The sequence below is a fragment of the Alexandromys fortis genome, unplaced genomic scaffold (assembly GCF_014885135.2).
Source record: "Alexandromys fortis isolate MF-2015 unplaced genomic scaffold, M_Fortis_MF-2015_v1.1 scaffold_150, whole genome shotgun sequence".
Taxonomy (NCBI): Eukaryota; Metazoa; Chordata; class Mammalia; order Rodentia; family Cricetidae; genus Alexandromys; species Alexandromys fortis.
The window spans coordinates 827,599-889,882 of NW_026068027.1; the positions used below are offsets into that span (position 1 = coordinate 827,599).

At 49.1% G+C, this 62,284-nt stretch overlaps 4 protein-coding genes and 1 long non-coding RNA gene across 8 annotated transcripts in view; 3 read left to right on the top strand and 2 right to left on the bottom strand.

Moving 5' to 3' along the window:
• Positions 1-6,239, bottom strand: part of Scnn1a (sodium channel epithelial 1 subunit alpha) — a 22,250-nt gene extending 16,011 nt beyond the window's left edge. The window contains exons 1-2 of one of the 3 annotated variants that reach the window (XM_050164046.1): positions 6,188-6,239; positions 4,549-4,970 (exon numbers count right to left, since the gene is read on the bottom strand). In XM_050164046.1, the coding sequence (XP_050020003.1) occupies positions 4,549-4,964 (416 nt within the window). In that variant the 5' untranslated portion in view covers positions 4,965-4,970; positions 6,188-6,239. Of the gene's footprint in view, positions 1-4,548; positions 5,109-5,149; positions 5,542-6,187 lie in introns of those variants that run through there. The other 2 variants (XM_050164045.1, XM_050164044.1) reach the window with 2 other exon arrangements.
• LOC126514855 (uncharacterized) lies at positions 5,560-10,871 on the top strand. Its single transcript, XR_007595683.1, has 3 exons — positions 5,560-5,695; positions 6,116-6,201; positions 6,827-10,871. It is a non-coding gene; the product is annotated as an uncharacterized lncRNA (long non-coding RNA).
• Positions 10,872-12,586: 1,715 nt separating this feature from the next.
• Ltbr (lymphotoxin beta receptor) lies at positions 12,587-19,556 on the top strand. 2 transcript variants are annotated; one of them, XM_050164047.1, is made up of 10 exons: positions 12,587-13,221; positions 13,314-13,410; positions 13,659-13,784; positions 13,881-14,033; positions 14,397-14,493; positions 14,664-14,743; positions 16,965-17,072; positions 17,312-17,337; positions 18,054-18,270; positions 18,652-19,556. In XM_050164047.1, exons 1-10 carry the CDS (start codon positions 13,099-13,101, stop codon positions 18,891-18,893), a joined length of 1,269 nt encoding a protein of 422 aa, XP_050020004.1. In that variant the 5' UTR covers positions 12,587-13,098; the 3' UTR covers positions 18,894-19,556. The 2 variants fall into 2 exon arrangements, with proteins under 2 accessions (XP_050020004.1, XP_050020005.1); XM_050164048.1 differs by having other exon boundaries at positions 12,828-13,191.
• A 23,885-nt stretch (positions 19,557-43,441) lies between these two features.
• LOC126514896 (tubulin alpha-3 chain) lies at positions 43,442-50,303 on the bottom strand. Its single transcript, XM_050164122.1, has 5 exons — positions 50,201-50,303; positions 47,760-47,982; positions 47,374-47,522; positions 45,842-46,522; positions 43,442-43,832 (listed from the first exon to the last, which is right to left on the bottom strand). The coding sequence occupies exons 1-5, from the start codon at positions 50,201-50,203 to the stop codon at positions 43,536-43,538; spliced, it is 1,353 nt and encodes a 450-aa protein (XP_050020079.1). The 5' UTR covers positions 50,204-50,303; the 3' UTR covers positions 43,442-43,535.
• A 2,235-nt stretch (positions 50,304-52,538) lies between these two features.
• Positions 52,539-59,400, top strand: LOC126514895 (tubulin alpha-3 chain). The gene is made up of 5 exons (XM_050164121.1): positions 52,539-52,641; positions 54,860-55,082; positions 55,320-55,468; positions 56,320-57,000; positions 59,010-59,400. The coding sequence occupies exons 1-5, from the start codon at positions 52,639-52,641 to the stop codon at positions 59,304-59,306; spliced, it is 1,353 nt and encodes a 450-aa protein (XP_050020078.1). The 5' UTR covers positions 52,539-52,638; the 3' UTR covers positions 59,307-59,400.
• Positions 59,401-62,284: the final 2,884 nt, after the last annotated feature.

Here is a 62,284-nt window from a genome sequence, read left to right on the forward strand (position 1 = left end):
GGACTCCACAGTCCCTGATTTTTTTCCCCACTACTCCTGGCTAAGGAGTGTTCAAAATTGACCATCAGCATCTCCTTTCTCTAAAGCTAGCCTCCCCTCTGACTCTCCTTCTCTGAAAAGGACAGGCTGGCAGGATACAGGAATCCTAAGAGGTTGAGACTGGCCCACCTATTTTCCCATCTTTGTCTACTCCTCCATCTCTGATATATTTAAAAGGCTCCCAAAAACCCACCCAGGAACCTCTAAAGCATTCCCAGTAGGCATTCTGGAATACCTGGTAGAGCTGAGAATGAAGACAACCCCATCTCCTTCCTTGGCGATGGGTACCCCTGTGCTTAGAGCCCATCTTCCTGCTTTATCCAGGAAAGTCTTGACTTTCTCTCATCACTTTTCCAGGCCCTGGTCTCCCAAGCAGCTCTGAACAATGCTAAGGGGGCACACACAGAGACCCCACAGCCCCAGCTTGTACCCCAATACATTCACATGTAGATGTCCAACAAGTAGCCCTTCTCCCTCATGAGTGGGTTCTGAGCTCTGAGATCATACATGGAATTCAGTCCCCGCGATAGTGATTTAAGAACTCACGAACTGTGGAGGGTAAGGACTGCCAGGAAGGTGAATGTGGGTGCCATGCTTAGACAGATGGGTACGCTGAGCTCTTCTGGCCTCAGAACAGGACTGTTGTTGCTTCCCGGCAACAGGATCCATTATTTCTTTAGAAAGAGTTGGCCATAACGAACCCTAACTGCAGTCTCCCTTAGGCTGTCAGAGTGATGCTGTGTAGAATTCCACATTTTAATGAGCTGGCCCAGGCTACATAGAGTCTAACCCTTAGTGACCTAAGGCATCTTTTATGGATAACCAGTTCCCAAAATAACAACTCATAAAACTTTTTCCTCAGCAATACAATGAGTGTTCACCTTGTCCTTGAAGTAGAAGCCCCACATAGGTGGCAAAGAGTCCCTCTTCGCAGTGGAAAGGGCTAAGGGCCACTCTTGGTGGGGACTATGCAGCTGCGGTTGGTATTTTATTACCATGGGTATTCATTATTAGAGATAAGTGACGTCACAGGGGAGTATGTCCGCCACTCACCTGCCATGTGACCTCTCGGTTGTAACAAAAGTCCCAAAAGATACTAAAGACCTAGATTCTGATTCTCACTCCTCTCAACAGCTGCTGGCTTTAGCTTCTTTTTACTTTTAGGTTCTTGGAGCCCTTCTTATTTAAGATGCTTGACAGGGGCTAATGAGATGACTTGCTGGCAAACCAAACCACCCAGATAAACCCAGGTAAAAAGGAGAGAATTGGTGCCGTGACACTTGAGCCTCCACCCAGGCACACACACATACACACACACCTTTGCCTATGCAGGAGTTCTTGCCCTGAACCACTCCGGCCCCAGTGCCAGAGTGCCAGACAGAGAAGGCCTGAGCATTGGCCAACCCGGGCCTCAGTCTGGGCTCTCCCTGCCAGACACTTGAGTAAAGCCTGCCGTCTAGACTGAAAAGAGTGTAGGTCAAGGGTGGCTTAGCAGTTGAGAGCCCCACCTCCTTCTGTGGCTCTCTGAGGAAATGGCCCTCTCTTAGGCCACTCTTGATGCCAAGGCCCTTGCTCTGCTCTCTCCAGGAGAGAGAGGCCATGGTCTTCACTGTTCGGGTTTTTCCTTGGTTTCTTTTGTTGTTGTTGGCACAGGACCCCACAGGATACAGCCTCAAACTCAAGTTGTACCCAGGCCTAACCATGGACTCCTGATTCTTCTGTCTTTATTTCCCAATCACAGAATCACTGGGTTGTGCCACCAGGCCTGGATCAGTTCTTCCTTAGATCCAGCCCCAAGTGCCTTATGTTTGTGGGTTCTGTCTCCCATGCATGTGGAGGTGACTGGAACTCTCCTAGTGACTAGAGTTGAGAGCCAGCCCAGCCCAGCAGCCAGGGCCACCTTCTTAGATCCTCTGCCTGCTCAGCTGTGTCCCTCAGCAGGTGGACACCCAACTGTGTCTGCTCCACTCCAGGCTCTCTCTGGTGACTGCCTTCTTTTTCTTATCATCCCCTCATCCCAGCCACCAGCCATTATTCACTCTCAGGTCGGCCAGCACAAGGCTGCTCAGGCCCTGCACTCCTAGCGGGGAGTCCCCTTCTTTCTGCTGCTCTTCCTTCTGGGATCCTACCAGCCGCCCCACCTTGGGAAGTCTTGCTGTCATGTGAGAGAGAGCTTTGACGTCACACTTGAGCTGGGACTTGACTGCTATCCCGAGAGGCACTAGCTCTTAGGTGGGAACGACTTTGCATCCCAGTTTCACCACTTCCTGTCTGAGTATAACTCTGTTTCCTCATCTATAACATGGAGGCAGTAATGGTATATAGTTCCCAAATCTATTGTGAGGATTAAGCCATTGAATAATATTTCTTTTCTTCAAGGTCAGACACCTGGGTAGGAAGACAGGGCAGCTGAGCCGAAATCACCTACATATCTTCAGCCTGGGTCTTTGGGGACAGCTAACAACACTATGTAGCTCTGGTTGGCCTGTAGCTCACAGAGATCTGCCTCCTCTGCCTCCAGAGTGTTGGGGTCAAAGGCATAAGCTACCATACCTGGCCCGTTTACTAAGATTTCATCCCAGTTTGGCTCCATCTGGAAAACCATCTGGACATAAGTCTGTGTGGACAGAATTGTCACTGCCATTTCCCCTCATGATCAGCTAACGCAGCTGTGGAGCTAAGGATTTCATCTTCATCCGAAAACTGGAAACGACACAGGTGTGGTAGCAAGCGCCCTAATATCCCAGGAGTTCAAGGCCAACCTGGGCTGTATTGAGATCTTGTCTTTAGAAAAAATAGAAAAAAAAGCAACAAAGGAAACACATAAAAATGCCCACCTCGCTAGATTTTGTGGAATTAAGGAACAAGTGTTTAAAACATCACCCAACACTGAATTGGGCACATAGTACGTTTTCAGTTTCCTCCTGTATTTGGGAGTCCTCTCCTCGACCCTCCCTGCCTTCTGTGTGTCCTCTCCCTCCTCCCCCTGCAGTCAGTCACCTTCCAGTAAGATGGATATTTTCTGTATGGACAACTGCTCCCCAGACTGGGGTAGCGTGTGTCCATTCCCCGGGGCTTTCTCCTGGCCTGTCCAGGTCCAAGCACCCAGTAGAACCTTAGAAAATATATAGACCTCAAAAGACTCACCCCGGCCTTCTCCATATCTCCTCATCTTTGTGCCCACAAATATTTACTGAGTGTCTACAACCAACTTCCAGGCCCTGGCCCCTCCCCTGCCAGTACTTTCTGCCTGTTCTGTCCCCCACCCTGCCAGGCATAAGGTGAAAAGAGCTCAGAAAGCCCGATGGACAGAGGCTAAGGGAGGGAACAATCAAGACTTGAAATGAAGGTGAACAAGTGATGGGAAGCTTCTCTTATTCCAAGTCCCTCCTTTTGAGTATAAGACAAGGCCTGGTTTGGGGACCAAACTAACAGGATGAATCAGGACTGTGTCAGTATCGATGACTGTTGATTTGTCTCTCCTGGCCTCAGTTTCCTATATGTAAAACGAGGATAATACCGTCCCGTCCCACATCTTTGCGAATGACACAGGAGACTATAGAGGACTTCTAGCAGCCGGTCCTGTTCAGCTTAGTGACTCCTACTGTGTTCATTATATGGGGGCAGTTTTGCCTCTCCAGGACAGGACTTCCCAGCGTTTGTTAATCCATGACCCAACTCTGGGCCTGACAGGCTACCTGAGGGAGCCTCCACCCGCAGCGTGTGACCAATCCCAGCCTTCCATAATTGCCTGCATTCCTAATGTGTGTGCTCACACCCGTTCACCCTCATTCAAACACTTGTAAGAGACCTCACACTCCTTGAAGGCAGTCAGGCTCGGTTTTTATAGTGCTAATCACTGAGCGCTCAGCGTTTGTTTACGCTCCTGCCTCCCCCACCCTGCTTCAGCTTTGTCTCCAGTAGCTAGGGCAGCACCTGGCCCTCCATAAAGGTGGTTGGATTATCACCAAGCCTTTCCCGCCCGGTGCCCAGCACCGCGTCTGGTTTAACAGTGAGTTCAAATGGTATGTACAAGTGCCCAGCCCTGCCCGCCTCTCTTCCCCGTGGTTAACAGTCCAGTTTCCAGACCCAACCCAGCAAAGAGCACCGATGAAACCCAAAACTTCAGAACACACCAAAGCCCTTAAAGGTCAGAGGCCTGGGCAGGAGGCTAAGGCAGCCAGGGACTTGGAGGACATGTGACAACCAGACTTCCCCATCCCACTCCCCTACCCTTCACCCCACACATTACCTACTCATTCCCCAATACAGCAAACCTTCCTTCTACACGAAGATCTTATCCACCTCCACAGCACCTTCAAGACCTGGACCTCTGCTCGCTGGCCTCTCTCCTCCATCACCACTTTTATTTATTGTGGGACTGGCTTGCTTTTGTGCTGCTGAGGGTGGAACTCTGGGCCTTGGGCATGCTAAGCACATGTTGTACCACTGAACACCCACCCCAACACAAACCCACGGCGCCCCGAAGACAGCATGGGGCTGACTGACCTGTAGGGATTAAGGGTGCAGACAGTGACGGCAGGGAAGACCAGCTTGTCTGAATTGAGGTTGATGTTGAGGCTGACGGGGTAGCTGAAGTACTCTTCGAACAGCAAGGCGAACTGCCAGTACATGACGCCGAAGGTGCAGAGCCAGAGCACTGCCCAGAAGGCCGTCTTCATGCGGTTGTGCTTGGAGCATACCAGGCGGATGGCGCCGTGGATGGTGGTGTTGTTGCAGAAGAACTGGAAGAGCTCTCGGTAGGAGCGGTGGAACTCGATCAGCGCCTCCTCCTCCTCGCTGGGCTGTGGGGGCGCTGGGGGTTCGGGGCCCAACCCCTGCTCTTCCCGCTTGTCTCCCTTCTCCAGCTCTTGCATGGACTGAAGAGGACAAGGGTCTTGCCCCTTGCCCTTGTCGCCCTCCATGGAGCCCTTAGGTGAGTTGGGGAGGTAAGGGTCTAGGTCAAGGTTGAGCTCGGGGCTCTGGTGCGTTCCAGCATCATCAGCATGAAGGCAGAACGGGGCGGCCCCTGACAGTGCCCGCATCCCACGCTGAGGCCACTCTCCCCCAGTCCTCCCACCCTCCTCCACCTTTCCAGGAGCCAGCTGACCTTCTGGAGTTGGGGCCAACCAGGCAGCACTGAGCTTGTCTGGCCACAGAGCCTCTCAGCCACCTTCGCTTGCCCGCTAGCGCCTCCTGGGTCTCCACAGCAGGCACAATGCCTGGCTTAGCAGCCTCTCCCTCTTGCCTTTTTCCTCCCTGACTGTGTGACTGGCTCCAGCTCTCACGCCCTCTTGGCCCAGCTGCCTCCTGCTTCTCTTTGGGTCTCCCTCTCTGTGCCAGGTTCTCTGAGCCTGCCTCACTTCCTCCCCTGCCTTCCCTATCTCCTCCTGAGCCCTCTTCTCGAGCCCTGGCCTCCAGCCTCCTGCTACCTCCTCCACTGCCTCGGGAACCGCAGGGCTGCAGGAGGCCTGAGCTGCCCCCGGATCCCAGCTCCCAGGTGTGGCTGGGCAGTGACTGGTTCCTTTCCAGTTGAATCTGGCAGCCGAGCCTCTCCACCCTCTCACCTGACAGGTGCAGTGCCTGGCCCTGGAACCCGCCCGCCCATCAGCCAGGGATGGGAGCCGCAGAAGCCTCATTAGCATCTCAATTAAAGGTGAGCTTGGCAGGGGGAGGGTCGGAGGAGGAGTCTGACCTGGGAGCTCTCCCGGGGGTACAGGTGAATCGGGGACCTGCTGGAGTTCGGGTCAGTGATTGATGGGGGAACTGGCTGGCAAGGAGACCAGAGACAGAGACTGGTGAGGTTTAGAGAACCTGAGAGGGGAGGGAGAATTCTACACACAAAAGCCAGGAAGGCAGAAGCGGAAGGAGGATGACTGTGTATAGGTGGGGACACCAGAACAAGGAAGGTGGAAAGAGAGACAGGCAGGAGGACTGGGCAAAGAGCTGAGGGAGGATGGAGGAGGAGGAAAAGGAGGGAGCCACAGGGACTCTCCTGTCAGGCAAGATAGCCAGGGGAAAGAAACTTAAGTGGACTTCCAGAAACTAAGATCTCTTCTGATTTGGGTCTCTCAAGGTCATCCCAGGTCAGCCTCACAGCCAGGATCCCAGAGGAAAAGGAGAAGGGGTCCCCCAAAACTGGGAGTACCTGCTGGTCCTACGGTATTCTTCCCATCCCTCTGAACTCTTCACCCCACCTACCTGGCCCTGTCCAGGCCTGGGAGGGGCCCAGGTGAAGCAGGGGGCTGGGCCAGGTCCTAGGACATTCTGTTCTTTTTGACACCATTGGCTGCTAGGTCAGGAATGTGTAATGTCCCCTGTTGTGGTCACAGGGTTTGCAGGAATGTGGGCACCAGAGGTAATGTGGGCGTGGGGGCCAGGCAGAGCTCTGTGGGCACAGACTAAGAGCCCGGAGACAGGCAGGGATGGCAGACACTGGGAGAAAGCAAGAGCTGTGCCCATACTGGTATCCAGGGCAAGAAGGGTGGGCACGCTGTCCTAGAAGGGAGAAGAGGCTACTTCACCAGGGATGTGTTTTTCTCCAAAACCTCCCTCTCCACCTAACCCAGCAATCGGAGAGAGATGCAAGCATCAGGTAGTAAGCAGACAAGTTTGAAACCTCAGATGCTCAGACCCCAAAATAGGAGGTGGGAGGAGTCGTAGGAGAGCCTTTCGCATGGTCCAGGCTCTGCACAGTTTGCTGGTGATAACCAGTGAGAGCCAAGCTTGAGCCCTGTGGAAGGCAGCCCCGGTTCCCTGGTGCCCTCATATACCCTCTCTCCGGCAGCACCAGATAGAAGTGTTCTCTGTGCCACAGACCTGAGCACCCACAGAAGCTCATGGGAAGAGCTGGGTCTGCAGAACAAGCAGTGTTCTTACGGTGAGATAAGGACTCTGGGGGCAGAGATAAGAAGCAAGGGCTGGGGGACCCTGGGGGAGGCAGGAGGAGGGACACATTTCAAATGATGCCCTGGCATAGCAGATGGATCTTGAAGAACAAGGGGTTTACCAGACAAAGAAGAGGGTCCACCTCCCCTCATCCTTAAAACAAGAGCCTGTGGACCAGGGTTCCACCTGCTAGCTAAGCTGTTGGACAGGTGGCTTGAGATACGTTCATGAAACCTCGCGTAAGAAGGGGGAGGCTGGCTCTTTCTTCATTTTTCAGTTCGTGAAGAAAGTGACCCTCCAAAACAAGAACCCAGTTCTCTGAAGTCTCAGAGCCAGACAGCAGCAGTGATAAGCAGAATCCAAAAAGCTTCTTGTCTGAGGTGGCCTCCTGCCCTTTACCTTCTGAGACAGACCAGCCATAGACTCCTAGGGAACCAGACCTCCAGGAGGGGCTCAGCCATTCCCACACAAAGCCCATGGATCCATCGGCTCGTGAGGCGCTGTCTCCTTGGCTGTCCTTGGCTGTGTGTCCCTGAACTGGTCCCACCCCTCCACACTCCCAGCTACCCTTAGAAGAAACTCCATTCTTCCTTGCATCGAGCCCCTAAACTAGTGTCCTACAGGCAAGCTGCCCAGGTGCCCTGGCTGTTTGATCTGTGAGGTTCTGAGAAGCTAACTCCTCCCTGCCCCTTCTGTTTGCTAACTGAGCCTGAAACCTGAGTACTGGCTTAAGGCAGCCTGACAAATAGTTTTCCTCTCAAGGACTCTGTGAGAAAGTCTGATCTGAAGAGCGTGGTGACTCTGGCAAGTCCTGACAGAGTCCAAGAGTGGCTTGGCTTGGAGACCACAGTATTAGGGATCTGGAATGGGCCAGGGCAAACCTGTTGTGAAAAAAGGTATTGAGGACTATACTTTGGTCAGAGCCCCATTTCAAATATTACACACACACACACACACACACACACACACACACACACACTTTCCCTCCCAAACCAGGGGATCCTTCTGTAGCCTATGCTATCCTGGAACTCACAGTGGTGCTCCTGCCTCAGCTTTCCAAGTGCTGGGACTGTGGATACATTGTTGTCGTGGTATGGTTTCCCAGCAGGGCAGAAGTACCTAAAACAGCAAAAGCTTCCTGTTGTCCCATTTCTTTCCTTCCCCAGCCCAGAGGGACCCACTGTGGCTTGTTCATCCGTTCCATCTCTTTCTGTGTCTTTTAGACTTACATGTTTGTGGTGTTGTATATTGAGACAGGGTTTCAATGTATAGCCAACCTAAACTTGCTTTATAACTCAAGCTGGCCTTGAGTTCATGATCCTCCTGCCTCAGCCTCTCAAGTGCCATGATTACAGATATGTATACCTTGCCAGTTTGCACGTATTTCCAAAAAAGAAAAAAAACTTTAAAAAGTCCTATGTGTGACTTATCATATCATAGGCATCACTCTTTGACTTCCATTTTTGTTTGTTTGTTTGTTTATTCATTGGTTTTGTTTTATTTCATTTTTTCTAGACAAGGCTTCTTTGTGTAACAGCTCTGGTTGTCTTGGAATGCCTTTTGTAGACCAGGCTGGCCTCGAATTCACAAGGGATCCACCTTCTTCTGCTTCCCAAGTGCTGGGATAAAAGGCGTGCTCCGCCATAGCCCGGCTCCATTTTTGTTTTTAGACTGGTTGTCTTTGAAAGGCATTTTTAAGCCAGGCATAGTGGTGCATCCCTTAGAGGCAGGTGAATCTCTATGAGTGGTGTGTCAGGCTGCCTTGTTACAAAGGCCCTGCCCCTGTCTACATCTACCCCGTGCTGGGTACATGGGGGATCGAAGGCCTCAGGACCACCCACGTTTGAGGTGAGTTGTTTCCCAAGTCTGAGGCTGCTTTCCTGACTTCCAGAAGAGTAGACTCTTGTCTGCCATGTCAGGGACATTTTTTTTTTACCTTGTCTCAGAAAGATCCACTTCCCAGGGCTTCCTGTTGCCTCTCCCAGAGCTCCCAAACCATCCCTTAAGTAAGGGGCTGCCTTCCCTGCCCCATGCCAGCCACCCACCAACGGTTAGTTTGGCCATAAACTATGCAGTGTCTATAGGGGAAGAAGTGAACCTTCAGGGTCTGCAGGGGGTGGGCATTAGGATTGACAGCTTGTCCTGCCTCTTTATCCCAGAGATAGAAGACTAGAAGGAATCTCTGTAGCTTTGGTGCCTGTCCTGGAACTAGCTCTTGTAGACCAGATTGGCCTCGAACTCAAGAGATCTGCCTGCCTCTGCCTCCCGAGTGCTGGGATTAAAGGCATGAGCCACCACCTCCCAGCTTCAATGTTTTTTTCTAGATCCATCCATTTGCCTGCAAATTTCAAAATGTCATTATTTTTTACCTCTGTGTAATACTCCTTTGTGTAAATATACCACATTTTCTTTATCCATTCTTCAGCTGAGAGGCATCTAGGTTGTTTCCAGGTTCAGGCTATGACAAATAATGCTGCTATGAACATGGTTGAGCACATGTCCTTGTGGTGTGATTGAGTGTCTTTTGGGTATATACCCAAGAGCAGTAGTGCTGGGTCTTGAGGTAGATTGCTTCGATTTGTGGTATGTTAACTTATTGAAATTCCCTCCCCTTTTCCCTTTTCAGCTTTTATGCTTTCTAGTATAAAAACAAGTCACCCACTAAAATGAACCCCTTTACTCTTAGATTTAGTGCTAACTACAGGGCTGTCTACTATGGCAAAGAGCATCCTTTTTTGCTCCATTATGTATATAAACCCAATGTGATGGTCCAGAAGATTTCTCTCTGCCATCCTCAGTTTAGTGACCTGGAAAGATGCTTAGGAGTTCCCCACTAGAGACTTTTCCCTTTGGTCAGTACAGGGCTTAACAACTTCAGCGCTGCTGGCATTCCTAGCCGTGCAATTCCTTGTTGTCTGGGCCTGTCTTGCACTGCAGGTCACAGCAATATCACTGGCCTCTCTGCACTAGGTGACAGTGGGAATTCCAAGCAGTTGCAACCTAAAACGTCTTAAGATATTACCAAATGTCTTCTGGGGAGCAAAGTTACCAAGACTGAGAATAACTAGGTAAGGCTTTGTTTCCAGTGACATTCCAAACACTGGGACAGTCCACTTCTATGTACTATGTTCATTTCTCAGTGTCTCCCAGCCCAACTGGGCTGGCTAAGGGCATCAGTTGGCTAATGGAAGTGTGACAAAGACAGGAGTGTTTGGAGGGACCCACACACCAGTTCTCCTTGGGGATTACTCATGGGCTGTGGGGAGAAGGGTAGTTCAGTAAGTCTCCATGAAGGAGGCCTGGGAGAAGAGCCCTTCAAGCCTTCCAGGAGTCTCCCCGTCTGGTGTGTCCAGTGGACATCGATCAAAGTTTCCAGGAGGTGGGAAAACGCAGAAGAGGAAAGAACAAAGATGACGCGGTGATCGCTAAGAATTAGAAGTCTCTGCCCTCCTGAAGAAGGTCAGAGGGACAGTGTAGTAACCATTTGTATTAAGAGGTGTCTGTCTGCAGTCCCAGTAGGCTCCGAGGTCTGGTTGCATCTCCCCACCTTTCTGAGTTCTGATTGGGAAAGTGTCCATAGTCCCACATTTATTTGTAGTGATAATTTGTGTTTTAACAAATCAAGCTTCCCTGGAGATCAGAGTGCAGAACTAAGCCACTAGAGGCCAGCAGTGATGGCACACACATTTAAACCCAGGACTTGGGAGACAGATGCAGGTGAATCTGTTTGTTCTAGGCCACCCTAGGCTCCACGAAATCGATCCAGTCTTTAAGAGAAACAGCTCACAGAAAGCTGGTTCCAGCACTTGAGATCCCGCGGGAAGAGACAGGAGGAGTTCTTTGCAGTCTGAGCAGTATGGAGAGGCAGTCTGAGGCCAGCATTGCCCTTTTGGTCTCAGGATTCGGTAGAGGTAAAAGGTCTCTCTAGTGGCTGGCTGCACTGCGTCCCTTAATATCCCCTTAATATCCAACTCCGGTTTTTATTATTAAGACCAATTAGAACTGTGTTACACTTGCTATATACACATACAAATAAATAAGTGAAAAAATTCAAGTGAGAATCCACTCATCTGTACACGAAGATTGACAAGCTTTAAGATGCGCACACTACGTGAAGGAGGAAGACTGGCCGTGAGTTAAAGCTAGGTAATGACCACAAGGAGAACCCCAAAACTATTTGCTCTCTTTTTGGACATTACATGGGAAGTTTTCCTAATAAAACATAAAAGGAAGAGTGGAAATAACCTAAGACTGCTACATAGCTGTTCCTTTATGTTACAGAGAGATCCAAGCGATCTAGGCGCATCTCCCTGGGCCTAGAAGGAAGAGAAGCCAGAGCTGGTCTGCTATTAGGTATCTCTTCCCTCACGCCTGGTAGCCTTGGTCTTGGACTACTTGCTAATGGTAGTTGCCAGCAGAGTGTAGCTACTGGGCCTACACCCTGTGGGGAGACAGGGTGACATAAATCCCAGGTAGGTTCCCTCAGTCTTTTCTATTTATTTATTTATTTATTTATTTATTTATTTATTTATTATGTATACAATATTCTGTGTGTATGTCTGCAGGCCAGAAGAGGGCACCAGACCTCATTACAGATGGTTGTGAGCCACCATGTGGTTGCTGGGAATTGAACTCAGGACTTTTGAAAGAGCAGGCAATGCTCTTAACCTCTGAGCCATCTCTCCAGCCCCCTTCCACCCACCCCCAGTCTTTTCTACAACTCACTCCTGTACCCGATTCACACGTCTACTGAAAGCCTGTCTGGATACCTGATCCGCCATGAAGATGGCCAGTTCTCAGGTGAAGACCTCCCCTCGTCCCAAAGGAGACTCCCCTGAGTCCCAAGGAAGGCAGGATGGATGCTGACCCGAGCTGGGATCTGAAATTCAGGCCTGGACTGCAGGTAGATTCTGCCAGAGTAGCCTAGTGTAGACAGCCTTCATTTATTCCCTGAGTGTGGACCTGGCATGTGGCCTAAGCCAGATCATGCTAATCTCTGTGAGCCCAGACTTAACATCCTAACCAGGCAATAGGCCAGTCCATAGCCTCACAGGGAGCAGACAGACGGCACAAAGCAGACATTAGTCTTCCTTGAGGGCTCTGTGGCTGCTTCCTGGAAGCGTGGACTGGAATTTGGAGAGTGTGTTGGGTGGGGCTTGGGGGTGTCAGCCAGTGGAAGGGGGAAGGGGGGGCGTCACAAAACTGCAAGCAGCTCCGGGCTAATAAGGGTGGGAAGAAAAGGCCACAACCTCTGCCTGGCACCCTGAGCAGGTCTTCTCCAGAGGGAAGGCTGGCCTCTCAGGTACAGGCTTATGGGCATGCCAGCTGGAATTGGGCTACCCAGCCCCAGCCCAGAGGTCCCCAACTCACCAGGACCTAGGCTTTCACATCTTCCCCCACTCTCCCTTTGAGAGAGCTCCCCAGAGGACAGAAGGACAGGTCCAGGGCCAGCTGCACTCTCTCCAGTGTCTTGTGGTGTGCCCAATAGTGTGTGATGTGGGTGGGCCAGCAGGGTGGAGGCCCAGTGGCCTCTTACTGTGGTAGCTTTTCTCTAAAATTCACAGAGTGGGGCAGGCCCTCAGCTTCTGCCAGGCTCTGCATCTGCTAGCCACCTCTGGGTGTCTCCACCGGGTGCAAATCTGGCACCCAGCTGCCCACTGCTCTGCCTCAACATCCATGTGTCCCCAGGTCAGCTCTGCCCCAGGCTGTCGGAGGTCAGCTTGACAGACGGCGGCTAGCTACCGACTCTGCCGCCCCTTTTCCGCTAGCGGGTGATCCTGACCTGCAGCCCCTCTGAGGGCCAGGCTTGAGGAGAAAGGTGGAGGCCCGGGTTCCGGGCCTGCAGCTCTCACGTGCTTTCCCGGCCACCCCCCTCCCGCCCTGCGTCGAGGCGGCCAAGCCTGTTCCTCTTCCCCGGTCGCGATTGCGACAGGCCGGTCTCTGCTCCCAGAGCTCCCTGCCCCCGCCCCCGGCCGGCTCTCTCCACTCCCACTTCCTGAGCCCGGCGCTGGAGCCCTGGAGGCCAGGCCCGGCCGCTCCCGGCCCCCGGGGGGCACGTCGGCCCAGCCGCCAGGCTTGGGAAGTCGTGGCCAACGCTGCTCAGGACGTCCGGGCTTCCCACCTTCCTCCCAGGCCTCCACCCGGTCTGGTCAGCCGACCCGAAAGGCCGCCATGCGCCTGCCTGGGGCCTCTCCCTGCGGCCTGGTCTGGGGGCCACTTCTGCTGGGACTCTGCGGGATCGTGATGGCAGCCCAGCCCCCGCTGGTGAGGGAGGGGCTAGGTGGGATGGGCCAGGTGAGAAAGAGGGCCTGGGCAAACTTCTCTCCAGCCCTTCTGCCCACAGAGCTGACCCTGCCTTGTTCTCTGTCTCCGCCTCCCCCTGGAAGGTGCCCCCGTATCGCATAGAAAACCAAACTTGCTGGGACCAGGAGAAGGAATACTACGAGCCTAAGCATCAAGTCTGCTGCTCCCGCTGTCCCCCAGGTGAGAAGAGTGGCCCCAGGAAGCCCGGGTGGTAGAGGTGGGTCCGAAGGACACCAACACTGGTAAACTAGATGGGAGAGAGAGACGGGAGAAGCAGTAGCCATTGTCACACGGCCACTGAGACTTGAAGAGGTGGCTGCATAGCCGTGAAGACGGGATGGGGACAAAGAGGCCAAGGAGGGGCTCTGTGGCGTGCAGCAAGCGGCGGAGATAGACTCCTGCCTCCTGATACCCCTTTTCCCTCCCAGGCAAGTTTGTCTCCGCTGTATGCAGCCACAGCCAAGACACAGCTTGCGAGACTTGCCCCGATAATTACTACAATGAATACTGGAACCATCTCTCCATCTGCCAGCTCTGCCGCTCCTGTGACGCTGGTGAGTGGGGATCCACCTGGATGATGGGTGCAGCTGCAACCCCGGCCCCTCTCTGCCCCAGTCCCTCTCTGACTCTCCCTCTCCTCTCCCTTCCAGTGCTGGGCTTCGAGGAGGTTTCCGCTTGCGCCAGTGACCGAAAACCTGAGTGTCGCTGTAAGCCAGGGATGACCTGTGTGTATCTGGACAATGAGTGTGTGCACTGCGAGCAACCTGTAGTGTGCCAGCCTGGCACGGAAGCCGAGGTTACAGGTCAGAGGTCACTGAAGGCAACCAGTGAAAGGAGGCTAGGTGTCAAGGGCTAGGAGCTCTGTAAGGTGTCCTTTGGGGACTCCCCACTGGAGTTCTCTTTGACAGAAAATATCGTTCCTTGCAAAAGGCTCACAGGCGGGGGGTCTGCCAAGTCATGAATTGGGACAGGTGTGAGGTACTTAAAAGGTGGCTCCTGTCAGCACTGGGGAAGCCTGGGGAAACCGAAACCGGCAGGCTAAAGCCAAGCTGGGAAGGTAACAGTTATATTGGCATGAAGGCTTGGCATGAAGGAGCCATCAAGAAGCCCACAGCTGGGCTCACGCTTGTCCACTCACTCTGACTGGCCTGCCTTTCTTTTGACAGATGAAGCTATGGATACTGACATCGCCTGTGTCCCCTGCAAGCCAGGATATTTCCAGAACACTTCTTCCCCTACAGCCCGCTGCCAACCCCACACCAGGTGAGAGTGCCCCTTCCCAGACTTTCCCCCCCAACTCCAGGAAGCCTTACTGTTGTCATTCCGTCATCCTTGGCTTTATATGCTCGCCTGGCCATTCCCACACCATGTGTTCCTAGAGCACCAGGTGCCAAGGAGAACAGCAAGAGCTCACAGTCCCGTTTCCTCCACAGATGTGAGACCCAGGGCCTGGTGGAGGTGGCTCCAGGCAGCGCCAGCTCTGACACCATCTGTAGAAATCCATCAGAGCCAGGTGAGAGGCGGGGCTGAGGTCCAAAAGGCAGGATCTGGGGGAAACGCCTCGTCTTCCTCATCCAGAAAAACGGGGAAGTGTGCATCTCCCTCCCAGGATTAGGCCGAGAAAGAAACATTCCTTCTAAAGCGATTGGAAGGGGCCGGCATAGGGGCAGAGTGCTCGCCTGGGATGCATGAGGCCCTGGGTTTGAACCTCTGTACCACCTAAAGAAGAAACAAAACTTGGAAAGCTAGGTGTGGTGGCATACCCATTTCATCCCCAGCACTTAGAGGATCGAGGCAGGAGGATCAAAAGTTTGGGGGCAGCCTGGGCTCCCGAGTGAGCCTGTCTCGGGGGAGGAAATAGAACATCTGTAGACCATATTCTTTTTTTAATATTTATTATGTATACAGTAGTCTATCTGTGTGTATGTCTGCAGGCCAGAAGAGAGCACCAGACCTCATTACAGATGGTTGTGAGCCACCATGTGGTTGCTGGGAATTGAACTCAGAACCTTTGGAAGAGCAGGCAATGCTCTTAACCACTGAGCCATCTCTCCAGCCCCGTAGACTATATTCTTACACACTATAAAAATTACATCTGCTATGCTAGGAAACACCCGTGTGCTGCGATGTAATTCCGACTGACTCTGTCATTATCCTGAAGTCCCTTCCATCCTAGGCCTCCCCGCAGGATTCCTTTCCTAATCGAATACCTCATCGTTCCGCTACACACGATGAGGAGTCATGCTCCTCGTCCGACTCTTTCTAGGTTTCTCTTGGTTTCCGTCTTCTAGGAAGCTCACGGGTTTCCCAGCCTGCTGGCTGACTGAGGGTTGCTCTGAAGACTGTAGTCATTGCTAGCTGGCAGGATGGAGGAGCGTTTCTGAATGGGCAGAGATTTGTGGTTATAGCTTCCAGGTATTGCGAGCTACCCCGAGCCCCTCAGTGATCCCACTTACTCTGCTCAACAATTCTGTAAAGTGGAGTTGTTCACCCTCACCGGTGGGAAGAGGAAACTGAGGCATTACATGATTTGCCTGAGATCACCCCGGGGGTGGCAGTGGGGTGTAAATCTTGTGATCCGTGTTTGTGTCTGAGTCTTTCTCACATGGGGCCTGTTTATAAGGTACACGTGCTGTAAAACTTTTTAAGAATGTGTCCCAGGTGTGGTGGCATGTGCCTGTCACCCCTGCATTGGGAGGTGGAGGAAGGACTTTGAGGTTGGGCCCGATGAGATTTTGTCTCTGAGAGGAGCAGGGAGAGAGGATGAAAATGAACTAAAATTCACCCATTGAACTTAGAGCCCTTCTCCTCTTACGTCCCCGTCTGGCTCTTCCCATGCGTTCCTATGCATTTCTAGTTGTATAATTTTTTTTCTTTACTAGGAGTGGAGTAATGAAAGTGTTTATCACGTGACATTTTTGAGGGGGGAGAGTTGGCACACGCTGAGTAGATGCGAACCGCTGAACTATCCCCTATATCCTAGCCTTGCAGTTAACAGTGATCATAAATATTTTCCTATGACCTCTCAGAAATTCTCAACTCTGCACTAAATGTCAAGGACACACCAGACATCACTGTCACTAGCATTCCAGAGCTAGGGTTTTAGCTCTTTTACATCTGACAAACCGATGCTCGAATAGGCAAACTGACTTAAAAGACAGGCACCTAGGTGTGCAGACTCCTGCTTCAGTTTCTCTCCGTGCCTTGCATTCTTCCCTCCCTTCGACCACAGCTGTGGGTGAATCAGTGTGGGCAAGCCTGGGAAACCAAAGTCCTATCTCTGCCTCTTTCCTTCCTGAGCCCCGCCATGAGCAAGGGAGTGGGCAGCTTGGAACTCTTACTCTCCCTGAGAGCCATAGACCGGGCTCAGAAATAAGGTTCTCACAGGCACAATCTCAGGTCTGGTTATAGAACCGGGGCTCTCCCCCCTTAGACCCAAACACCACCTCCCCTCCCCGCTGCCTTTCACGTACTTCTGGCCTTGAAAACCAGCTGCCAGAGCATCTTTCATGTGCTGACTGCAAGCGTTCTAGACATCACCACTCAGGGCAGTCCCTCGTGTGGTCAAGAGACCCTTCCTGAAGTCAGCCTCAGCCCCTTGTCACAGCCCAAGGTAAAAGGCTCCAAAGAGGGAAAAGGCTGCCTGATGTCTGGGAGAAGCACCCCCCATCCTCACCCCCTACCTCCCCCACCCCGTCCTCTGGTGGCCTCACTCTTGTCTGCCTTCCTGGCAGGAACAATGCTGCTGCTGGCCGTTCTGCTGCCGCTGGTCTGTCTTCTGCTCTTCAGCACCACCCTGGCCTGCACCTGGATGAGGCACCCCTCTCTCTGCAGAAAGCTGGGTAAGAAGGAGACACGTGGAGGTGGCAGTGGAGGGGAGGGGGATATTCAAGGACAAACTCTGGTGCACAAGGCTCTCGGGTGCTGGATACTCTCTCTAGCCTCTCATGCCGAGGCTAGAGACGAGGGTAGCTGTACTGACTTCTGCTAGGACCCTAGGGTTGGCAGCACACGGTGGTGGGGACAGGGGTTGAAGGTTAGGAACTGCAGGCGTCTCAACCCGTTTTGGTTTTCATTTCAGGTACTCTGCTCAAGCGGCATCCAGAGGTAAAGGAGTGGAAGAAGTCAGTAAGGAGGGGCGGGGCGGCAAGGTCAGGAAGGTGGACTCTGGCCTCCGTTCATTCCACTGATTGCTTGCTGAGCGGCCATGTTCCAGCCGCCATGCCTGGCACCAGCATACAGGCTGAGGAAGAGCCTCCCTCCCTGGAGTCTGCAAAAGAATGAAATTCAAAGGCTGGGATGTTAGAGCCCTTAGCTAGCATGTACAAGGACCTGGGCTCCGTTGCCAGTGTCACCGAGGGGTGGCACAATCACAATTGTACCATCGCAGCACTTGGGAGGTTGATACAGAAGGCTCACCATGAGTTTGTGGCCAGCCTGGGGCTCTATAGTGAAATTCAGGGCAGCTTGGGCTAGAATAAGAGCCTGTCTCAAACACAATATATAAAGAATAATTGTGTATCAGGTGGCAGCCGTAATGAAAGTGAGCTGGCCAGTGAGTGGCAGGTGGGCAGGGAAGGCCTCTCGGATGCACTGGTGACTTGAGCAGGGAGTTGAAGAAATGAGGGTGCTAATGAGGGGACTCTTGAGGAAAGTGCTCTAGAACCTGGAGAAGCATCAAGTGCAAAGGTCCTGAGGCATGGTGAGGCGCAGATGCAGACAACGAATGCATTGCCAGAATGCAAGGGAAAGGGCGTGGGGACCAAGGCACGATGAAGTCTAGCCTCTGATGTCGGCTGCTTCTCTCTCTTTCTCTTCTACAGGGAGAAGAATCTCCCCCCTGCCCCCCTCCAAGAGCCAACCCAGATTTCCCTGACCTGGCCGAGCCACTACTACCCACGTCTGGGGACTTGTCCCCGGCCCCTGCTGGACCCCCAGTGACCCCAGTCTTGGAGGAAGTGGTGCTTCAACAACAGAGTCCCCTGGTCCAGGCTAGGGAGCTGGAGACTGAGCCCGGGGAACACAGCCAGGTGGCCCACGGTGAGCTGGACAAGCCATGGGGAGAAAGGAGTGTGGGGAGGAAGGGAGGGATGGGGGTGGTTGGCGGGGAGAAAGAGTAAGGTCCAGGTGAAATAAAAAGATCCAGAGGCAAAACAGAAGGGAAGAGTCTGAGAGAAGCAGAGCAGTGTGTTCAGCACCTCAGAGAGCTATAGAGAAGCTGGGGTGTGGGCACACCTGCATCCCCAGCACTGGAAACAGGAGGACCAGGACATCAGAGCCATCCTCCACTACACAACCATTTTAGGCCAGCCTGGGCTATGTGAGACTCTGACTCAGAGGAAGGAATAGCAAATGAGAGGTGGAGTTGCGAGGAAGGAGAATTCCGGAAATAGCCTTCTCATTTCGCCTTCTCTCCCACAGGTGCAAATGGCATTCATGTGACCGGAGGTTCCGTGACTGTCACTGGCAATATCTATATATACAATGGGCCAGTGCTGGGGGGGACACGGGGTCCTGGAGATCCCCCCGCTTCCCCTGACCCTCCATACCCCACTCCTGAAGAGGGAGCCCCGGATCCTTCTGTGCTCTCCACACCTTACCAGGAGGATGGCAAAGCTTGGCATCTGGCTGAGACAGAGACACTAGGGTGCCATGCCCTCTGACAGGGCCGAGGAATCTACGTGCCGCCTGATGCCTGATGGTATTTGAGAAAGGCAAGGAGGACAGAGAGTCCAGCACCTTCTCCTTGAGGCTGCTCTACCCACCAGAACTCACAGGGTCTGGGGAGGCTCTGAGAAGCAGAAGCCTAAGAGACTAAGCCTCAGACACCTCTTCAGAGCAGAACCGGACACTGGCAAGGCACAGTGCCTGCCCGGGACTCTGACTACTGTCTGAGCAAGCCCGAGACTTTGTGGCGGACCCACCAGTCCCAGAGGCTGCACACATTCAGCCTCAGACATAGGCAAGGCTTGTGGCCCTAGCCGCTGCCCACCATGCCTCCCTGCACCTTAAACATGGCAAAGGAGGGAGCAGGTCACAGGGTCAGTGGCAAGGACATCCCCGGGACCTTGCAAGGCTTCGTGGTGCTCATCCTCAACTTTCACAGGCCTTGAGGGCTCCTACCATGTGGACCAAGACAGACCCTGGGTGAAGATAAAGCCACGTGGAGGAGCATCCCTCCCTTGCTCCTGGGGGAGAGGATGGTGAGACAGTGAGAATGGGGGTTTGGGTATCGTTATCAGGTATCCAGGAGAACAGGAGAAAAATGGCAAGTGTATTTATAAATTGTAACCACCTGCAAATAAAGTCAAGATTGAGAGCCTTTATTTTCTCGGGTTTTATAGAAAAACACTAGACCATTAGAACAAAATCAACGGCAGAGTTGAAGACACAAAAATATCGTCCTTCAAAGGTGCTCCTGGAAGGGGTCCCTAGGATTGGTTCAGATAGTGTCCGTATTAAGCAACAGTGTCTGAGTATTTGCAGAGAAATATTGTAGGCATTCAACACACCTACAATATGGACCAACTCGGTCCTCTCAGAAACCCATGAGGCACGCACTCCCTTGACACAGGAGAAGACAGACTCAGAGGGAGTCATTTGTTCAAGTCAGCTGCAAATGGCAAGGGGGTTTGTGCCCAAGTAGCCCTGCCTAAATGTCTTTCAGGGGTCCTGTCTTTCATAGGCAGCAAGTCTCAGCACATGCCCAAACATCCCGCTGTGCACAGTGGAAATCAGGGTTGGCGGAAAGGATTAATGGGTGCTTGATATCCACCATAAGGGAGGCCAAGTTCAGCTCCTCTATTGGAGAACAGAAATCTGGGCCAGCTGAATCCTTTTAGCTCAGAGGGAGCAGTCAGTGTGTGTGTGTTATCTTTATTAAAAATTAATAATAAAAAACTGTAATGTCTCTTGCCCCTACATTGGTAAATGCTTGCTGCTCATGCATGTATCCACCATACCGCCCAGCAGAGGTGACCCAGAGCCTGACGGATTGCTCAGAGCTGACTGTTCCTTCCATAAAAGGCAACTCTTGTGGATCCAAGTGTTAGGAGCTCAGGAGCTGGCCTTCATCAAGATGGTATGGCAAGAAAACACACATCCCAGGAGTCTGAGTGGATGGGTTATTTAAGGTTGACTATGAGAACTGGATCCAACTTCCTTCTGCACAGAGCAATGCTTGGCCACATAGTCACCAAGATAAATCTCTGTCATGCTAGAGCCGGATGACAAGGATCCTTAATAATCATTCCAATGTGTTAGATTTTTAAAATTACTACAAGCTGTTCAATAAAATTAAGGGGGGGGACTCAAAGAAATAGTATTCCTGGGCCATCAGGACGGCTCAGCAGGTAAGGGTGCTGGATGCCAAGGATGCCAAGGATGCCAAGCCTGATGACCAACTCTGATCTGCAGAACCCTCTAATTTCCATGTTCTCTCTCTCTCTCTCTCTCTCTCTCTCTCTCTCTCTCTCTCTCTTTGTCTCTGTCTCTCTCTCTCTCTCTCTCTCTCTCTCACACACACACTGTGGACTACGCCTGTCTGCACTGTACTAGTAAGGAACAAACTCCTGTTGGTTGGTATCCGAATTGAGTATACAGATTGATTAGGAAAAGCCGACATCTTCGTGGGGTTGGCTCTTCCTGTCAGAAATGCAACACATCTGTCTGTCTGTCTGTCTGCTGGTTCTTTTCTGTCTGTCTGCTGGTTCTTTTCTGTCTGTCTGCTGGTTCTTTTCTGTCTGTCTGCTGGTTCTTTTCTGTTTGCATCTGACAGTAGCACCTCAATCCTTTCTCACCTTCTCTTGTCTTGTTCATTCCTAGGTGTGTTTATCATTATTAAGTACTATAGAAATGAGACCATTCAATTTAATTTTTGTTTTGACATATTGATTGATTGATTGATTGACTGATTGATTGATTGATTTTTCAAGGTAAGGTTTCTCTGTGTAACCCATGACTGTCCTGGAACTCACAGAGATCCTCCTGCTTCTGCCTCCTGAGCGATAGAATTAAAGATGTGCACCTCCACCGCCCTGTTTGGGAAGAGGGAGTCTTAGCTGAGAAAACGCCCCATAAGATTGGTCTGTAGGTAAGTCTGTGTGGCATTTTCTTAATTAGTAACTGATGCAGGAGGGCCCAGCGTACTGTGGGTGGTGCACCTTTGGGCAGGTGGTCCTGGGGAACATAAGCAAGCAGGCTGTACCAGCCATGGAAACAAACCAGGAAGGCAGCGCTCCTCCGTGGCCTCTGCTCCAGATCCTGCCTCTAGGTCCCTGCCCTGAGTTCCTGCCCTGACTTCCCTCAAGGATGGATTTATGAGCTGTAAGTTGAAAAAACNACCCTGTCTCAAAAAGCAAACAAGCAAACAAAAAAAGAATTTTATGACATCAAATAAAAATAAAGGAAAACAAATCCATGTTTTCCTGGGTCCAAATTTCTTGCTTCTTATTCATTTGTTCTAACGACTATGCTATACCTTAGTCTCATAAATCCAGTTCTCCCCCCTCCCCTTTGTTTTTTCGAGACAGGATTTCTCGTATAGCTCTGGCTGTCTTAGAAGTCATACAGATCCGCCAGCCTCCGCCTCCTGAGTGATAGTATTAAAGGTGTGTACCATCACTGCCCTGCATAAATCCAATTCTTTTTTTTTTTGGTTTTTCGAGACAGGGTTTCTCTGTGGCTTTGGAGCCTGTCCTGGAACTAGCTCTTGTAGACCAGGCTGGTCTCAAACTCACAGAGATCCGCCTGCCTCTGCCTCCCAAGTGCTGGGATTAAAGGCGTGCGCCACCACCGCCCGGCTCTGGATGCCTTCTTTTGACCTCCATGGACACTGCATGCACATGGGACACATACAGACAAGCAAGCACTCAAGCATATACATAAATAAGAACTTTTTTTTAAATGTAAGCACACACTTATGTAAGCACATACTTGTTCATGTTTGTCCCATCATGACCCTCACATTTAGCATGTTCTCATTCCATGGGAATTTAAACGGGTGTATTGATTTTGCTATATTAAGGAAGTATTCATGTCTTAGCATTTTATCCAAATCAGACGGCCAGCGAATGAGGAGAGGCTGGGCAGAAGCTACTGGAGCAGGGGTGTTGGTGAGAGGAGATTTTGGGGTGCCCTGTGCAGAGAGAGTCAGCAGGACGTGCTGATGAGCTGGCGTCCCGGCTCTCTCACTCACGGACTGGGCCTGGCGGCTTGTTAAACGAATCTGAGCCGCACTTTCAAAGTTCACATTTGGGAAGCATTAAGTGCTTTCTACGTAGCAGTCGTTTTAAGATAAAATAGCCAACAAAACAAACTTGGTTGAGGACTTCCTGGAGTTTGTAATAACTGCAGAGAGAGAAGCACTGAGAAGCACAGGACTGGGATTTGATGGAGGCCGGAAGGTCAGGAAATGCCTGCTAGAGGCATGAACCCGAACCCGCAACCCCGCAACTGGGAGAGTAATGAAAGGGCTCCCCAGGGAGAGCCGTGAAGGAGAGCAGGGAATGGCTGGTGAAGGCCGCAGGACCGAAGGAACCATTTGCCTGGCGCTGGGGAGCTTGGTTCCAGGGAGCTGAAGCGGGAAAGGTAAACAGGAAGCAGGTTGCCCAGACAGACAAACTGTAATAAGAGTTTGGGACTTTACCCTGGGAGCAGTAAGAAGCCACTGAACTTTTTCCCAATGTAGTAAAATGTAGAAAGTGTAGAGCGTTCAAGTTAGAGCCTGAAAGGCTGCTGACACTGGTTTAGGGAGCTAAAACACTTGTCTTGTATATTCCTAGCCGCTGAGCCGTTTCTCTAGCCCCTCATAAAAGAAAATGTAATGTAAAAAACTATAAAGACTGTTTCAAGGTTATATTCATGTAAGTATTCTAGAAGATACGATTTCATGCCCCCTGATACCCAGTAATTCCTTTTTTCCCCCAGGCAGATGTTTTCTGTGTGACAGCTCTGGCTGTCCTGGAACTTTGTAGACCAGACTGGCTTTGAACACACAGAGATCTGCGTGGCTCTCTTAGGGTGTAAAGTCATGTGCCTGGCTCAATAATTCTTTTAAGATTAAAAAAAATGATGATTTTAAATTCTGTGTAGGTGTGTATGTCTGCATGTGGGCGCGTGCATGCAAGTACGGACACCCACTTAGACCAGAGACCCTGGATTCCCTGGGCTGGAACCACAGGTGATTGTGAGCCTCCAGACATGGATGCGGAGAACCAAACTTGGGTCCTCTGGAAAAGCAGCCAGAGCTCTTGCCTTCAGAGCTGTCTCTCCAGCCAGACCCCTCAATAGTTCTCATTGCTGGGACCCCAGTTTATATTCCAGCAGACATGTGATATTTGGGATTTAGGGTAGCCCACAGAGAGATCCGCTTTCTCTCTTCATCTGGTGCTGAGGATGGAATCCAGGTTGCATGCTAAAGAAAACATTCCACCAAGTTCCAACCCTACCTTGGCGACTTTTTAAAGTTTTAATATTATCATTAAACTGCCCAACTAGTTTCAAATGTGTGGTCTTCCTGCCTCGGTCTCCTGAGAGCTGGAAAGGTGTGCTACCACTTGAAGGTTTTAAAATTCATTTCACTTATTTTAATTTATTATTATTTTTACACACAGTCTGGTCATTAGACAACTTTGTGGATCTGGTTCTCTCCTACTTTTTTTATGTGGGTTCCAGGGATGGGACTCAGGTTGGCAGGCACCAGGCATATTCAGCAAGTGGTTTAACCTGTCGAGTTATCTGCTGGCCCTTTATTTTTATTTTTTTTATTACTTCAAAAACTATTTATTAAGAAACCAGGGAGATGGTTTAGTGGGTAAAGGCACTTGCCACCAATACTGATGACGAGGCTTTGGTCCTTAGAACCCACATTGTGTATAGAGAGAATCAACTTCCCTCTTACCTCTACACGCACGCGCACACACACACCCCAAATGAACAAACAAATGGGTACTTTAAAAAAAAAGGAAAAAAATATATACTGTGTTGCTGCAGACTGAACAGATCCTTGTGCATGAAAGAAAGCAGTCTGCAGCCAGGTGATAGTGCACACCTTCAATCTCAGTGCTCGGAGACACACACAGGCAGATCTGTGAGTTCGAGGCCAGCCTGGTCTACAAAGTGAGTTCCAGGGGAGCCAAAGCTATACAGTGAAACCCCCCCCTCTCTCCCTCCCCCTCTCTCTCTCTCTCTCTCTCTCTCTCCAGGGTCTCACCATGTAACTCTGCANCTCTCTCTCTCTCTCTCTCTCTCTCACACACACACACACACACACACATACACACACACACACACAAAAACAATCTGAGCTATATTCAAGCTGGCTCCAGTCCCTATTCCCACCCCACCCCCTTTTTAAAAACTATTTGACTTCTATCTCATCAGTTTTGCTTACATATGAAGTCCAGATAAATAAAATCATAAATTAGTTATTGTATTTATTTTTTATTCTTATTTTTTAGACAGGACCTAAGATTCAAACTTGTAACCACCTTTTTGTTTCTGCTGGGACTATGGAGGTGTGTGCATGCATGTGTGTGTATGTGTGTGTGTGTGTGTGTGTGTATGGCGTGTGTGTGTTGGTGTGTGTGTTGCTGAGATTACATATAGGTCTCAAACATGCTGGGCAAACTCTATCACTGAACATTGCAGTTCTATATATTTTACTTTATGAACCTTTATAACTTTTATTATGTTTATTTATTGGGAGGTGTTCGTTATGTGATAAGGCTTTTCCTGGAGAGACACAACACACAGGTCTACTCACCCCAGACTTGAGTCCACCGCAGACAAAAGTACAGCTATCACCAAAGTCCAACTTGATGAATCAATGAGTTTTATTGGGGTCACGTACAGGAGCAGAAATGACTGAAAGACAGCCACATCTGCAAAGCCTCCCCCTGCATGAATGACAGCTCACAAAATCTGGGAACCTGGAGCCCCGTCAGCTCGACAGGCTGTCCAGGGCCCTTTCCAGACGGCGCTGTTAGGCTAAAGCTCTTCTTTGCAGCTTGACGTACCTGAGGAAGACTTTCAGCAATCTTTATTGTTTTCTCGGGGAGCGAGAGGCCTAGTGAATGTGGTCAGGTTCAGGGTCACCCAGAAGCTATTTTGAGTTGTTTACCTTCTGCTTTAGGGAGCTTCCCTGCAAGATGGAATGTTTCCATTACAGAGAAAAGAGCTACCTAAGTGTGCCGAGTGCCTGTCATGGCGTAGATATGGAGGTTGGCCGACCACTTGTGGGAGTCACCACTCTTCTTCCACCATGTGGGTCCCAGGGACAAAACTTAGGTTATCAGGCTTGGCAGCAAGGCTCTTACCTGCTGAGCCTGCTCACTGACAACTCTTATTATGATTATTATTTAGCTCTAAAGTGCTGCAAAATATGAAAGGAGTTTTAAGATTTATTTTATTTTATATGTGTGAATATTTTGCTTGCATGTGTGTCTGTGCACTGTGTATATACCTGGTGCCCTCGGAAGTCAGAAGAGGGCACTGGATCCCCTAGACCTGGAGTTACAAGTGTCTGTGAGCCACTGTGTGAGTGCTGGGAATCAAATCAGGATCATAAACAAGACTTTTTTTTGAGACAGTTGTACTTTTATTTTGGAGGGGTTGCTGAGGGCAGAAGCCAAGGACATGCATACACTAGTCAAGTTCTCTACCACTAAACAACACTCTTAGGCTCTTGTGTTAATTCTGCCTCCTTTTTTAAAAAAAAGATAAGCCCTTGCTGCGCAGCTCAAGCTAGCTCAGACTCTTGCTGCTGCAGCCCCCACCTCCCGAGTGCTGGGATGACAGGTGTGTACCACCAAGCCCAGCTTCAGGTTCATCTTTGGTGAGTTTAACTTTCGGCTCCGGGTCAGAAGCCCTAGGAGATTAGAGGAAGAAAATTTTTTTTCCTTCTCTTATAGAAGGAAGCCGTAAAAGAAAAGATACAGCATAGTTCATTCATAAAGTTGAAAAAGCCTAAACTACACTATTTAGAGGTTCGTATGTAAGCAGTGGACACATGATAAGAACACCCCAGGGAATAGAATCACTCAGGAGTCATAGCTTCAGGAAGGAGGAAGTTAGTTATGATCCCAGAGGGGTGCGGGGGTGAGTTCTGAGCTTCAGACAATGTCTCTTTCTTGGTCTAGGTGGTAATTGCAGTCATTTCGCTTCACTATTGCTCAGTGAACCAGACAACTGTCAGCAGGTTCAGGTTTACTACTAGGGTGTACACTCTTTACAGACACTAAAACAAAGAAGACGGACTTGAACTAAACGAAGAGAGGTCTGAATGAGTCACTTCTGAGCGTGGAGAAACGAATAGACTAGAGATGTACCTCCAGAGTGTTACACACTGTGGGGGTTTGAATAGGAATGGCCCCCGTAGACCCGTGTGTTTGAGTGCTTGGCCTGTAGGGAACGGCACTATTAGGAGGTGTGGCCCTTTTGGAGAAACTGTTTCACTGTGGGGCAGGCTTTAATGTCTCATATGCTTAGCTATGCCCACTATGGGACACAGTTCACTCTCTTCCTGTTGCCTGTGGATCAAGATGTAGAATTCTCCAGCACCATGTCTGTCTGCACACTGCCATGATGATAATGGAATAAGCCCCTGAAATTGTTAAGTCTGCCCCAATTAAATGTTTTCCTTTATAAGGAGAGCATGGAGAAATGGGACGGTTGGGATGGAGGCAGGGTGGATATGGGAGTACGGAAGTATATATCTTAATTAAGGGAGCCATTTTAGGGTCGGCAAGAGACTTGACTCTAGAGGTGTTCCCAGGTGTCCATGGAGATGTCCCCAGCTAGATCCTTGGGCAGCTGAGGAGAGGGCGCCTGAAATGGCCCTATCCTATAGCCATACTGATGAATATCTAGCATATCACCATAGAACCTTCATCTGGCGATGGATGAAGCTAGAGACAGAGACCCACATTGGAACACTGGCCTGAGCTCCTAAGGTCCAAATGAAGAGCAGAAGGAGGGAGAACATGAGCAAGGAAGTCAGGACAGCGAGGGGTGCGCCCACCCACTGAGACGGTGGGGCTGATCTAATGGGAGCTCACCAAGGCCAGCTGGATGATGGAGCATGTGATCAAACCGGACTCCCTGAACGTGGCTGACAAGGAGGGCTGACTGAGAAGCCAAGGACAATGGCACTGGGTTTTGATCCTACTGCATGCAATGACTTTGTGGGAGCCTAGCCTGTTTGGATGCTCACCTTCCTAGTACTGGATGGAGGGGGGAGAATCTTGGACTTCCCACAGGGCAGGGAATGCTGACTGCTCTTTGGACTGGAGAGGAAGGGGAAAGGGGATGGGGGGAGCTGGAGGGAAATGGGAGGAAGGGAGGAGGTGGAAATTTTTAATTAAATAATAAAAATAAATAAATAAAAGAGTTACCATGGTCATGGTGTCTCTTCAAAACAATAGTAATGAGCTGGAGAGGTGGCTCAGAGGTTAAGAGCACTGACTGCTCTTCCAAAGGTCCTGAGTTCAATTCCCAGCAACCACATGGTGGCTCACAACCATCTGTAATGAGACCTGGTGCCCTCTACTGGCCTGCAGGGACAAACACAGGCAGACCACTGTTTACATAATAAATAAATGTTTAAAAAAAAATAGAAACCCTGACTAAGACAGACATCTAGGTGCTAAATGAAGGACCGTAGATAAAACTACCTACAGAATATGAGGGTGACAAGAGAAAGGCCTGAGCTGAAGCCATGTGGACCCCCCACATCCAACAGATGGGCAGATGGCAAACTAAGAAATGATCCTGAGAAGGAAAATTGAAATAGGTTAATTTAAGATGTAAGAGTTAGTTTATATGAAACCTGAGCTAACGGGCTAAACAGTGTTGTAATTAATATGGTTTCTATGTGATTATCCACGTCTGGGTGGCCGAGAAACAGGGCATGGCCTCTGTCTACAGAAAAGCCAAACATGGAGGAAGAAAAGCTGGTTTCTGGAGGGGGGAAAAAAGTGCTTTTGTTGAAGGGAGTGGTCAGCATCCCAACAGCTCTGAACAGCTCTGAGGGGAAAGAAAGGTTTCCCCAGTGGAAGGGCTGCAGCTCTGAACGCACAGGTATGCTGGCAGTCTGGAGCCAAGGAATACCACAACAGCACAACACACAGCAATTTTTGGGAAAGCCACAAGGAGCAGCTGCCTTGCTTGGGTAAGCAGCAGCAAAGAGCTAGTGGAAGACAGGCTGATAGAAGATTTCTTGGGGGCAGAGTTTACCAGGGTGGAAATTTGCGGGGTGGGGACCAGTGGGATTTCAAATCCTGAACCTGGCTCAGGGATTGGTGGGTTTGCAAAATCCAGAAGTAAGCACAGACTTTTATCCTACACCAGTACTACTGAGAGTTCAAACAGGACGAAGATGGATGAGTGTCGTCAAGGCTCAATAGAATGAGACCACTGGCCTTAGCCAGAGGTGTCAGATGAAAAGATGGAGACGCAATGGGGTGAAGACTTGCTGGGGGGCAACCTGGACTAGCACGCTGCATGATTCCAGAAGGCATCTTTCAGCTCATGGACCAGGAGGCATCATTAAGAAGGCAGTATCAGTCTGGCCTGGTGACAAATGCCTGTTATCCCAGCACTCTGGAGGCAGAAGCAGGTGGGTCTCTGTGAATCTGAGGTCAGTTTTGTCAACACGGGGAGCTCCAGAACAGCCAGGGTTATGTAAGAGACTGTCTCGTCATCGTCGTCGTCATCATCATCATCATCATCATCATCTTCATCATGAAATAAACACATAAATAGAAATAAAAAGGCTGCAATGTCCCCAGAGCCACACCACAAAGAGAACCTGGTGAGGACAAAACGCCCCCGAGTGGAGCGATTTAGTAGCACCGCCTCCAGAATGGAACTGCTCATGCTCAGACTCTGGTTCTGCTTGTAGCTGGCAATGTACAGTTGGGCTGAGGTTAGCTCAGTGGCAGGGGATTTGCCTGGCAATGTGAGGCCCCACTGCCTGCAACCAAACGACGTGAACTTGATCAAGTTACTGCAGCCTTTTACGTGTCCAAATCTGTAAAAATAGGAATTTTTCTTTTTATAGGAATTTTTTCTTTTTAAGATTTATTGAGCTTGTGTGTGTGTGTGTGTGTGTGTGTGTGTGTGTGTGTGTGTGTGTGCCCAAGGAGGTCAGAAAAGGGCCTCAGGTCCCCTGGAGTTAGAATTATAGGCAATTGCAAGCCATGTGCGTACTGAGAGCTGAACACCAGTCCTCTGGAAAAGCCACAAATGCTCCGAACCCTGAGCCATCTCTTCAGTTCCTCTCTTCATTCTTTAAAGACAGAATCTTCCCGTGAAGTCTTCCTGTGACCTTGAACGCATGAACTTTCTGCCTCAGCATCCAGACAGTGGGGTTAAAGGTATACGCCACCATATGCAGTTTGGCAATAGTAGGAGTCTTGTGAGCAGCAAACAAAGCAGACTAACTGAGGCTGGGACAGCGGCTCAGGAGGTTGAGGCAAAGGGCTGATAAATTAAAGACCAGCCTGGTGGATTTAGTAAGGCATTCTCAAAATCAACAAAAAGTGAACAGGAGGCTGGGATGTATCTCAGTGGTGGATTACATGTCTAGCATGTTCAGGCCCTAGGTTTCATCACCAGAAGAATTTTTAAAACTCTCCATCAAGTTTTTGCTGCACAGTAGACATCCAATAAATAGAAATCATCTATTTCTGTTCGACTTAGATACTTTTTCTGTTGTTGCTAGTTTTATTTTTCATTGATTCTGTTTTGGTTTTCCTCTCTCTCTCTCTCTCTCTCTCTCTCTCTCTCTCTCTCTCTCTCTCTCTCTCTCTCAGGGTTTCAGGGCTTCAGTGTATCCCTGGCTGGCCTAGAACTTACTATGTAGACTAGGCTGACCTTATACTCACAGAGATCCCCCTGCTTCTGCCTCCCAAGTGCAGGGATTAAAGGTATTTGTCACCATGCCTGACTTAGGTACTTTTAAAAGCGTCTAGCAAACAAACCACTTGGTATTCACTCTGCGAAGAGAGTAAGACGTTTGACGGTGACGTAAGTAACGGCTGGCGGCATCTATGGAGAGAAAGCAAAGCGGGGTATCCGTGTTTGAGGTTTGTTGCTGGTGTTGAGTTTGACAGTCTAGAGACTGAACCAGGGCCTCATGCATTCTAGACAAGTGCTCTTGGCCTGTCTGTATCCCCAGGTCTAGTTTTTCTTTTCTTTTTTTTTCTTTTTTTAAAAATGTTTATTTATTTATTATGTATACAATAGTCTGTCTGTGTATATGTCTGCAGGCCAGAAGAGGGCACCAGACCTCATTACAGATGGTTGTGAGCCACCATGTGGTTGCCGGGAATTGAACTCAGAACCTTTGGAAGAGTAGGCAATGCTCTTAACCACTGAGCCATCTCTCCAGCCCCCTAGTTTTTCTTTTCTTAAATGAAAGACTGTGCCAGGTATGGTGGCCAGCCTGGTCTACAGAGTGACTTCCAGGACAGCCAGGGCTACACTGAGACACCCTGTCTCGAAAAGCCAAAGTTGGGGGGAAAAAAGAAAAGAAAGACTGTTGCTAGGTTTTGTTTTGTTTTCCATAGAAGCTTTAGGCTCCTGGAAACTGTGCACAGAGTACAGCAATCTCTCATGCTCCTTCTGCTCCGTCTTCACACAGCTTCCGCATTTACTAGCTTGGTCCAGTGATGCAAAGCATTTGCTCCAGCTGACACACGGCGGAGTTTACACTAAGGCTCTTATGCTGTGCAGCTCTGAGGATCTTGAAACACGTATAATGTCATGAACCACAGGAGTCATTTCGCTGCCCTAAAAATCCCTTCTAGCCTCCTGTTTACTTTCCCTTTCTCCACACTCTTGGAAGTATCTAATTTTTTTTAAAAAAAAAGTTTTTTAAAGTTTTTATTTATGTGTATATGTATGTCCGTATACAATACGCATGCAGGCACTCTTAAAAGGCCAAGAGAGGCCTTGGATCCCCTCATGCAGGAGTTAACGGTCAGCTGTAAGTCAGCCATGGCAGAGGCTGGGAGCCAAACCAGAGCCTCTCCAGGAGCAGCTGGGAGCTCCTAATGTGTTTAGTGTCTGTGTAGTTTTCCTTTTTCCAGGTCACAAAGTTGGAACCATAGAGTATGTAGCCTTTCAGACTGGCTTCTTTCACTTAGCAGTACGCATTTATGGTTCCTTCCTGGTTCCCGTTGCTTGTCACCCATTTCTTTTAGCTGGATGGTCTCCCGTCACCTGGACTATTAATTCACAGCTCACCTCCCGGAGGACATCTCGGTTGCTTCCAAATTCTCAAAATTATGAATAAACCTGATAAAACTTGTATGGGCGAGATTTTGTTCAGACTTAGTTTTCAATTTATTTGGTCAAATACCAAGCAGTGCAGTTGCAGGGAGGAGGGGAAGGTGATGGTGACCGGCAAGCTGCCTTCCGGAGAGGCTGCATCCGTGTGCATTCCAGCAGGCAGTGGATGAGAGCTCCGTTAGCTCCGCCCCTGTCAGCTTATGGCGGTGTCAGCTCTCTGGACTTTGACTCCTCTGATAGATGTGCCGTTGTGGCTCACTGTTTTCAATCTATACGTGCCTGATGGTCTACGGTATGAAGACTCTTCCCTTCGAGTGTAATGGTACGGGCTTTGGTCCAGTTTTCAGCCAGGCTGTTTTCTTATTGTTGTTGTGCTGAGAGTGCTTTGTGTGTGCCAAGAAGTCATCTAGAGTTTCTGTTGTCCTTCAGTTTTATACTTTGCATCGGAATGTTCGTTAGTGTGCCACTGTGAGGTTTCCGTTGAGAGTCAGTCCTCGTGAGTGCCCAGCAGCTCCAGCAGTTGAAAGGCTATCTTCTCCCCATCACGCTGCTGTTGCTCCTTGGTTGAATCGTGTTTCGGTGAGTCCGCTCCCAGGCTCTGCGTTCCATTACCACCACTATGCTACCATTTTGACGACTGCAGCTTTCTACAAAACTCGGGTCTTCTCGGGTCCCCCAGCCTGTCCTGTGGTGTTGTATCAGTGCTTGTACTTGTCACTTTTCTCATTGCTATGACAAAGACTTCTGATAAGAAGCAGCCTAGGGGAAGAGAGATTTCCTGCAGGCTCAAGTCAGGGAATACAGGCCATGATGGCAGGGAAGGCATGCTGGCACGAAGGTGACAAAGCTGACCACGATGCCTCTAGTCGGGAAGTGGAGTGATGAATGCCGTGACCTGGCAGACTTGCTCCTTTTTCTGCAGTCCAGGACTCCAGGATATTCGCAGGTAAGGTGGGTCTCCCCACTCCAGTTACCTGGGACAATGAGGGAGGTGCCCCGAGAGCAAGAGTCCAACCCATAGAAAGCTCCAACTTGTGAAGATGCAAATTTATTTGTAAGTAGAAAATCCAAACTAAGAATGAGTTGAAGGGGCTCCCTGCTGAAGAACAACTACCTTTTAAGCCTGTGATTTACCCAAGAGAAGATTACAATAGCCTTAGACTGAAGTGGGCAGGCTCCTTCCAGACCTGGCAGAACCTGGGAGTGTCAGCCACATGGTACTGGTTAGGATGCACGCTTGAGGGGTCATGAAGTCAGACCACAATTCCAGAGAGGCACTGAGGCCGGGAAATAGGGAAGACAGAGCTGGAATCCCTGCAGAAAGGCCATGAGGGGCTACTGCATGAAGTCTATGTAGGGGAAGCTTCTGGAAACATCAGGATGTTAGCTATTCTAAGACCATGGGATATCCATCCAAGAAAGCAACGAATGAAGCTGGCCCAAGGAAGAGGCTTATGTATGCTATGGGTAGCAGAGCTGGATGGGCAGGGCTACCCCAAGCCTTGTGAAGCCTAGATAATCCCATCAGGAACCCCAGAAGCGAGACATGGAGCTACAGGAATCAGTACGATGTCTGCCCGCTGGGTTTCAGTCTTGCTTTAGCCTGAAGCCTGGCTCCCTTGGACCACAGTTGCATCAGCTTCTGTGTAGTGACTCCTGGTCACTGGGCTCCACCTTCCTAATGCTGCGACCCTTTAGTACAGTTCCTTTCGTTGTGGTGACCCCCAACCATAAATTATTTTATTGCTACTTTGTAACTACAATTTTGCTACTATTATGAATCATAATGTAAATATCTGAAATGAAGGATATTTGATATGAAACCCCCAAAGGGGTCAGGACCCACAAGTTGAGAACTGCGGCTCTAAAGACACACTTGCCCGGGAACTGCTGTCAGATGGGGAAGCCCTTTAGTGGCCTTTTCAGTTCAGGCTCTCATTTCAATTTAAATTGCATTTTCACATAATGGCAGGGGTGGGGGGAGGGAGCTTGCTCTAGCGGACTGTTTGTTTTCCAGGGTCCTGGAACAGAGCCCCAGGTTTCTCTTCAACGGGAGCGACCTCTTTAACAATTACAGCTGCTTTCAAATCTGACTCGTCTGTCACGTTAAAGTCGCGGTCCTTCCCAGACTGCACGCTTCATCTCTCCTTCACTGTGGACCTGAATGAGAACACAAATGGAGCCATCATAAGGAAGAGAGGCAGAAGTGAGAGGGTGCAATAGGGTGATTTATGTTTCTAGAGTGCAGGGAATTGTGCATGCTCACACTGAGTGGGGTAGAGGGCGGATGGGGGAGACGATGCAGAGAGCAGTCCCGAAGGAAACTGGGTATGAAATAGCGCAGAAATGCCTACAACTGTACAATCAGATAAAAGGAACAAAGTCACAGGAGGGCATGAGGTCCACACGCTCACAGATAAGCGCAGGAGAAACCAGAAATGAAAAACACACGGGCTTTATTCTTCAACGGAAGGAACTGACACCTGTTCACCGGGAAGGCTGCAATGGATGCTGGTTAGTAACCTGCTCATCTTTTGCTATTCTATGGATCCAGGCTTTGCCCGAATTCCCCAGGCTTCTGAGAACTGTTTCACAGTCAATATAACCCATGCTTATGCTTATAACAAACTCTTCCTCCCGCTGGAGAGATGGCTCGGTGGTTAAGAGCACTGACTGCTCTTCCAGAGGTCTCTAGTTTAATTCCCACCAACCACATGGTGGCTCACAACCATCCATAGTGGGATCTGATGCCCTCTTCTGGCTTAAAGTACCACACAGATAGAGCACTCATATGTGTAAATAAATCTTTTTTTCTTTATTATGTATACAATATTCTGTCTACATGTATGCCTGCAGGCCAGAAGAAGGTACCAGATCTCATTACAGATGGTTGTGAGCCACCACCATGTGGTTGCTGGGAATTGAATTCAGGACCTGTGGAAGAGCAGGCAGTGCTCTTAACTGCTGAGCCTTCTGTCCAGCCTCCATAAATAAATCTTTAACAAACCCTTCCTTCCTAAGCTCTTATCCTGAGGATTGTTTTTTAGTTATCAGAACTCGTTCTTGTGGAAGATGTCACATGTACTTTGCAAAGGAGTTTCAATTCAGTCATACCTTAAGCCTTATTGTGATAATTGTCTTGAGCTGTAGAACGAGATTGATCATTCATTCTCAGGTACCCAAGACCGGAATAATCACACAGAAACTGTGTTCATTACAACAGTGTTTGGCCAATGACTCTAGCGTATTCCTAGCTAGCTCTTACATCCTAAATTAACCCATTTCTATTGATCTGTGTATCGGCACAAGGTTGTGTCTTACTGGTAAGGGTCTAGCATCTGTCTCCTTTGGCAGCTACATGGCATCTCTCCTCCACCTACTTTCTCTTTATGTCTCTGTTCAGATTTCCTGCCTGACTTTACTAAGTCATTGGCCAAAAAACTTTTTTTAATAACCATTGGTAATAAAACATGTTCATAGCATACAGAGGAAACTTTATCATATCAATGAGGAAACTTTTCCCCAAAGTTTTACTGTGTTTAAATATGTAAAAAATAAACCACTTGGACCCAGACTCCAGAAGTTTGAATCAGCCCAGCTAACTAAAGTGCTCCTGAACCGACTTCAGTCCTAACTCTCTGAAGATCATTTCACTGCCAGCCACGACACTTTCAAGGAACCCCAATGTTAAGTCTTGAGAGTAGCCCCCATCCCTGGCATCCATCCCAGTCCCCTGGCATGGGAGTTGCATTAGTCTGGACTCCAAATCCCAGCATGCCTCCTGGGGGAGGGTCAGGACCACTCCCACAGGTATTTAAGTGGGCTCCCAGAGGAGAAACACGTGGTTCCAGGTTTGCATGTGCTCCCTGCTGTCCTGTCTCCCGGCCATGTGCTCGGCAACCCAAGATCACCGTATTTAATAAAACGATGGACATTTTAATTTGGTTTGATCTGACCTAATTGGATTTCTTTGCCCCTCTTATTATTTTTTCCTAACACCGAACACAAAGTCCTTTCGAAAACACACGGCCTTGCAGAACCAGGATCCTTCTGGCGTGAAATCAACCTGGCACTTCTGGAGTCAGCGGCTCATGGCCTGCAGTCTCTAGAGGGGTCTCTTTGGGGACACTGAAAGTTCTGGTGACTCTGGTACACATAATGCAAAGAGACTTGTGCCAGAGGCCATTGGAGTATACAGCAGGTGACAACTAGCGTTCCACAGGGCGACCTACCAGATGAGTGACCCTCTGATGGGGAGCCCCACCTGGGAAGGCTGTGGGGTCACTGGCTGTAGACAACTGTTTGTACTTTTTCTCACGTGCCACTAACGGCTCTGGGTATTATTCCCACTGCTTGTGTGTTTATCTCGTGAAACTATTCCATCGACTGGGCACACCTACAGCTGTGGATGGCCAGGAAGATTATTTCTGCTTAAGTTTTATGATTCTGATGAATAGAAACAATGCTAGGATATTTTTCATTGCTTAGTCTGACATAAGAAAGTAATAGTATTCTCAGTCACTAAGACAGCTGATTTTAGACTTCAGAACAAATTCAAAGCAACCTGGCTGCCCCTGAAGATGAATATCTGGTTGTCCTATAGACAAACACATGAGGTCAGTTTCCCAGGTGTTTATTGTCAATTCAAGGTCAAAACATGCAGCAACTTTAGCAATGGACTTTCTGCACCTATTCCCCACCCTCAAGGATCAGCCAGCTGTTTCAGTCCTGAATGTCAACGTCACTTTCTGTCTGGGAACCCTGACTGCTTACTTTACTCCCTGGCCGGTCAGGGTGACCTCCTTAGCCTGAGAGAAACTGTGGTTAGTTTGGCTCTGTTTCTCATTGTTCATTCAAGTAGCGCTGGGACCCTGCAGATGTGGTTCATAGCTGTCCAGAGGCTTTGACTGTGAGGAGAAGCAGGAGGGATGTAGGAGAAAACGTGAGAGAAGTGTGTGTGTGTGTGTGTGTGTGTGTGTGTTGGTAAGAAGGTGTAGCTGAGTGTGCTGAGAGAGAGAGAGAAATGCGAGGGAGAAGTAGGGGAGATGAGAGATTGTATGGGTGCGTACATGTGTGTGTGCATGTGTGTGTACATGTGTGTGCATGTGTGTGCATGTGTGCGTACATGTGTGCGTGCATGTGTGTGTGCATGTGTGTGTGTGTGCTGAAGGAACGTGCAGAGGGAGAAGTGTGAGGGATGTGAGAACTGAGAGGGGAGTGTGGAGAGACGCAGCTGAGTGGGTAGAGCTACAGAGACGCAGCAGTGTAGAGAGAGGTGTGTGTGTGTAGGAGAGACGCGTGTGATGAAGAAGCACATGGCTGTGTGGGGAGAGAGATGCGGGTAAAGTGAGACTAACTGTGGAGAGAGGTGTGACTGTGTGAAGAGATTATCAAGTAGTAGATTTAAGTTGAAGGGAAAGAGAAGGTTAGCGTTGGGGAAGCGTGTGCTTGTTCCCTTTTTCTTAGGTTACCACTGGAAAGCCTGGGTTTTCTTGTTACCCTCAGATAGAAAAAGTCTAGTCTTCAGAGAGTGGATTTTCAAGATGCGGTAATAAAGTTACCTTCAGAACATGGGACCCTTTTCCTAAAGATCTTTAGATAGAGAACCCTCGCTACTTTGAAGAATTCCTTACTGCAACCCTGGGTGCAGCCTGGGAGCTGGTATCCCTGGGCTGAAACATTCTGGCCCCGGAAACAGGGGCTGCAATGGTATTCAGAAGACTTGCAACTGGCAATCCCAGACTCTGCTTTCAAAAGGCAAAATGTAACCTCATTTTTGGAAGGTAACTTCTCATTATTCACTTACTAGCCAGAAAACTGCCCAGACAATTGACTCACCTGTCTACAGAAATAACCAGAGAAGCACGGGTTTCTGCTATTGCTGTGACAAACACCTTGACCAAAAACAACTAACAGGAGGAAATGATTTATCCGGCTAACACTTCTGGGTCACAGTCAGTCCATTGGGGAGGAAAGTCAGGGCAGGAACCCAAGCAGGAACTTGAAGGAGAGACCAGGAAGGAACGTTCCTCCTTGGACTTGCTCGTACTTTGCTCCGCTAGATTTCCTTATGCAGTCCAGGACCCATCTGTCCTGGGAAATAGTGCCACCCATAGTGGGTGGGGCCCTTCTACATCAGTCATCCATTAAGACAGTCCCCCACAGGACCCCTAGCAGTGGGACCAGGACCTGTCCTTGGTGCATGAACTAGCTTTTTGGAGCCCATTCCCTATGGTGGGATGCCTCGCTCAGCCTTAATGCAGGAACTTGGTCCTGCCTCAACTTGATATGCCTTGCTTTATTGACTCCTTTGGGATGCTTGACCCTTTCTGAAGGGAGATGGAGGAGTGGATGGGGTGGGTAGAAGGGAGGTAGAGGGAGGGAACATGAGGAGAGGAGGGAGAGGAAACTGTAGTAGGTATGTAAGCTAAATTTTAAAGTTTAATTAAAATTATTTTAAAAAAAGGTAATCCCCCACAGCTATGCTCATAGGCAGATCTGACCTGAGCAATCCCTAGATTGACATTCCCTTCTCAAGTCACTATAGGTTGTGCTAAGTTGACAGTTAAAGCTAGCTAGGACACATGGGAAGATGGCTGCCTACTGACCCAGAACATAGGTCACACACTAAAGTGCTTGCCTGCTGTTAAAGACACACTAGGTTTGATCCCCAGCACCACAGAAATTGAGCCTGGCTATACAGTTTTATGTTACTAGCAACTGGGAGGGAGGTGTAAGGGATCAAAAGTTTTAGGCTAACCTGGGCTGCATAACAACCCCAAGGCTAGCTTGGACACCTGGGACCCTGACTCACAAAACATACATACATGCATGCATATATACATACACACATACATACATACATGCATCCTGCATCCAAGGCTTTCTCATCATGACAGACTATACCCTCAAACTGTGAGCCAAACCGAATGCTCCTTTCCTTAAATAAATTACAAGTGCGTTGTGGAGGCACAGCTGTGACCCAGCTACTCAGGAGGCCAGAGGAGGAGCCCAGATTGAGCCCAGAAGCACGCATTAAAAGAGGTAAATTATAGAGTAGGGCATTAAATCTCAAGAAAGTGGCTTTAAAACCATGTTTGAAACATGGAAAACTGTTGAAATTGCAGGTCAAAGTCAAGTGGACCCAGCGATTACAGAAAGTGCACAGCAGACTTAGCCTTCAGAATACCCAGGAGCAGAGACTCAGGCAGGCTGCAGCTGGCTTCAACACTGTGTTCTAAAAGAGCCAGTGAGGTGAGAAGCCTGCGGCTCGCAGCGAGCATAATAAACCGCGAGCCAGGGGCTTCTCTCCCTCAGAGCCTCCCTTTGCCTGGCCCCAGAGGAGACAGAATTCCAGCAAGGCCAGCAGGCTGTCTCGTTCACACCGCTGCTCACCGCTGCTCTCTCGCAGCTGTTGTTAACTGAAAATTAACTAACAGGGCACCTGAGAACAGAAGCCTAGAAGAGTTCATGGAATGTCACAGTTCTGGTGGTTCAAGCCATGCCCAGAATCCGGGACACTCTTCAACAGTGGGAATGACGATAGTTTCAATTTCTGCGTGCTTAGTATATGTTAAGTGTGCTCTAGTAGTTTCTAAAGTTTTAAGCAAATGAAACAACTCAATAGCAAGCAGTTACATCATTCTAACCCCCCAGAGAGCAGCTCCTGCACCCTTATCACCATTAACTAATCTCATCGAGTATGTCTATTCCACTATGTAGACACATCATTCTTCTCTTAGACTTAAGACAGTCGGGCTCCTGGAACGTAACATTTCCTAAACTATGAAAATAGTTGTGGTGATATTTTGTTTGTGATCTAACAAATAAAGCTTGCCTGAAGATCAGAGTGCAGAGCTAAGCCACTAGTTGGCCGTTAAGGCCAGGCAGTGGTGGCACACACCTGAATCCCAGCACTCAGGAAACTGAGGCTGATGGATCGCTGTGAGTTCAAGGCCACCTTAGGCTACACGAGATTGAATCTGTCTAAAAGAGAAACAGAGCTCACACAAAGGGGATCCCAGCATCTGGGAACACAGACCTTTTTAATCCCAGTACTCGGGAGGGTAGAGACAGACATGATATGGCTGGGCATCTAGAGGAATGTAAGCCGGGAGGAGACAGGAGTTAAGATGCAGTCAGAGGATTCGTAGAGATAGAATTGCCCCTTTGGTCTGAGCATTGGTAGAGGTAAGAACTCTCTAGTTGCTGGTTGCTCTGCTTCTCTGATCTTTCAGCATTAACCCCTATATTTGACTCAGGGTTTTTATTATTAAGAACAATTAGAACTCATGCTACAAAGAGTTACTGGGATTAATCCTCACATGAGTCTCATTGCTAAGCTACATGGATCTCAATATCTACCTGTCAGGAGAGACTGCCATTTGGGGTATTAACAGGGAAAGGCGGCTGCTATAGGGGACCCAAAGGGCAGCCCTGCACCTCTCTAGAGCTACTGTGGGCCAGCTGCTGCTGGCTCCAGAAGAGCTGAGTTGACCACGCCAGAAGGATCCTGGTTCTGCAAGGACTTTGTTCTTTTTCTGATTCCACAGCTGTGGACAACTTCGTGTTGCTTTTATACCTAGTTTCCTTCAGGACTGTTCTCTGCACTGGTCCTTTGCTTTTTTTCTATTCTCCCTCTCCACCCATCCTCTTTTCCACGCCATCATGCATACTCAACTCACAGTCTATTAAAAAAATCAGCCACAAGCACACTCTAGTTCTGGCTCTCCTCCTCATGGTGGCCCCATTTCTGTGCTAATTATGTGCAGCCTCTTCCTAAGACCGTGGCTGCCTCCCTGTTCATAAATCAGCTCTTTACTTTGTCCTTCTTTGTTTCCTTTTTTTTTTTTTTTTTTGGTTTTTTGAGATGGGGTTTCTCTGTGTGTCTTCCTGGCACTCACTCTGTAGCCCAGGTTGGCCTTGAACTCTCAGAGATCCAGCTGCCCCTGCCTCTCGAATGCTGGGATTAAAGGTGTGTGCCTCCACTGCCCGACAATCATTATTTTTTCATTTCTTTTGGAACTCCATTGAAGTTGGTCATTCTTTATTTTATTTACACACTTTTTACTCTTTTGGTCTTTGCCACCCAGATCCCAAATAAATCATACAGGGGCTTATTACTTATGAATGCCCAGCCTTATCTTGGATTTTCTTCTAGCACCTTTCCTTACTTACATTACCCATTTACCTTTTGTCTCTGGGCTTTTTTCTTTCTCTATGTCTGTTTAGTTTCCTTTCCTTTTTACTCCGTGGCTTGCTGTGTAGCTGGGTGGCCCCCAAAGTCCTCCTCTCTTCCTTTTCTTGATCCCCAAATCTTTCTTCCCAAATTTCTCCTCCTATTTATTCTCTCTGCCTACCAGCCAGCCCTGCCTATCCTTTCGTCTGCCTAGCTATTGGCTGCTCAGCTCCTTATTAGACCAAGCAGGTGTTGTAGACAGGCAAAGTAACAGAGCTTCACAGAGTTAAACAAATGCAACATAAAAGAATGCAACACATCTTTGCCTCATTAGATAATGTACCCCAACATAAACAAATGTTACACATATTCAGCTAATATTCCACAACATTTCGTTGCTGTTTTTCTCCACAGCTGACTCTAAATATTCTCAATGATTTTCATGATGTGGGATTGTAATAGCCTTTGTGTGGAGGACAATGGGCATGAAAGGGACTACACGGCATTCACCATGGAAACCGTGTTGCAAGTCATCATTCCACACACATCCCTGTTTATTTTCTCACCTAAACCTCATATTCACCTTGATGTGTTTAAAGATTATGTCGTGTTCTACCTGCATGTCTGCCTGCCACCAGAAGGGGGCACCAGATCTCATGACGGATGGTTGTGAGCCACCATGTGCATGCTGGGAACTGAACTCAGGACCTCTGAAAGAGCAGCTAGCACACTTAACTTTTGAGCTATCTCTGCAGCCCACGATATTGTTTTTGTCATCAAAATTATCACTGTAAATTAAAATTTAGGAACCAGGTTAAGGATAGTCAATTAAAATAGATTATCTAACTGAAACTTAGTTATAAAAACTAAAACAAAAAAATTAATTATATAAAGAAGTAATGGTGAGATAGAAAAAAAGAGGAGGGTGTACAACCAAGGGCCAGGGGGCTCCTCATTTCGGATAACATGGTTAGGACAGCCCCAATTCACCTCCAAGGGCATGGCTCCATGGAGAATGTGGTACTATGGGTTAGGGAAAGGAAAGGAGTAGGCACTGAACGGGAGTCCACTTGGCACTGCTGGCCCTTGAGCTCCCTGCCGAGCGGGGAGACAGAGAGGTGTGCATTCATGGTGGGTGACACTCAGTGAGAAAGTGGATCTGTTGGGCCTAAAGTAGAACATCTGAGTGAGTATGAGTGGAGAGGTGGGCAGAGCTGAGCCTTCGCTGGGGGCTGAAAACCAGAGGAGGAAAATAGAACTCTGTGTGTGTGTGTGTGTGTGTGTGTGTGTGTGTGTGTGTGTGTGTGTGTGTGAGCACGCTTGAGAACAGGGGACTTAGAAAAGAGTGGCAAAGCCCACATCACGTGCAAAGCTTGTGTTGATTACAGGTGTCAGGTGAAGAATCAGGTTTAGAACGGGCAGGGTGTTTCACCCCTGCAATCCCAGCACTTGGAAGAAGCAGGAAGTAGTAGAGTTTTAAGCCAGGCTGGGCAGATCACACAGCTCCCTTCCATGCTCTCTCTTCCTCCTCTTACTGCCTCAGATCTGGGCCACTTTGTGCCTGCAGCCAGTCTTACATAGTGCTGACTGGAGAACTGGCGGCTGGCTGCCTGCCTGCCCCTCGCTAAGAGGCTTCCTCTGTGACACAGGCAGTGAGCTTTACAACTGGAAAGCAGAATCAGTACCCTGGGCTCCTGGGGCATCTGTGCTCACCCTGGGTGCTCGAGGCCTTCCTCATCAGGACGCAGCGCTGCCTTCCTGTTGCGTGCCCACCTAGTTAAGGCAATTCTCAAGGTGCTGAGCAGAGGTCCTTAGGAGCCAGGCCTGAGTCCTGGTCTCTGACAGGAAGGCAGCCAAGAACACACTTCGGCTTCTTTGTCTTGAGAAGTCTGCAGTGGCGCAGACCTGTGCTGGTAAAGAGGGAAGGCAGACTTCCTGCAGTTCCTTCATATAGGCACCACCTGCTTGAGAAAGGAGAAACTGAGGCCTGGAGAAGGAAAAGCCGTTTGCTCAGCATCAGCCAAACTGGAGACACTGGTCTTCTGTGTTCCCGAGACCACGTGGACCTTCTCACAGAAGCTTCAATTTGACCCAGAAGAGGGACCAATCGTTCTGGAAGATCTAGGCCATCATTGTCTGTGTGGTTCATTTGTGCATCTAAGCATAGCTGCTGGTTGACTAGGACGAAGCCACTGCATGTGGGTCTATGTGGGCCGGTACCAGAATCTTCTGCATGGTTATGATCCTGGGAAGCCCTTGGCTGAAAAAGAGCCTTCACCAAGAAAAGTCTGGGTTCTTGCATCAAAGAACCTACCAGACCAGTGCTCACTCAACACTCAGTCCACACCAGGAACAAGGGTTGGACAGACGGTGACCGGAGTACAATACAGCCATGCGATGGTGGGTGATTCTGGTTCCCTCCAACAGCAAAGCGACACCAGGGGAGGAGAGCTAATGATTCAGTGGAAATGAAGCCTCAGGCACTGAGCCCCCACAGCCCCAGGACCCACACCTGAGGCCCAGGGTCCCCTTCCCCAGCAGCCCAAGACAGGGTCCATTCCAGAGCCGCTCGAGCAGCACTGGAAAAGACCTTATCCTGATGTTCTTAGAACTTCAGACCGGACAGACAGACACGTTTGCCATTTCTTAGGGAAAACTGCTATGTTTTCCCCAGAGAATTTACTTGGGAAAGGCCGGTATCTAGAATGTTGTTAGAAAGTACAGCACACAGGGAAGGAATGCCTCAATACAGAAATTTTATTAAGTAAATAAACCCTTCAGTTTCAGTGGTGGGGAAGAGATAAATGGCCGGCTGCCAGCCAGACCCATACACTCAGTATTCTTCCCCTTCCTCTGCCTCTGCTTCCACGGAATCCACGCCCACCTCTTCATAATCCTTCTCCAGCGCTGCCAGGTCCTCCCGGGCCTCTGAGAACTCCCCTTCCTCCATGCCTTCTCCCACGTACCAGTGCACGAAGGCCCGCTTGGCATACATGAGGTCAAACTTGTGGTCCAGGCGGGCCCAGGCCTCTGCGATGGCAGTGGTGTTGCTCAGCATGCACACGGCCCTCTGCACCTTGGCCAGGTCTCCCCCAGGCACCACGGTGGGGGGCTGGTAGTTGATACCCACCTGCCAGAGGAGAACACACAGTCGAGTTTATAATAGCCTCAGAAATACGACAGTTCACTAGCTCGGGAGCTGTGGGCCCAGGTCAAGCTGCAGATACTCACGCCGTACTTCGGGGAATAATATCCTACACGTGTAAACACTTATAAAGATCTTAAAGTCCTTACTTAAACACTAATGGACAAACAGGAACAACAAGGGCAAAGAACGAGAACGCTACCCACAGTATACTGTGTGCTTAGTTAAAACAAATCTGGCTGGGAATCCTTGTATTTGCTATAGGAAACCCCTGTGTAGCAGTGACCTCTAGCAAGGAGAACTCTTGGAGCTGAAGGAGGATAAATTTAGGAACACAGATTCTTTGCTGCTCTCTGCTGGCCTGTCACCCAACATCACTCGTGTTAGAGGCAGAATATATCTGGAATATGCAGAGACTGCCTCTTGTTTTATAGGAACAAAAAGGTTTTGGGGCAGAGAACTCAGCTTTCAGTATTAATATTTTAATACTATTTAAATTATAGTATTTAGATATTATTAAATAATATTATTTAAAGGTAAGTTAATATTTCAGCCTTCCTTTAAAATATTTGATATATTTTTTATAATTTAAAGGCTCTAAAAATTATTATAAAATAACACTGTGGACACAAACTCTGTGGCCAAGGCTGAACTTGAACTTACTCTGGTGCTGGGATCAGAGACCTGTGGCCCATGAATGTCCACCTGAAATACTGTTTCTAAACATGGAAACTAGAGTGGCCCAGCCATGGTTATAACCAAACCCATGCTGACACAAAGGGACCCATAGCACAGAGACTAAGCCGATGCAGCTGGAGTTGGCAGACTCTGTAGGGCCAGAGCCGCCCATAACTTAGGCCTCCGCTCAGGCCTGCTCTTAACTGCAGACCTACAGGGGCAGCAGGGGACACTTGGGCGAGGCACAGCTTTCCCTGCCCCTTTACACAGTGGCCCCTCCCTTGGAAGTCTTTGTCTTCTTAGTGTCTCACTGATGCTTGAGGATTGGTAATTGATGGTCTAAGGAGTAAGGACTGAGGCCAGGTGGTGGTGGCGCACACCTTTAACCCCAGCCCTCGGGAGGCAGATCTCTGTGAGTTTGAGAACAGCCTGGTCTACAGAGTGAATTTCAGGACAGCCAGGGCTACAAAGAGAAACCCTGTTTCAGAAAGCCAACCAAACAACCCAAATCAAAAACAAGCAAGCAAGCAAGCAAACAAACAAACAAGAAATAAAGTTTGGCCGGGCGGTGGTGGCGCACACCTTTAATCCCAGGACTCCGGAGGCAGAGGCAGGTGGATCTCTGTGAGTTCGAGGCCAGCCTGGTCTAGATGAGCTAGTTCCGGGTCAGGAACCAAAAAGCTACAGAGAAACCCTGTCTCGAAAATAAATTAAAAAAAAAAAAAAAAGAAAGAAATAAGGTTTGGTACTTGGTGGTTGTAAGAATAGATTTCCCACATCAAGGCCAGCTGGACTGGGTCTGAAAAAGCATGCAATAAAACCGGACTCCCTGAACATAGCAGACAATGAGGACTGCTGAGAAGTCAAGAACAGTGACACTGGGTTTTGATCCTACTGCACTACTGGCTTTGTGGGAGCCTAGACTGGATGCTCACCTTACTAGACCTGGAAGTAGGTGGGAGGTCCTTGGACTCCCCACAGGGCAGGGAACCCTGACTCCTCTTTGGGCTGAGGAGGGAGGGGGAGCTGATTGGGAGAGGGAGAGGAAAATTGGAGGTGGTGGTGGGGAGGAGACAGAAATCTTTAATAAATAAATAAATAATAATAAAAAAATTTTCAAGAAAGATTGGAAAAAAAATAGAGTTCCCAGTATCATTTGGATACGAGGACGCATTATGTCACTTAGCAATTTACCTCCTTACTGTGCATACTTTTTTGGAACCTGACATGGAAAGGGGGACTCTTCCCAAAGCTACGGCCCTGAGACAGGAGCTGTTGCTTGCTGGCAGATACGACTGTCCCAGCCCCTATCCTACCTTAAATCCAGTCGGACACCAATCCACAAACTGGATGGTGCGCTTGGTCTTGATGGTAGCAATAGCCGCATTGACATCTTTGGGAACCACATCCCCCCTGTACAACATGCAGCAGGCCATGTATTTGCCGTGGCGAGGGTCACACTTGACCATCTGATTGGCTGGCTCGAAGCAAGCATTGGTGATCTCTGCCACGGACAGCTGCTCATGGTACGCCTTCTCAGCTGAGATGACGGGGGCGTAGGTGGCCAGCGGGAAGTGGATGCGAGGGTACGGCACCAGGTTGGTCTGGAATTCCGTGAGATCCACATTCAGAGCCCCGTCAAACCTCAGGGAGGCTGTGATGGAGGACACAATCTGCCCGATAAGACGGTTCAGGTTGGTGTACGTGGGGCGTTCGATATCCAGGTTGCGCCGACAGATGTCATAGATGGCTTCGTTATCCACCATGAAGGCGCAGTCAGAATGCTCCAGTGTCGTGTGTGTGGTCAGGATGGAGTTGTAGGGCTCCACCACGGCTGTGGAAACCTGGGGGGCTGGGTAAATGGCGAATTCCAGTTTGGACTTCTTGCCATAGTCCACTGAAAGCCGTTCCATGAGCAGAGATGCGAACCCGGATCCTGTGCCCCCTCCAAAGCTGTGGAAGATGAGGAAGCCCTGCAGTCCTGTGCACAGATCTGCCTGTGGGAAGCCAGAGTATGTAAGCCAGTGCCTACAGAGCCACGCCCCAGCCTCCAAGCCCCACACTCACCACTTCCACTTCTGCAAACTGAGACAAATCAGACTGTCTATAACACACACTCTGCACTTTGACCTTAATGACCCATGGCTGTAAGGGATTTTGGTAAACTCACATAGATTCCTGAGTCTAAGAATTGTCAAAAATGACTGGGCTTGAAATTTTATGTCAACTTGACACGAGATAAAGTCTTTCATCTGGGAGAAGGAATCTCAATTAAGAAAAGACCTTCTCAGGTGGTGGTTGCACACACCTTTTTTTCCCAGCACTTGGAAGCCAAGGCAGGCAGATCTCTATGAGTTTGAGGACACCCTGTTCTACAAGAGCTTGTTCCAGGGCAGCTAGGACAGTTACACAGAGAAACCCTGTCTTGAAAAACCAAATAAATAAATAAATAAACAAACAAACAAACAAATAAATAACCTTCATAAGATAAGGTTGCAGGCAAGCCTTCAGGGAGTTTTCTTAATTACTGATTGATTGGGCCCAGACTATCATGGGTAAGGCCATCCCTGGGCTGGTGGTTCTGGGATTTGTAAGAAAGAAAACTGAGCAAGCCAGTAAGTAGCACCCTCCATGGCCTCTGCCTCCAGGTTCCTGTCCTGATGTCCTCTGATGAACAGTGATGTGGCAATGTAAACCACACCGACCCTTTCTTTCCCAAGATGCATTGCTCGTGGTGTTTTAGCACAGCAACAGTAACCCTAACTAAGACGATGACACCACCACCGCCAGTGCCGAGTCTCTGGACCAGGACAACCACCACAAGAAGCCTCCTCTGCAATCCTCTTACCAGCTTTCTGATCCGGTCCAGGACCAGGTCAACAATCTCCTTGCCAATGGTATAATGACCTCTGGCATAATTATTGGCTGCATCTTCCTTCCCAGTGATCAGCTGCTCTGGGTGGAAGAGTTGCCTGTAGGTTCCAGTGCGCACTTCATCTGGAGAGAGAGCATTCACACCATGAGTCTGTAGGGCAGGGACATTCAAGTCCACTGAGCGTGTAGGTCGAGAACATCTTCTAAGGATTGTCCGTGCACACACAAACCACCCACACATGACCTTTTCAGTCTCAAGCACACATTTATACATCGGGTCTACTCTCAGAGATGTCAGCGGGTTTTCCTGAGACGCTCCCGCTCTCCCAGGAAAGCCTCCACCCTGACCCAGGCACCTACCGACCACAGTGGGCTCCAGGTCCACAAACACTGCTCTGGGCACATGCTTGCCAGCTCCGGTTTCACTGAAGAATGTGTTGAAGGAGTCGTCCCCGCCACCGATGGTTTTGTCGCTTGGCATCTGACCGTCAGGTTGAATGCCATGTTCAAGGCAGTACAGTTCCCAGCAGGCATTGCCGATCTGGACACCTGCCTGCCCCACGTGGATAGAGATACACTCACGCTGGAATTCAGAACAGAAACATGACATTCGTTCAACTGAAACTGCATGGAAACCAACATACCTTTGTGTCATGCCAAGTGTCTATTTGCGAACTTCATGCACAATCGCAAGAGAGGGTGGCAGATAGGTTTGCGGAGAGGACTTTTGTTTCCTTTCTGACACCAGTGAGGAAAGTCAAAGTGACTGAGCCCAAAGAGCCTTCATTCAGAATTTTAGGACAGTCTCATGGCTCCTGTTGGTGTCGTGTGGGTCCCGAGCTGTCTATGGGAAGAGGCCCTTGAACTCCTGGAAGACCCGCCCTCTGCCCCCTGTGTCGGGGTCACAGGAGTTTGTCACTAGCTTCACACAGTTTCCCAAAGAACTTTCATGGGCTTTGGGACTCCTGCCAAACCTGACGACCTGTGTTGAACTCTGGGACCCGTTTAGTGGAAGCAAAGAATCACCTCCAGCAAGTGGTCATCTGATCTCACTGGCCGCATGTACACATTTGTGCAAATAAATGTACTTAAAAAATAAAGCCAATAAAGTCCCTTATATGAGCCATCTTGCCAGCCCCATTTTTGCTTTTATTAAAAAACTTGTGGCTAAGCATAGTGGTGTATGCCTTTAATCCTAGTAGTTGGGAGGCAAAAGCAGGTGTGTATTTGTGAGCCTGAGTCAGCCAGAGTCATGAGTTGATGCCCTGTCTCGAAACAGAAAGGCTTCTTATAATGTCTCAAAGATAAACAGAAATCATCAAAAGAAAAATTATGGAGATCCTTCAAGGAAACAGATGATGGACTTTTGAGGCACAGAGTAAGATGTTACTTGCTACTTAATCTACAGGTAAACGCCTATGTTTTCAAAGGTTAATTTGAAAAGGCACATGTGAAACATTGTGCTGGTTAGCCTGGTTCACCTGACAAACTGGAGTCACCTGGGGAGAGGTGACTTGACTGTGTCTGCGGGCATTTTCTCCGTTTATGTTTGAATAGCCGCAGTGGGATAATCCTTCTGTAGACTGTGAATACATTTTACTCGCATTGGTTAATAAAAAAGCCAATTTGGCCGATAGCAAGGCAGAAGAAGGCTAGGCATAAAGCCAAACTGAAAAACAGAGAGAAGGGCAGAGTCAGAGAGATATGAGTCACCTCTCAGAGGGTCAAGCCATGCTAGATGCTTGGTGGCTAGCTTAGGAGAGCTGAGGACCCAACTCAGGGCCTTGTGCCTGCTGGGCAAACACTCTACCATGGAGCTGAATCCCCAGCCCCCGGAGGGCACTCCTCATGCCAGACCAGAGTGTGGTGACCAGACTCACAACTGCCTGTGAGTTCTGCTCTCTTGTGGCCTCTCTGGGGAACTGCACTCAGGAACACGCACCTCTCACAGACATACACACACAACCATGTCAGACAAAGGGAAAAAACTTAAAAGAGCTTCTTAATTTTGTTTTTTTGTTTTTTTCCTGAAGACAAGTTCCTGTAGTAGCCTTTGCTGGCCTCAAATTTACTTAGATTAGTCCTGAAATCCAATTTTCCTGCCTCAGCCCACCTGGGGCTTGGGACTGCAGCACCGCACAGCACGTATCTCAGATATACTTTCTTGTGTGAACAAACTATCCCACGTAAGCACATAATATAAAAAAAACAGTGCTAGTTACAAACCACATAAAAGTTCTTTTGGAACTGGGTGAACCTAGTGACAAACTCCCGTGATTCCCCACGTGGAGGGGGCAGAGGGCGGGCCTACCACGAGTTCAAGGGCATATCCCCATAGACAGCTCCAGGACAACACGAGACAAACACGGACTATAAGACTGTCTTAAAATTCCAAAGAAAGTCTCTTTGTAGTCCGACACTTTCACTTACCTCACCGGTATAGGAAACGGAACAAAATCCCTCCGCGCAAACCAATCCGCCACCCTCTCTAGTTGTATTTTCTAGAGACCAGAGTTCTATGAGGCTGGGGTTGGCCTCAAACTTCTGTCCTCTGCAGGGCTGGGACTCCAGACGGGAGCTCCATCCCACCATCCTGGATCTTCACTGCGAGCTAAGACAAGGGGCATCTCGCTCGCACTTGCCTGGTGAGGAGTCAGGAGGGAACTGCGGCCTCAGCGATGGCTATGCCCCCACTCACTCTCGCGGGAGCCTGGTCTCCGAGGGAACAGCAGGTCTCTCTCCCGTGGAGCCCACCCTCAGAGGTCCTGAGCCCCACCACCCCGGCCCGGGCCTGCTCTCACCATCCTGCACTCTGCAGACCAGCTCAGCCGTTCCTCAGCACTGGTCCTCAACTGCCTCTTGCCTGCACTCAACTGTCCAGGCCGGATACGGATATAAATGCAAATATCTAGGGGCTTATTGGCCCAGAGTGTTTCCGGGGCGGGCCTAGGCACCACAGTCCACTTATTATTGGATGGGGCTCAATTTGAAGTGCTGGCACTTTCTGATTGGACGTGGCTTTGGCGGGAAGGCTCTGGAGTGGCTGGAGGGGATGAGCATCTGGTGACTGGGGAAGTCTGCACCTCCCTGGACGTTCAGCTTAGCAGGACAAGTTAGATTGACATTCCATTCTCAGGTCACTATAGGCCGTGCTAAGTTGACAGTTAAAGCTAGCTAGGATGCATGGGAAGATGGCTGACTACTGACCCAGAACATAAAGTGCTTGCCTGCCATGAAATACGCACTGAGTTCGATCCCCAGCACTTACCTAAGTTCTGTCCTATCAACAGGGCCAAAGCAGCTTCTTTATTAACCAGTGGTATTCACATCATACAGAAGGGAATCCCACATCAGTGAGCACTCTGCCAAACCCAGCTACAACCTAGCACCCAATACTGTGTTTTTAAAAAAAAAACATTTTTTTTATTATAAAATTAACACACTCGGAATAGAAAAGTGGGGAAAGGCAGAAATGAAATGGAAAGTCAACAGCTGTAAAAGCCAGAGAGAATCTGTTCAGCTGTACCTTTCTTCAATGTATGCATACATTTATTACTTTTGGGGGACAGGTTTTCTCAGTGTAGCCCTGGCTGTCCTAGAACTAGCTCTGTAGACCAGGCTGGCCTCAAACTTACAGGGATCTGCCTGCCTCTGCGTCCCAAGTACTGAGATGAAAGGTGCGCGCCACCACAGCCCAGCTACATTTATGCATTTTGCAATTACAATCAAACACGAATTTTTTTGTATTCTATAATAAATATTTTAACAGTATCTTTTGCAGCAATTTTATATTTTATTTTTATTTTTTATGCGCATTGGTGATTTGCCTGCATATATGTCTGTGGAAGTTACAGTTGTAAGCTGCCATGAAGGTGCTGGGAATTGAACCTGGATCCTCAGGAAGAGCAGTCAGTGTTCATAACCACTGAGCCATCTCTCCAGCCCTCTTGCTGCAATTTGTTGTTGAGGATCTGATTTGGTCTCTATGCATTTGAAAACTGGTTGATTTCTATCCATATCATAATGAATAAACATATTCCTTCATGTATGCCAGTTTCAGCACACAGAATGCAAGCTCAGCTACCCATAACAGCTTGGAGAGAGCAGCGGTGTGAACGAGGCAGCTTGCTGGCCTTGCTGGAATTCTGTCTCCTCTGGGGCCAGGTAAAGGGAGGCTCTGAGGGAGAGAAGCCTCTAGCTCATGGTTTATTGTGCTCGCCACGAGCCGCAGGCTTCTTACCTCACTGGCTCTTTTAGAACACAGTGTTGAAGCCAGCTGCAGCCTGCCTGAGTCTCTGCTCCTGGGTATTCTGAAGGCTGAGTCTGCTGAGCACTTTCTGTAATCACTGGGTCAACTTGTCTTTGACCTGCAATTTCAACAGTTTTCCATGTTTCAAACATGGTTTTAAAGCCACGTTCTTGAGATTTAATATCCTACTCTATAATTTACCTCTTTTAGTGTGTGTGATTACATTAACTCAGGAACTTCTGGGCTCAATCTGTGCTCCTCCTTTGGTCTCCTGAGTAGCTGGGGCCACAGCTGTACCTCCATACCACACTTATAATTTATTTAAGGAAAGGAACATTCAGTTTGGCTCCCAGTATGTATGTATTATGTCTGTCTGTCTGTATATATGTTTTGTGAGTCAGGGTCCCATGTGTCCAGGCTAGCCTTGGAGTTGTTATGCAGCCCAGGTTAGCCTAAAACTTTTGATCCTCTTACCCCTCCCTCCCAGTTGCTAGTTACATAAAGCTGTATAGCCAAGCTCAGTTTCTGTGGTGCTGGGGATCGAACTCAGTGCGTATTTCATGGCAGGCAAGCACTTTATGTTCTGGGTCAGTAGTCAGCCATCTTCCCATGCATCCTAGCTAGCTTTAACTGTCAACTTAGCACGGCCTATAGTGACCTGAGAATGGAATGTCAATCTAACTTGTCCTGCTAAGCTGAACGTCCAGGGAGGTGCAGACTTCCCCAGTCACCAGATGCTCATCCCCTCCAGCCACTCCAGAGCCTTCCCGCCAAAGCCACGTCCAATCAGAAAGTGCCAGCACTTCAAATTGAGCCCCATCCAATAATAAGTGGACTGTGGTGCCTAGGCCCGCCCCGGAAACACTCTGGGCCAATAAGCCCCTAGATATTTGCATTTATATCCGTATCCGGCCTGGACAGTTGAGTGCAGGCAAGAGGCAGTTGAGGACCAGTGCTGAGGAACGGCTGAGCTGGTCTGCAGAGTGCAGGATGGTGAGAGCAGGCCCGGGCCGGGGTGGTGGGGCTCAGGACCTCTGAGGGTGGGCTCCACGGGAGAGAGACCTGCTGTTCCCTCGGAGACCAGGCTCCCGCGAGAGTGAGTGGGGGCATAGCCATCGCTGAGGCCGCAGTTCCCTCCTGACTCCTCACCAGGCAAGTGCGAGCGAGATGCCCCTTGTCTTAGCTCGCAGTGAAGATCCAGGATGGTGGGATGGAGCTCCCGTCTGGAGTCCCAGCCCTGCAGAGGACAGAAGTTTGAGGCCAACCCCAGCCTCATAGAACTCTGGTCTCTAGAAAATACAACTAGAGAGGGTGGCGGATTGGTTTGCGCGGAGGGATTTTGTTCCGTTTCCTATACCGGTGAGGTAAGTGAAAGTGTCGGACTACAAAGAGACTTTCTTTGGAATTTTAAGACAGTCTTATAGTCCGTGTTTGTCTCGTGTTGTCCTGGAGCTGTCTATGGGGATATGCCCTTGAACTCGTGGTAGGCCCGCCCTCTGCCCCCTCCACGTGGGGAATCACGGGAGTTTGTCACTAGGTTCACCCAGTTCCAAAAGAACTTTTATGTGGTTTGTAACTAGCACTGTTTTTTTTATATTATGTGCTTACGTGGGATAGTTTGTTCACACAAGAAAGTATATCTGAGATACGTGCTGTGCGGTGCTGCAGTCCCAAGCCCCAGGTGGGCTGAGGCAGGAAAATTGGATTTCAGGACTAATCTAAGTAAATTTGAGGCCAGCAAAGGCTACTACAGGAACTTGTCTTCAGGAAAAAAACAAAAAAACAAAATTAAGAAGCTCTTTTAAGTTTTTTCCCTTTGTCTGACATGGTTGTGTGTGTATGTCTGTGAGAGGTGCGTGTTCCTGAGTGCAGTTCCCCAGAGAGGCCACAAGAGAGCAGAACTCACAGGCAGTTGTGAGTCTGGTCACCACACTCTGGTCTGGCATGAGGAGTGCCCTCCGGGGGCTGGGGATTCAGCTCCATGGTAGAGTGTTTGCCCAGCAGGCACAAGGCCCTGAGTTGGGTCCTCAGCTCTCCTAAGCTAGCCACCAAGCATCTAGCATGGCTTGACCCTCTGAGAGGTGACTCATATCTCTCTGACTCTGCCCTTCTCTCTGTTTTTCAGTTTGGCTTTATGCCTAGCCTTCTTCTGCCTTGCTATCGGCCAAATTGGCTTTTTTATTAACCAATGCGAGTAAAATGTATTCACAGTCTACAGAAGGATTATCCCACTGCGGCTATTCAAACATAAACGGAGAAAATGCCCGCAGACACAGTCAAGTCACCTCTCCCCAGGTGACTCCAGTTTGTCAGGTGAACCAGGCTAACCAGCACAATGTTTCACATGTGCCTTTTCAAATTAACCTTTGAAAACATAGGCGTTTACCTGTAGATTAAGTAGCAAGTAACATCTTACTCTGTGCCTCAAAAGTCCATCATCTGTTTCCTTGAAGGATCTCCATAATTTTTCTTTTGATGATTTCTGTTTATCTTTGAGACATTATAAGAAGCCTTTCTGTTTCGAGACAGGGCATCAACTCATGACTCTGGCTGACTCAGGCTCACAAATACACACCTGCTTTTGCCTCCCAACTACTAGGATTAAAGGCATACACCACTATGCTTAGCCACAAGTTTTTTAATAAAAGCAAAAATGGGGCTGGCAAGATGGCTCATATAAGGGACTTTATTGGCTTTATTTTTTAAGTACATTTATTTGCACAAATGTGTACATGCGGCCAGTGAGATCAGATGACCACTTGCTGGAGGTGATTCTTTGCTTCCACTAAACGGGTCCCAGAGTTCAACACAGGTCGTCAGGTTTGGCAGGAGTCCCAAAGCCCATGAAAGTTCTTTGGGAAACTGTGTGAAGCTAGTGACAAACTCCTGTGACCCCGACACAGGGGGCAGAGGGCGGGTCTTCCAGGAGTTCAAGGGCCTCTTCCCATAGACAGCTCGGGACCCACACGACACCAACAGGAGCCATGAGACTGTCCTAAAATTCTGAATGAAGGCTCTTTGGGCTCAGTCACTTTGACTTTCCTCACTGGTGTCAGAAAGGAAACAAAAGTCCTCTCCGCAAACCTATCTGCCACCCTCTCTTGCGATTGTGCATGAAGTTCGCAAATAGACACTTGGCATGACACAAAGGTATGTTGGTTTCCATGCAGTTTCAGTTGAACGAATGTCATGTTTCTGTTCTGAATTCCAGCGTGAGTGTATCTCTATCCACGTGGGGCAGGCAGGTGTCCAGATCGGCAATGCCTGCTGGGAACTGTACTGCCTTGAACATGGCATTCAACCTGACGGTCAGATGCCAAGCGACAAAACCATCGGTGGCGGGGACGACTCCTTCAACACATTCTTCAGTGAAACCGGAGCTGGCAAGCATGTGCCCAGAGCAGTGTTTGTGGACCTGGAGCCCACTGTGGTCGGTAGGTGCCTGGGTCAGGGTGGAGGCTTTCCTGGGAGAGCGGGAGCGTCTCAGGAAAACCCGCTGACATCTCTGAGAGTAGACCCGATGTATAAATGTGTGCTTGAGACTGAAAAGGTCATGTGTGGGTGGTTTGTGTGTGCACGGACAATCCTTAGAAGATGTTCTCGACCTACACGCTCAGTGGACTTGAATGTCCCTGCCCTACAGACTCATGGTGTGAATGCTCTCTCTCCAGATGAAGTGCGCACTGGAACCTACAGGCAACTCTTCCACCCAGAGCAGCTGATCACTGGGAAGGAAGATGCAGCCAATAATTATGCCAGAGGTCATTATACCATTGGCAAGGAGATTGTTGACCTGGTCCTGGACCGGATCAGAAAGCTGGTAAGAGGATTGCAGAGGAGGCTTCTTGTGGTGGTTGTCCTGGTCCAGAGACTCGGCACTGGCGGTGGTGGTGTCATCGTCTTAGTTAGGGTTACTGTTGCTGTGCTAAAACACCACGAGCAATGCATCTTGGGAAAGAAAGGGTCGGTGTGGTTTACATTGCCACATCACTGTTCATCAGAGGACATCAGGACAGGAACCTGGAGGCAGAGGCCATGGAGGGTGCTACTTACTGGCTTGCTCAGTTTTCTTTCTTACAAATCCCAGAACCACCAGCCCAGGGATGGCCTTACCCATGATAGTCTGGGCCCAATCAATCAGTAATTAAGAAAACTCCCTGAAGGCTTGCCTGCAACCTTATCTTATGAAGGTTATTTATTTGTTTGTTTGTTTGTTTATTTATTTATTTATTTGGTTTTTCAAGACAGGGTTTCTCTGTGTAACTGTCCTAGCTGCCCTGGAACAAGCTCTTGTAGAACAGGGTGTCCTCAAACTCATAGAGATCTGCCTGCCTTGGCTTCCAAGTGCTGGGAAAAAAAGGTGTGTGCAACCACCACCTGAGAAGGTCTTTTCTTAATTGAGATTCCTTCTCCCAGATGAAAGACTTTATCTCGTGTCAAGTTGACATAAAATTTCAAGCCCAGTCATTTTTGACAATTCTTAGACTCAGGAATCTATGTGAGTTTACCAAAATCCCTTACAGCCATGGGTCATTAAGGTCAAAGTGCAGAGTGTGTGTTATAGACAGTCTGATTTGTCTCAGTTTGCAGAAGTGGAAGTGGTGAGTGTGGGGCTTGGAGGCTGGGGCGTGGCTCTGTAGGCACTGGCTTACATACTCTGGCTTCCCACAGGCAGATCTGTGCACAGGACTGCAGGGCTTCCTCATCTTCCACAGCTTTGGAGGGGGCACAGGATCCGGGTTCGCATCTCTGCTCATGGAACGGCTTTCAGTGGACTATGGCAAGAAGTCCAAACTGGAATTCGCCATTTACCCAGCCCCCCAGGTTTCCACAGCCGTGGTGGAGCCCTACAACTCCATCCTGACCACACACACGACACTGGAGCATTCTGACTGCGCCTTCATGGTGGATAACGAAGCCATCTATGACATCTGTCGGCGCAACCTGGATATCGAACGCCCCACGTACACCAACCTGAACCGTCTGATCGGGCAGATCGTGTCCTCCATCACAGCCTCCCTGAGGTTTGACGGGGCTCTGAATGTGGATCTCACGGAATTCCAGACCAACCTGGTGCCGTACCCTCGCATCCACTTCCCGCTGGCCACCTACGCCCCCGTCATCTCAGCTGAGAAGGCGTACCATGAGCAGCTGTCCGTGGCAGAGATCACCAATGCTTGCTTCGAGCCAGCCAATCAGATGGTCAAGTGTGACCCTCGCCACGGCAAATACATGGCCTGCTGCATGTTGTACAGGGGGGATGTGGTTCCCAAAGATGTCAATGCGGCTATTGCTACCATCAAGACCAAGCGCACCATCCAGTTTGTGGATTGGTGTCCGACTGGATTTAAGGTAGGATAGGGGCTGGGACAGTCGTATCTGCCAGCAAGCAACAGCTCCTGTCTCAGGGCCGTAGCTTTGGGAAGAGTCCCCCTTTCCATGTCAGGTTCCAAAAAAGTATGCACAGTAAGGAGGTAAATTGCTAAGTGACATAATGCGTCCTCGTATCCAAATGATACTGGGAACTCTATTTTTTTTCCAATCTTTCTTGAAAATTTTTTTATTATTATTTATTTATTTATTAAAGATTTCTGTCTCCTCCCCACCACCACCTCCAATTTTCCTCTCCCTCTCCCAATCAGCTCCCCCTCCCTCCTCAGCCCAAAGAGGAGTCAGGGTTCCCTGCCCTGTGGGGAGTCCAAGGACCTCCCACCTACTTCCAGGTCTAGTAAGGTGAGCATCCAGTCTAGGCTCCCACAAAGCCAGTAGTGCAGTAGGATCAAAACCCAGTGTCACTGTTCTTGACTTCTCAGCAGTCCTCATTGTCTGCTATGTTCAGGGAGTCCGGTTTTATTGCATGCTTTTTCAGACCCAGTCCAGCTGGCCTTGATGTGGGAAATCTATTCTTACAACCACCAAGTACCAAACCTTATTTCTTTCTTTTTTGTTTTTTTTTAATTTATTTTCGAGACAGGGTTTCTCTGTAGCTTTTTGGTTCCTGACCCGGAACTAGCTCATCTAGACCAGGCTGGCCTCGAACTCACAGAGATCCACCTGCCTCTGCCTCCGGAGTCCTGGGATTAAAGGTGTGCGCCACCACCGCCCGGCCAAACTTTATTTCTTGTTTGTTTGTTTGCTTGCTTGCTTGCTTGTTTTTGATTTGGGTTGTTTGGTTGGCTTTCTGAAACAGGGTTTCTCTTTGTAGCCCTGGCTGTCCTGAAATTCACTCTGTAGACCAGGCTGTTCTCAAACTCACAGAGATCTGCCTCCCGAGGGCTGGGGTTAAAGGTGTGCGCCACCACCACCTGGCCTCAGTCCTTACTCCTTAGACCATCAATTACCAATCCTCAAGCATCAGTGAGACACTAAGAAGACAAAGACTTCCAAGGGAGGGGCCACTGTGTAAAGGGGCAGGGAAAGCTGTGCCTCGCCCAAGTGTCCCCTGCTGCCCCTGTAGGTCTGCAGTTAAGAGCAGGCCTGAGCGGAGGCCTAAGTTATGGGCGGCTCTGGCCCTACAGAGTCTGCCAACTCCAGCTGCATCGGCTTAGTCTCTGTGCTATGGGTCCCTTTGTGTCAGCATGGGTTTGGTTATAACCATGGCTGGGCCACTCTAGTTTCCATGTTTAGAAACAGTATTTCAGGTGGACATTCATGGGCCACAGGTCTCTGATCCCAGCACCAGAGTAAGTTCAAGTTCAGCCTTGGCCACAGAGTTTGTGTCCACAGTGTTATTTTATAATAATTTTTAGAGCCTTTAAATTATAAAAAATATATCAAATATTTTAAAGGAAGGCTGAAATATTAACTTACCTTTAAATAATATTATTTAATAATATCTAAATACTATAATTTAAATAGTATTAAAATATTAATACTGAAAGCTGAGTTCTCTGCCCCAAAACCTTTTTGTTCCTATAAAACAAGAGGCAGTCTCTGCATATTCCAGATATATTCTGCCTCTAACACGAGTGATGTTGGGTGACAGGCCAGCAGAGAGCAGCAAAGAATCTGTGTTCCTAAATTTATCCTCCTTCAGCTCCAAGAGTTCTCCTTGCTAGAGGTCACTGCTACACAGGGGTTTCCTATAGCAAATACAAGGATTCCCAGCCAGATTTGTTTTAACTAAGCACACAGTATACTGTGGGTAGCGTTCTCGTTCTTTGCCCTTGTTGTTCCTGTTTGTCCATTAGTGTTTAAGTAAGGACTTTAAGATCTTTATAAGTGTTTACACGTGTAGGATATTATTCCCCGAAGTACGGCGTGAGTATCTGCAGCTTGACCTGGGCCCACAGCTCCCGAGCTAGTGAACTGTCGTATTTCTGAGGCTATTATAAACTCGACTGTGTGTTCTCCTCTGGCAGGTGGGTATCAACTACCAGCCCCCCACCGTGGTGCCTGGGGGAGACCTGGCCAAGGTGCAGAGGGCCGTGTGCATGCTGAGCAACACCACTGCCATCGCAGAGGCCTGGGCCCGCCTGGACCACAAGTTTGACCTCATGTATGCCAAGCGGGCCTTCGTGCACTGGTACGTGGGAGAAGGCATGGAGGAAGGGGAGTTCTCAGAGGCCCGGGAGGACCTGGCAGCGCTGGAGAAGGATTATGAAGAGGTGGGCGTGGATTCCGTGGAAGCAGAGGCAGAGGAAGGGGAAGAATACTGAGTGTATGGGTCTGGCTGGCAGCCGGCCATTTATCTCTTCCCCACCACTGAAACTGAAGGGTTTATTTACTTAATAAAATTTCTGTATTGAGGCATTCCTTCCCTGTGTGCTGTACTTTCTAACAACATTCTAGATACCGGCCTTTCCCAAGTAAATTCTCTGGGGAAAACATAGCAGTTTTCCCTAAGAAATGGCAAACGTGTCTGTCTGTCCGGTCTGAAGTTCTAAGAACATCAGGATAAGGTCTTTTCCAGTGCTGCTCGAGCGGCTCTGGAATGGACCCTGTCTTGGGCTGCTGGGGAAGGGGACCCTGGGCCTCAGGTGTGGGTCCTGGGGCTGTGGGGGCTCAGTGCCTGAGGCTTCATTTCCACTGAATCATTAGCTCTCCTCCCCTGGTGTCGCTTTGCTGTTGGAGGGAACCAGAATCACCCACCATCGCATGGCTGTATTGTACTCCGGTCACCGTCTGTCCAACCCTTGTTCCTGGTGTGGACTGAGTGTTGAGTGAGCACTGGTCTGGTAGGTTCTTTGATGCAAGAACCCAGACTTTTCTTGGTGAAGGCTCTTTTTCAGCCAAGGGCTTCCCAGGATCATAACCATGCAGAAGATTCTGGTACCGGCCCACATAGACCCACATGCAGTGGCTTCGTCCTAGTCAACCAGCAGCTATGCTTAGATGCACAAATGAACCACACAGACAATGATGGCCTAGATCTTCCAGAACGATTGGTCCCTCTTCTGGGTCAAATTGAAGCTTCTGTGAGAAGGTCCACGTGGTCTCGGGAACACAGAAGACCAGTGTCTCCAGTTTGGCTGATGCTGAGCAAACGGCTTTTCCTTCTCCAGGCCTCAGTTTCTCCTTTCTCAAGCAGGTGGTGCCTATATGAAGGAACTGCAGGAAGTCTGCCTTCCCTCTTTACCAGCACAGGTCTGCGCCACTGCAGACTTCTCAAGACAAAGAAGCCGAAGTGTGTTCTTGGCTGCCTTCCTGTCAGAGACCAGGACTCAGGCCTGGCTCCTAAGGACCTCTGCTCAGCACCTTGAGAATTGCCTTAACTAGGTGGGCACGCAACAGGAAGGCAGCGCTGCGTCCTGATGAGGAAGGCCTCGAGCACCCAGGGTGAGCACAGATGCCCCAGGAGCCCAGGGTACTGATTCTGCTTTCCAGTTGTAAAGCTCACTGCCTGTGTCACAGAGGAAGCCTCTTAGCGAGGGGCAGGCAGGCAGCCAGCCGCCAGTTCTCCAGTCAGCACTATGTAAGACTGGCTGCAGGCACAAAGTGGCCCAGATCTGAGGCAGTAAGAGGAGGAAGAGAGAGCATGGAAGGGAGCTGTGTGATCTGCCCAGCCTGGCTTAAAACTCTACTACTTCCTGCTTCTTCCAAGTGCTGGGATTGCAGGGGTGAAACACCCTGCCCGTTCTAAACCTGATTCTTCACCTGACACCTGTAATCAACACAAGCTTTGCACGTGATGTGGGCTTTGCCACCGTCTTTTAAGTCCCCAGTTCTTCCGCACGTGCACTCACACACACACACACACGCTCACACACACACACACATGCACATACATACACTGCTGTTTTTCTCCTGGTTTTGCAGCTCCCAGTGAAGGCTCAGTTCTGCCCCCCTCTCTGCTCATACTCACTCAGATGTTCTACCTTTAGGTATCCTCGAAAATCTCTATAGTCAGTACTGACTCTCCTCTTCTCTAGGTTTAAATTAATGTCATTCTTTTCCAGCATGATAGTGATTGTAACATCAACAAAAGCACAAGCCCAGACATTCAGAGAATGTGCGGAAAGAACGTCATTTCAGAATAAACTTATTAATTTAGCTGCCAATCTTAATTAGGCCAGTCTCCATTAAGAATCCATTCTAGAGAGCTGGGAAGTTGCCTAGGCAGTCGAAAGCACTTGTTGCTCTTACAGAGGACCCGGATTCAATCCCCAGCGCCTACATGGTGGCTCAAAGGCACCAATAGCTCCAGTTCCATGGGATCCAGAGCCACCTTCTGACCTCCTCAGGCACATGAAGCAATCCATATATGAAGGCAAAAATACACACACAGAAACATTAAATAATTGTTTGAGACAGGGTCTCACTATGTAGCCCTAGCTGTTCTGGAATTCACTATGTAGACTAAGCTGTCCTCAAATTCCCAGAGATTTGTCTGCCTCTATGTCCCAGCTACTGGGATTAGAAGTGTGTGCTGCCATACCTGGCAATGTTAAGTAAATCTTCTTTGTTGTTGTTAGTTTTTGTTTTGTTTTGTTTTGTTTTATTTTTCGAGACAGAGTTTCTTTGTAGCTTTGGAGCCTGTCCTGGAACTAGCTCTTGTAGACCAGGTTGGTCTTGAACCCACAGAGATCTGCCTGCCTCTGCCTTCTGAGTACTGGGATTAAAGGTGTGTGCCACCACCGCCCAGTTAAGTAAATCTTTTTTAAAAAAATGATTTTAATATAAAGCAAAAACAATGTTCTTTTATTCACGAATACTTGTATTTTTTAAGATTTATTTATATTATGCATATGAGCACTCTATCTGCATGTACACCTGCATGCCAAAAGAGGGTACCAGATCTCACTATAGATGACTGAGCCACCATGTGGTTGCTAGGAATTGAACTCAGGACCTCTGGAAGAACAGCCAGTGCTATTAACCGTTGAGTCTTCTCTCCAGCCTGAATACTGGTGAGGAAATTTAGCATATATGTTCATCCTAGCTACGTGTTATTTAATGGGCTAATAAAGAATATCTGGAAGGGGTGGGATGTGGTTCAGTTGGTATTGTGCTTGTCTGACATAAAGAAGGCCCTGGAGCTGGGCGATGGTGGCGCACACCTTTAATCCCAGCACTCAGGAGGCAGAGGCAGGCAGATCTCTGTGAGTTCGAGACCAGCCTGGTCTACAGAGCTGGTTCCAGGACAGGCTCCGAAGCCACAGAGAAACCCTGTCTCGAAAAACCAAAAAAAACAAAA

Coding starts and splice junctions, on each gene's coding strand:
- Ltbr (XM_050164047.1), top strand. CDS start 13,099: ATGCGCCTGCCTGGGGCCTCTCCCTGCGGCCTGGTCTGGGGGCCACTT. Junction 14,034..14,396: donor CACGGAAGCCGAGGTTACAG/GTCAGAGGTCAC, acceptor TTCTTTTGACAG/ATGAAGCTATGGATACTGAC. Junction 17,073..17,311: donor CTCTCTCTGCAGAAAGCTGG/GTAAGAAGGAGA, acceptor TTTTCATTTCAG/GTACTCTGCTCAAGCGGCAT.
- LOC126514896 (XM_050164122.1), bottom strand. Junction 47,523..47,759: donor CCTGGAGCCCACTGTGGTCG/GTAGGTGCCTGG, acceptor CTCTCTCTCCAG/ATGAAGTGCGCACTGGAACC. Junction 46,523..47,373: donor TGGACCGGATCAGAAAGCTG/GTAAGAGGATTG, acceptor GGCTTCCCACAG/GCAGATCTGTGCACAGGACT.
- LOC126514895 (XM_050164121.1), top strand. Junction 55,469..56,319: donor TGGACCGGATCAGAAAGCTG/GTAAGAGGATTG, acceptor GGCTTCCCACAG/GCAGATCTGTGCACAGGACT. Junction 57,001..59,009: donor GGTGTCCGACTGGATTTAAG/GTAGGATAGGGG, acceptor CTCCTCTGGCAG/GTGGGTATCAACTACCAGCC.